Below are 72,089 nucleotides of genomic sequence, written 5' to 3' on the forward strand. Positions count from 1 at the left end.
CAGGTTATTCTTTCATCATGCTGGTTTCTGAATTTCCACTGAATTTCCTTCTCCTGCTATTTGTTTCTGATGCTCCAACTTTCAACCTGTTCACCTTAAGACAAACCTGTTGTCAGAACCAAGTGAAATTTGTGTTTGTGGGACAGCTGCTAAATCACCAGTGATGACGTTCTGAATTTTCTCAGAGTTGCTGCTCCATCACTTCTTGTCATCTGCAGTAATTATCTATGACTTATAAGTTATCTACAAACTTGACAGTTTGGAAGAAAAAAATCGGGTATTATCTCCCAGTTTCTGTGGGTCAGGAATCCCGGAGTGGCTGAGCTCAGTGGCTTTGGCTGAGGTCTCTGCAGAGGCTGCAGTCAAGCTTAAGGCCAGGGCTGCAGGCATGTCAGGCTTGATGGGACAGGCCCTGCCTCAAGCATCACCCTGTGCTTGTTGGTGGGCCTCAGAAGATGCACGCCCAAGTTCACCCACATAGGCCTTTGCACAGGGTTCCTTGATGACATGGCAGTTGGCTTCCCTGTGCTTACTGGACTTGGGTGACTATTTCCTTTCCCATGTTAGGGAAATTTTCCACTATAATCTCTTCAAATGGTTTCTCAGACACTTTCTTCTCTCTTCTTCTTCTGGGACCCTTATAATTCGAATGTTGGTGCATTTAATGTTGTTCCAGAGGTCTCTGAGACTGTCCTTAATTCTTTTCATTCTTTTTTCTTTATTCTGCTCCCTGACAGTTCTTTCCACCATTTGATCTTCCAGCTCACTTATCCGTTCTTCTGCCTCAGTTATTCTGTTATTGTTTCCTTCTAGAGTATTTTTTTTTTTTTTTTTTTTTTTTTGCGGTACGCAGGCCTCTCACCACTGTGGCCTCTCCCATCGCGGAGCACAGACTCCGGACGCGCAGGCTTAGCGGCCATGGCCCACGGGCCCAGCCCGCTCTGCGGCATGTGGGATCCTCCTGGACCGGGGCACGAACCCGCGTCCCCTGCATTGGCAGGCAGACTCTCAACCACTGTGCCATGAGGGAAGCCCCTAGAGTATTTTTAATTTCAGTAATTGTGTTGTTCATCACTGTTTGTTTTGCTCTTTAGTTCTTCTAGATCCTTGTTAAGTGTTTCTTGTATTTTCTCCATTCTCTTTCTGAGATTTTGGATCATTTTTACAATCATTACTCTGAATTCTTTTTCAGGTAGGTTGCCTATTTCATCTTCATTTATTTGGTCTTGTAGGTTTTTACCTTGTTCCTTCATCTGTAACAATATTTTTGTCGTTTCATTTTTGTTTTTTGATTGGTGGTGCTGTATTCCTGTCTTACTGGTTGTTTGGCCTAAGACGTCCAGCACTGGAGTTTGCATGCGGTTGGATAGAGCTGGGTCTTGGTACTGAGGTGAGGACCTGTGGGAGGCCTCACTCCGATGAATATTCCCTGGGGTCTGAGGTTCTCTTTTAGTCCAGTGGTTTGGACCTGGAACTCTCACCATGGGAGCTCGGGCCCGACCTCCGGCCTGGGAACCAAGATCCCACAAGCTTCGTGGCATGGTTTAAAAGGGGGGAAAAAAAAAAGGAAGAAAGAAAGAAAAAAAGGAGCATAAAAAACAATATAAAATTAGAAATATAAAAAGTATATTAGGAAAAATAAAACTATAATTGAAACAACTGCAACAAGGTAAAATAAAACCACAACAGAAAAAAAAAAAAAAAAAGGGTGAGGGGGAACAAGCCAAAAGGAGAGAATAGTAACAAAATATAAAGAATAAAATAAAGTTAGAAAAATAAAAGATTTATTAGGAAAAATAAAAATATAACAAAATCAACAACAATGAATCAACAAGCTAAAACACAACCCCAATCTAAAAGAGGAAAAAAGGAAAAAAAAAAAAAAGCCTTGGCTATGGGGGTGGAGTTTAGGTGGGGGTGGAACTTAGGCAGGGGTGGGGTTAGGGTGGGGTGGGACCTAGGCTGGTTGGGGGGGTGACGTTTGAGCGTGGGGCAGGGCCTAGGCAGGGCGATGTTCAAGGTTGGGGCGGGGCCTCTGCTGAGGACCTGCGTGGAAGGAGAGAGGCAGCACTTGGAAAGGAGGGCCTCTGGAGTGTGGAGTTTGGGAGTTTGGTGGGAAGGCCCTGAGTGAGGGTGTGTGGGTGGGGTTTAGGCCCAGCATGTTGGAGGGGGTCTCAGAGGGGGTCTCCGAGTGTAGAGGTGGGGCACTGTGTGGGGGTGTAGGGGTGGGGCTTGGGCTCTGCATGGCAGGAGGGAGGCTCCGAGGGCAGAAGCTTAGGCCCCAGAGCCCAACAGGCTTCCCAGTGCCTAAGTGGACAGGGAAAGCACTGGCTGCGGTCCCTTCTGTTCCTTCATGCCCCTCCCTCACCATCTCCCCCAGGGTCGCCCCAGATGCAGCAGCTGGACCCCTATCCGTGGGTGGGTCCTGCTATGTGTAGGAACTCCTCCCGTCCCCCAGCCACCCCTCGGGGTGCCGGTTGCGGAGGTCCGGCCTTTACTTTTGCTCCCCCTTCCCTCCCTCCCACTCCCTCAGGACCTGCATGGCTGGAGCGGGCCTCGGTGGGCAGAGGATCAGGCCCAGGATCTCAGCAGTTTCCTGGGGGCCCAAGTGGGCGGGGGAAACCTGGCCCTGCTCCGTTTTGATCCTCTGCCCTCTCGGTGGTTCCCCAATTTACCCCTTTGCGTGTGGGACCCCTTTCCCTCCCACAGCCGCCCCTCAGGGGTGCCAGTCTCATCCAGCCTCCACTTCTCCTCCCCCTTCACTCCCCCCAAGCTCCACATCCTACCTGGTAGCTGGGGGTTCCTCCCGTCCCCTTAGGTGTCCGTGGTCCCCAACCAGTGCCTGGTAGGTGCCCTGGTTGTGAGGAGACGTGAATTCCGCATCCTCCTGGTATGCCATCTTGACTCCGCCCCTAGTGCCTCACCTGTTGATGGACTTTATGGCCATTGTAGTCTTTTGCTAAGAAACTTGCCCTAATAAATTCATTCTTTCAATTTTTTTCTAAACATTTTAGACTTAGATTTAGATTTAGAAAATATGTATCAAATTACCCCTCTCAACTTTTGAATAAATAAAACATATTTTATTACCTTATATCCATATGACTTTGGGAATTTTTGTCTTTTTGAGATTTAGCTCTTATAGCCAAAGTGGGCAAAAGTTTGCAGTGGGGGTAAGTTGATATAGCACTTTTTTTTTTTTTTGACTCAGAACAATGCCTGATAAGTAACAGGCTATGTTGCCCAAAGTCTGATGCTTGCTTGATTGATATTCATAGAAATATGCATATCACTATTTTCTACCAGCATTTCTAAACTTCTTATAATAAGTGCTATTTAGTGCAACTTGGTAACACTTACTATAAGAAGTATTGAGGTAGAGGTGTAATAAAAATAATGAAACAAACAAAAACCTCTTAAAAACAACATCACAGTGGCTTAGCTTTTCTTTCCAGAAAATAGAGGTGAAAAATTTCAAAGTTAAAGCCCACAAAACAAAACAAGATTTAAAAAACAAAAACAAAAAAAAATGAAGAATACCAGATTTTAAGAGAAAGCCTCATTGAAATCTCACTGACAGAACTAGCATATTGGTTTTTTCTCTGTGGTTTCTGAACCCACCCAAATGGCCACACTTTGACCAAGTGACATTTTATTCTGCTTCCATAACTGTTATAATTGTCTGTGACACAAGTAATTTATTATGTGTGGATAACCATTGTGCAGTTGGTCATATATTTTTTACTCTGATCATGCAGCTTCGACCACAGATGATTGTGTGTTTTCTCTTCCTAATGGCTCTGCACAAGCCCAGAGAATTGGGCAAATGAACCAGCTATCTGCAGTGTACACACAAGTTACTTGCTATGGATAACATAAAATATACATATATATACAGAGAGAAGAGTAAAATGAACGCCATTGCTTCAGCAACGATCAGTTTATGGTCTTCCTCACTTCCCCCAGACCTAGATTATTCTGAGCAATTTCAGATATCTCAACAATTGCAAATATTATTTCATGTGTATATATTTCTGAATGTATCTCTAAAAGATAAGAGCTTTTTCTCTTTTTATCTGAAACAATTGGTTGACATTCTATCGCTATAAATTTTGGGGGTGACTTTTCCCTTCCTTTCTCTCCTCCTGTTTCCCCCTCCTCTTTCTTTTCAATTTTTTTTTTTTTTGCAAATTATTTGATAAAGAAACCAGGTCATCTCTCTTATAGAATTTCCCATGCTGCCTTTTGCTGACTGCGTCTCCTTGGTGTGCTTTGACATGCGCTTCTTGCCTCGTGTATTTCCTTTATGGTGGTTAAATAGACTTGATCATATTCAAATCCAATCTTGTGGGAGAATCTTGCAGCATGGTCTCATGAGCACCCAGCAGGTGGTGTCTCTTCTTGTGAAGTGAGCAGCGTGGATATCACTGCAAAAATTTTTCATTTCAGTAGAGTGCAAGGTGAGTTGATGGCAAAACTCCACTGAGAGGAACAATTTCTAGAGAGTGTACATCCCTGCTGGGATATGCCCCAAAATCCACCCCCAAAACAACAAACTAGTATAAAATTCTTTTTTAAATTTAAGTGTAGTTGATTTACAACGTTGTGTTAATTTCTGCTGTACAGCAAAGTGATGATATTTTTAGTGGTGCTATTGGTTTTATTTAAAAACCATCCAAAAGCCATTTTTAAGCTGACAAAATTTTTGCACTCTCTTAATTGTCGATTTTCATTTTTATATTCACCAAACACTAGAAGTGTACCTATTCTAAAGAACCATTACAAAGCTGCTGTTCTGAAACAAGGGGTCCATTCTTCCAGGCGTAACTCAGAAGCTCCTCTTCTGTAGAATCTTTCCTGAATTCTCTACTCACACTTAGCCTTCCCTCCAGGGAAGCAGTGTGAGCTTGTGGCACAGGCAGTAGACAAATTGGATTTGAATCTGGGCTCCACTAGAGTGGACCTTGGTTCGCTTCCTTGTGTTCTCTTAGCCTCTTTTTAAGTATGTTATAGTGAGTAATTGTACCTTCTGTCAGAGTGGGTACCAGGCATAGTTAAAGCTCTTCCCTACATTCTCTGTCCTCTATCTATGCTGCTTCTGTGATTCTTTGAGATTTCACACACACATGTATGCATGTATGTCTGTATGCATATATTCACCTGACACTTTGAACATGGTAGGTCTTTTACTATCAGAATTGTTAAAAGGCAAATATAATTGCTTAGAAACTTATTTCCCAAGTGACTCTTCCATTCTGGGGGTATATTGAGCCTTCAGAGTTCCTGGGAGTTGAAAACTATGGTTTCATTATTTGTGTTCAAGTCCTTTCCTACCAATTACTAACCATGGGACTTGGGGTGAGGCAGTTGGCTGCATCTCTTCTCAGCTGTGGAAATCAGCCACTTTTTCCTGCCAGTCCAAAAATGATTTAGCTACAAACACGACTTAGATGTAACCATGATGAGGGCAAAGACCTTGGTTCACTGTGTATCTCCAATAATAAGAGGTTTGCCTGCAACACAGTAGGTGCACAACTTATGTTGTTGAAAGGATAAATGCAAGGCCGTTGCTCTGCTTCACTGTGGAGGCCATCACTATGTCATGCTCCGCATCATTGCCACCTGTGGACACTGCAGTTCACAGCCCGAGGAGCCATGGTGATGGGCCTGAATGAATGAAATGCTTTCTGTAGAGGGTTCACACTATTTGATGACTCCTATTACTCCTAAATATACATATATGATAGGATATGACATGTAAATCACAATTCCAGTTCTTTACATCAGCAGCCAGATGGATGGATGCTTAATGCTCAAATTTTGAATGCTCTGATTTTTCTTAAACTATTTAAGATCTACTATAATTTTCCAAAAGTAAACTAAAATTTCAGCTTTTTAAGTAAAAGTAATTTTGATTTAAAATTATTTTACTCTTTCTTTTCTCTTAATTACCTACTCCAATCCTGCCCTTCCCCACTTTCCTCTCCCTACTGGTAACCACTAATTTGTTCTTTAGATCTGTGAGTCTGTTTCTGTCTGCTTTATTCATTTGTTTTGTTTTTCAGATTCCACATGTAAGTGATAACATACAGTATTTGTCTTTCTCTGTCTGACTTATTTTACTAAGCATAAAACCTTCTAGTTCTATTCACGTTGTTGCAAATGGCAAAATTTCATTATTTTTTATGGCTGAGTCATATTCCGTTTTGTATATACACCACATCTTCTTTATCCATTCATCTGTTCATGGACACTTTAGGTTGCTTCCATGTCTTGGCTTTTGTAAATAATGCTTCTATGAACATTGGGGTGAATGTATCTTTTCGAATTAGTGTTTCTGTTTTCTTCAGATATATACCCAGGAGAGGGATTGCTGGATCATACAGTAGTTCTACTTAGTGGCTGCACTAATTTACATTCCCACCAACAGTGCACAAGAGTTCCCTTTTCTCCACATCCTCATCAACATTTTCTATTTGTGGCCTTTTCGAGGATGGCCATTCTGACAGGTGTGAGGTGATATCTCATTGTGGTTTTGATTTGCATTTCTCTGATGATTAGGGATGCCGAGCATCTTTTCAAGTGCTTGTTGGCCGTCTATCTCTATATCTTAGGAAGAATGTCTGTTCAGGTTTTCTGTCCAATTTTTAATCAGGTTGTTTGTTTTTCTGATATTGAGTTGTATATGAGCTGTTTGTATGTTTTGGATATTAACCCCTTATTGGTCATATCATTTGTGAATATTTTCTCCCATTCAGTAGGTTTTTTTAAATTTTGTTGATGGCTTCCTTTGCGGTGCAAAAGCTTTGAAGTTTAATTAGGTCCCATTTGTTTATTTTGCTTTTGTTTTCTTTGCCTTAGGAGACAGATCCAAAAAATTATTGCTAAAATAAATGTCATACAGTCCTCTGCCTATGTTCTCTTCTAGGAGTTTTATGATTTCAGGTCTTACATTTAGGTCTTTAATCTATTTTGAGTTTATTTTTGTATATGGTATAAGAAAATATTCTAATTTCCTTCTTTTATGTATAGCTGTCCAGTTTTCCCAGCAACACTTATTGAAGAGACTGTCTTTCCTCCATTGTAAATTCTTGCTTCTTTTATTGCAGATTAATTGACCATAAGTGTGTGGGTTTATTTCTGGGCTCTCTGTTCTGTTCTATTGATCTATGTGTCTCTTTTTTTTGTGCCAGTACCATGCTTTTTTGATTGCTGTAGCTTGGGAGTGTAGTCTGAATTCAGGGAGAATATAGTAAGTCCCCTACATATGAGTGAGTTCTGTTCCAAGAGTGCATTCATAAGTCCAATTTGTTCATAAGTCCAACAAAGTTAGCCTAGGTACCCAACTAACACAATCAGTTATATAGTACTGTACTGTAATCGGTTTATAATACTTTTCACACAAATAATACACAAAAAATAAAAAAACACAAGAAATAAAGGAAACATTGTTAATCTTACAGCTCAGTACCTTGAAAAGTACAGTAGTACAGTACAACAGCTGGCATCCAGGGGCTGGCATTGAGTGAACAGGCAAGAAGAGTTACTGACTGGAGGAGGGAGAGGAGGTGGGAGATGGTAGAGCTGAAGGATTGTCAGCAATAGGAGATGGAGGGCAAGCTGCAATTTCACTCACTCTTGACATGAATGGCATAGGTTCTGGTTCCTTGCTGGATTCAATTCTATCTACCCTCTTGAAAAAATGATCCAGTGTTGTCCGAGTAGTAGCTCTTTCTTTCTTAACAGATGACACGGTAGCACTGGATTACATTCTGAACAGCTGCTGCAACCTTCGTGTATTGTTCTTCGCTTGGGTCCTGTGCCTCAAAAACTAACAGTGCCTCCTCACATAAAGAAAATCCCCTTGCCATTTGCTGCGACATGAATCTCTTTGGTTCTTCAGTTACTTCTTCTTCCTCTTGTTGCTCCACTCAATTATTTTTACTTTTGTTTCCATCATTATCATTTGGCACTGCTTAGCAGTACCAGCTGCATCACCGCTGCTTTTACGCTTGCTTCTAGACATCCCGGGCTTGAAATAAAGATACTGTACTACTGTACTCTGTATAGTACTGTACAGTAAAGTATACAAAAGCACAACCACTTGTAGAGGATACACATACGTGACAATGTACTCCAGACACGTGAACTAACTTATGTGATTGGACATGCGAACGGACGTTCGCATCTTTGAAAGTTCGCAACTGGATGGTTTGTATGCAGGGGAGTTACTGTAAATTATTTTATTCTTACTTGTATTTTTTTCCCTTAATAGATATTTGGAAAGTTTAGATAAAATAACTTTTTGGAAAACATACCGACAATTTCTGTATTCTTTGCATTTACTTCAAGTTAAATTTTTGAGGAGAATGCATTCAATTTTGCACACTTTGAATTAATGACGTCTTATTTCTCAAGCCTTTAGATCAAGTGTTGGCAAACTACAGCAGGAGAGCCAGACCCCGTGCAGTGCCTGTGTTGTTGAGAGTTGGTGCACACCACATCTGCTCTTTGGCACGTCTGCGACTGCTTTGCTCTGCAGCGGCAGAGTAGCTCCTTGCTGAGGAGTTGCAGAGAACCTGCGGCCACCAAGCCTAAGTAGCTACTATGTGGCTCTTATCAGAAAAAGTTTGCCAACCCTGAATTAGATCCTCACTGTCTACAAAATAGAAAAATATTGATTAAAATGATAGAACTTATGATTTCATAGAAATAAAATCTGTACATTAATATGTGTCCATTAACTCATCTGAATATGGCTACCCCATGAAAAGGATATCCGAGTATACACAGTAATACTAATTATATTCACTAATTGATGGCGTTTTGCTGATTTTCAGTCATATAAAGACCCACTTTATACGTATTTTTGTTTTGTCATTGAGAAAGTATAATTGTCAAGAAAATAAAATGGGATAGATTTTAATTGAAGAGATTGTTTGATTTATAACTTAAAAAAATAAGGTATATAGTGTGTTTTTTCACTTTGGCCTTGGGCCTTCTAAATGCTAGGGCTGGTCCTGGCTGTATGCTATGGTTTAGAAATTAAGCAACTTTGATTTCACAAATCTTATGTAATTTTCACTATGTAACAAGAATTGTCACTACACAAAGAAACTGAGTTAAATTAAAATTGAATTATGTTAAAATATTGAAATTGGAGTGGTGCTATATTTTAGAAAGTTGATAACTATTAACCCTTTAAATGCAAATATATCATAAATGAACCCATTTATGCTGGACTATAAGTAACCCATGTATGTTGGGACCCAGTCATAATTCTACTACCCTTTCAAGGGTTCTCTTGAGATGTTTGGTGAAATTGCATAGCTACCAGTTTCCTAAAAGGCTTGGCATATGATGGGACAATTTTTTCATATAATCTAGGAAATTTTTTCCAAACATCAGCCATTCTTCTACTACAATCATTTTTCCCCCATGTATCGGTATTGCCTGCACTATAATTTACACTTGAATTGACACATTTTAATTATATAAATTTATTTTAAACATTATATTAGTGCCATAAATAAAATAAGAATTACTTATTATAATAATTAAATATTTATATAGGTAAAACAATTTAAAACATTGTTTTTCACATAAATTATTTGGATGCCACCAGTAGTACATAGAACACACTTGGAGAACAAATGAGCTATATAAACTTGAATGTGTCTCTACCCCACCCATCTACCTTACCAAGCCACATGTAACTAGAATAATACAGATGCATTAGATTAATCATATTTGAGATGCTTTTAACTAACACTTACTTTCATTCCTGTTATTTTCATGTAAGAGCTCACGATTGAATCCAAACTGGCAAATAAGATGTTTTATTCTCCTACTTGTCAAATATACTTTCACAATGCCAAACTGAAAGGTATGTGTAATCTGTGGTTTTTAATGACTAGAAGGGTCTTCTGTTGGTGGCCCAGCTTATCAGGTAACTATAGTTAAGGAACAAACCATTCATAAATCAGTGCTGTAAAACAATAAGAAGTTATGACTTGGACTTCCCTGGTGGTGCAGTGGCTAAGAATCTGCCTGCCAGTGCAGGGGACATGGGTTTGAGCCCTGGTCCGGGAAGATCCCACATGCCGCGGAGCAACTAAGCCCGTGCGCCACAACTACTGAGCCTGCGTGCCACAACTACTGAAGCCCACCTGCCTAGAGCCCGTGCACCACAGCAAGAGAAGCCACAGTAATGAGAAGTCCGTGCACTGCAATGAAGAGTAACAGCTGCTCACCGCAACTAGAGAAAGCCCACGAGCAGCAAAGAAGACCCAATGCAGTCAAAAATAAATAAATAGATCTATTTTTTAAAAAAGTCATCACTATTAGTGAGTCAGCAGATCAGCCGGGAATGCCTGCTGTTCTGGGCTGAGTGTGGCTGATGTCAGCTGGGCTTACTTGTTCTGCAGTGGGCTGGTGGGTCAGTGACTCTGGGATGGATCCCCTCACAAATCTGGTGGTTGGCTGGCTATAGACTAGGGGAATGGAGACCCCTGGGCTTTGTGTCCTCCATTTTCCATCAGGTGAGCCCAGGCTGGTTCTCATAACGCTGTGGGAAACCTAACACAGTAGGTCTAAACACGCAATGTCTCTTGAGGCCTTGGAACTGGTGAATCATCATTTTCTCCATATTTGGTTGGCAGAAGTGGGTCATAAGGCCATCTCAATTCAAGGAGTGGGAAAACAGACTCCATTTCTGGATGGAAGGAATGGCAAAATTACACTGCAAGGTCTGAGGATACAGGAGGTAAGGACTGAAGAAGTGCAGTCAGTTTTGCAATTAATCTACCACAGCCAGCAACATTCATATGAGCAGTAATACATATATATATAATTTTATATTTTTTACTTATTTAAAAATCTTTGTTTCTTACATAAAGTGTTTGAAGGGAATAACACTTAAAAGGTAAAAATGAAACATAAAAAGTGGCATAAAATAAAAGATAAGAACTATATAAGAAATGAATTTAATATGTTATAGCCAAAACCTTCAGTGAGTAAAGGTAAGATACATCCCAGCCATTTACTATGCCCAGGGTTTCTGATCATTTTTTTGTTTTTTGAGTGCTTTTGAGGGTCTAGCCCATGAAGCCAGGGGTCTTCCTGGGGTCCCCTGGATGCTTCTGGGAACGTGGCTTCTGTTATCAAGCACCCCATCTGGCAGTCAAGTAAGTCAGCCACTGCCAGAACTCCAATTGTGGAGAAGAATCAAATGCTTCTCTGTGTGCCTCCTGGGCTTCAGGTAAATGAGGTCATGAGGGCAGATAGCTGAGTGGGCATCACTTCCTTTCCTATCCCAAGACCTCAGCTTCAAATACGGCTCATCCAGAACCATCCCTACCAACATGTCAGGTGTGGAAGGAAGCTCAGGGTGCAATGTCCTATGGAGACAAGGAAGCAGGTGTTAACACACCAGGCACTCATTCTCCAGTGATAACACCTCAGGAACAAAAGCGTGAGTTATAACTCATGAATTTCTCTTCAGCTATCACACAATAAAAAGACTGGATTTACCGCCCTTCCTTAAAACACCTACATAACCAGCCAAAATATATGGAACAAGAGGTTTGAGATATAGAACAACAGGCAGATCAAGGAATGGATCCCTTAGAGAAGGTAAGTGAATGAGGTGAGCCCCACAAGTGCCCAGCTCCTCAGGATGGGAGGGGAGATCCCCAATGTAGCCCAACGATATCACTGAGTGAAGGGACAGAGTTTAAGTGTGTGGAGTAGCAGATCCAAGCCTGGGAGAAGCGAGCACATTGAAGACCAGCAGCTCAATCCAGGTGAGCACAGCTCTGTGAATACGTGTGAAGAAACTCCCAGAACAGGGAAGGAACCAGCATAAAGGAGGACCTGGAGAAACGCCCAGAGTTTACACGGGCTGGTGATAGTTTGTGATCCCACCAGCGAGAGCAGAAAGACCTCCTGATACATGAGCCACATACAAAGTTCTCAAGAAAGTGCTTCTTTTGTAATGGGGTCAAATTAGCCCTAAACCAAATGGACGTATTAAAGAAAAGACCCAAATCCAATGATGAATTATTAATTCTCTAAAATGAAAATTACACTGAATGAGATTAACAGCAGATGAGAGGGTGCAAAAGAGAGAAGTTTAGTGGACTTAAAGGAATAGCAATAGACACTCTCCAAAATAAAACACACACAAAGGAAAAGAAAGACTGAAAAACGGAACTGAGTAACAGTGAGCTATGGGACACGTGGTTGAGCACATCTGTCATCAGAGTTCAAGAAGAGAAGAATAAGGGAGAAATAAAAAAAATGAAGAAAGGGCATTTGAAAATTTTCCAAATTTAATGAAAGCTGTATTCCAATTCCAGAAAGCTCAACAAATTCCAAGCAGAAGAAACATGAAGATAAGCACACCAGGAAATATTACAGTAAAACTGCTAAAAATCCATGACAAAGAGAAAATATTAAAGGCAGCCAGAGGAAAAACACAGATTATGTATTGAGGAGCAAATGTGAACATGACAGGGAGGCATCTGAAACAATGTAAACCAGGAAACAGTGGCACCACATCCTTAAAGCACTGAAGGAAAAAAGCTGTCAAACTTACAATCCCATACATACAAAAAAAATTTTTTTAATCAGGAAAAAATAAATACTTTTTTCTCAGCATGCAAAATCCTAGAGCAGTCATTGCCAGCAACCAGCACTACAAAACACATTAGAGAAAGTTCTTTAAGGAAAGGAAAATGACTCCAGATAGAAATTAGGATGTGCAAAAAAAGAACAAAGAATGCTAGAAATTATATATATATATACACACACACACATATATATGTATATACATATATATATAATATGCTTTTTTCCCCATTTAAAAAAATCTCTGTAATGCTAATTGGCATTTTAAAACAAAACATATAACATATTTTGAAATAAAATTCCCTCCAATGATAGTACAAAGTCTGGGAGGGATGGAAGTACACTGTTGTAAGATTCTTCGATTCTAGGTGAAATGGCATAATAATATTTGAAGTTAGACTGAGATAAGTTGGAGATATATGTTGTAAAGCCTAGAACAACGACTTAAAAAGAGAGGGATATAGCACGATATTCGAATTATATTCTATTAAATTAGAATCATAAAAAGTATTCGATTACTCCAAAAATTTCAGGAAAAGAAGAAAAAGGCAACAAAGAAAACATGGGAAAAGAGAAAAATAGCAAGATGGTGGATTTAAACCAAACCATATCAATAATCACATTGAATATGAATGTCCTCAACATTCCTATTAAAAGGCAGAGATTGTCAGGTTATATATGATCAAATCCCAACAATATACTCCTTGTACAAAGGCACTTTAAATAGAAAGACCCACAAAATTAAGAATAGAAAGACTCTTAATTTTAATAGATTAAAATTAAGAGGATGAAAATACATACCATGCTAAACACTAATCAAAAACAGTTGTAATAGCTATATTAATGTCAGGTAAAGTAGACATCAGAGTAAGAAGTATTATGAGGAACAATGAAGATTATTTCATAATTGTAAAGAGGTCAATTTGTGAAGAGGATGTAACAATCCTAAATGTCTGTGTAACTAATAACAGAGTTTCGAAGTATATGTAGCAAAAGTGATGGATCTGTAAGGAGAAATAGACAGTAGTATAGTCAAAGATTTCAGTCCTCTCTCTAGAACAGATAGACCAAGAGGAAAGAAAAATCAGTAAGTGAATTACACTGTCAGCCAACTTGACCTAATTAACATTTATAGAACATTCTTCCCAATAAGAGTAGACTATATTCTTTTCAGGTGCATATGAACATTTACCAAGATAGACCATATTCTGAGTTATAAATAAACATTAAAGGCTTCAAATTATACAAAACAAATTCTATAACAAAGGTACAATTACATTTTAAATCAGTAACATATCTGTAAAATGCTCAATATTGAAAACTAAAAAAAAAAAAAGTTCTACATGTCACACCAGTCAAAGAAGAAATCACAAGGAAAATTAAAACTATTTAAAACTGTGAAGCTAAGATGTGGACTTTCTATCAAATATTTGTTTAGTCAGGAATACCAATGATTTTCAACCAATAACACAGTAGTGAAATAATGATCTCCTGAACGTAAACATGAGATGACTCATCTCTTTGCCCTCCACTCGTGGTAGAGAGATTTTATTTATTGAATGAATGATTGGAGGAATGTATAAAATTACAGCTCATTCTCAAGGCCTGAGGGTTGAGAATAATGATGAGTCACTCCCGGTTTTAATATTCCACATTTCAAAACCAATATTTTTTCAGTATTATTATGGGTGCCATCATTACTATTGTTAGCATATGGGAGTTCTTTGTTCTAAAACAACAAAATATACTCTCACGTTACTATTATAATTTGTATAATTGTTACATTGAACCCATATTTCTTAGAGTAGGAATATATTTGTTTTTATTCTTGCATGTATTTAGCTCCAGGAAATTTAATTATTCTTTCAGAAGCTGCACTTCTCAATTGATGTTTATAAACCTTTGTTTCAATGCCTGCCTTAAATTAGGAAAGTTCATAGTGTGGTCTTCTGGACATTTCACAAGGCAGTTCAGTCTGTGACACCGGTAAAGAAACACTAAATTGGTTGATATTCAAAGTCCTTCCCTTTATGCTGACTGTTTAAAATAGGTTTTTTTCTCATTTTATCAAAATACTTTACAGATAATCTAATATGTGCCAAGCCTTAGGATAAATATTAGAAAGCAAACATTAATAAAATACTTTTTACTTTAGAAACAATTTGAAAATGGAACAAAATATCAATAGGTAATTGTACCTGGAATGGGTGAGTGAGGAGCTTGGACAATTCTCTTCCTCCCCCCAAATAATATTACTGGACAAAAACAATCATCTCAGGACGCTAAAGTCGATCAAAGGCATACAATGAATTGAGAATCATTCATTCAAGAAAAGCTACTGAACCTCAGTTAAAAACAGTAGGAATCTGTGCTATTTCAGCTTGGGGGTGCAGCCATTTTCCCCTCACCTCTTATGTTACCCAAATCATGGGGCAACCCATGAGAACAGGCATCCCTGCTGCCAGATGAGGATGACTTGATTTGCAGTGGGGTGTGGAAAAACCCAAGCCCCCAGGGGCATTGTCAAAAGTAATAGAAATTTCAATGGCAAATAATCAGAGAATGCTTGAGGTTGCAATACTGACTGGGATGTGCAACACACTGGTAGAACTTCAAGACATGTAGCAGAGATACTTGGAACATGAGATGACTGTAATGGGTCTTGCTAAGCAGCCTCATATCTTTGATGGTATTGAAAGCTGTATATATGTGCAAGACTTCACACACGCTCAGGAAAGATAGAGCAATTCCCAGCTACCTACTCATTGTTGAATTAATGTGAGGCCTTGCACATGCAGAAAGCAGAAGCTGGGAAGACTTGTAAAATGCCTGGACTTAAAATGCATTTCCCAAACCAAACACAGATCTACTGGGAAAGGGTGGGAATCTCACTGACTCAAGGATTTTAAGCAACACCTTTGATGTTGCCATGATGACCCAGAGGCAAGCCCTAGGAAGCTGGATTAAAAATAAAAACAATTTTCTTTTGGTACAGCCACTATGGAAAACAGTATGGAGGTTCCTTAAAAAACTAAAAATAGAGTTACCATACGATCCAGCAATCCCACTCCTGGGCGTATATCCAGAAAAGATGAAAGCTGTAATTCAAAAAGATACATGCACCCCAATGTTCATAGCAGCACTATTTACAAAAGCCAAGATATGGGAGTAACCCAAGTGTCTATCAACAGATTAATGGAAAAAGATGTGGTACATATATACAAGGGGGTATTACTCAGCCATAAAAAATGAAATAATGCCATTTGTAGCCACATGAACATGGGGGTACATGTACCTTTTGGAATTATAGTTTTGCCCAGGAGTCGGATCATACGGCCACTCTATTTTTAGTTTTTTGAGGAACCTCCATACTGTTTTCCATATTGGCTGTACCAATTTACATTCCCACCAACAGTGTACAAGGATTCCCTTTTCTCCACTCCCTCACCAACACTTGCTGTTTGTGGTCTTTTCGGTGATAGCCGTTCTGACAGGTGTGAGGTGACATCTCATGGTTTGCCTTTTTCTGATGATTAGTGATGTTGAGCATATTTTCATGTGCCTGTTGGCCAACTGTATGTTTTCTTTGGAGAAATGGCTATTCAGGTCTTATGCCCCTGTGTGTTTTTGATATTGAGTTGTGTGAGCTGTTTATATATTTTGGATATTAAACCCTTATTGGTCATATCATTTGGAAATATTTTCTCTCATTCAGTAGGTTTTTTTGTTTTGTTGACAGTTTTCTTTGCTGTGCAAAAGCTTTTAAGTTTAAATAGATCTCATCTGTTTATTTTTACTTTGGTTACCATTGCCCTAGGAGACAGATCCAAAAGAAATATTGCTACAAATTATGTCAAAGAGTGTTCTGCCTGTGTTTTCTTCTAGAAGTTTTATGGTTTCAGGTCTTATATTTAGATCTTGCATTTTTAAATTTTAGAATGTCAATTTAATTCCTATATATATATATATATATATATATTTGCTGAAATATTTTATCTTTTTAACAATTTATCCTACTTTTCCTCTACATTAATAAACATATTTATTGCAGTTATTTTTAAATCTCCAAATCTAAATTAATTTTGAATGTGCGTGTAGTGTCCTCTTTTCACCCCACAGTCCATCCTCTTCTTACATAACTAATCATTTTTTAATTGAAGCTCAGATATATTAAAAAACTATAGAGGTTCCAGATTATGCTGTCTTCCACCAGAAAGATGTTTTTCCGTTTCCCTGATCATCTTAATTCAGTCATGAATGGAAGAGAGTCAAGGGTGAGTTGCAGTTGTGGTAAGGCTCAGTTTTCCTCTGGTATATTCTCATTTTTAGATTGGGACCTCTTGAGCTAAGTGAGATCAAGGCATACTATTGTTTCCTCATCAACAAGACACAGGGAGGATTTCCACTATAACTTTGAAAGTTGTACTTAACTCTTCAGCTTTTCAGTACATGGAGTATGAAAATACTTTGGTAAAGTTCTTGAAGAAGAGATCAGTTGTGCGTCTGAGGTTCCTCCAGCCAACAATTTTATTGCTCCAGCTCTGGTCAGGAACCAAAAGTTCTGTTGATTTTCCAGTCCTGTAGCGGCAGCCTCCGCCAGGATTCAGCCTTGTGTTCTCAGCCTCTGGTCATGAGTAATAATTTTAATAGCAAAAGTTGTTAAATAGTAGACTTTTTATTTTAAAAATTGCATTATACTTCTCTTTAAAAATTACCCTAAAACACAAAGAAAGCTGAAAAGCAATGCAATCCCCAACAGGAACTCATGAACATACCTAAAAAGGACTCCAATGACCACAGGTCTGAGAAAGGACCTCCAGGCCATAATTCTTCAAGTATCATGACAACTTGAGAGACAACCTGATGTTTGTGACTTGGTGCCCTGATCTTTCATCAACACTGTTTGGTAGCCCAGAGAAGCAGAGTAGGAAAGTAAAGGAGGAGGCATACTGACATGCCATCATTGTGGAGAGCAATGCCTAGGTAAGAAAATACAGGGGAAAGTAGTAATACTCTGAGTTAAACTAAGTTAAAGTCACCTGTCTTGGTTGGCTTGGGAGATGATAAGAATTATAACCCACAAAAATGTAACTCAGCGACAAAGAAATTCACTTTGAACCAGGAAGCATACCTTGTGGTGTGAAACACTGTTTCGCTCGTTCGAAGATGCGTGAAGATCTAAAGATGTGTATATCCATGCAAAACTACCGTTGAGTCGCTATTCAAATTCTACATTATCGGACACTTCATGAAAGAAGAGCAGAACAGACATTCTTCTCAGAGAATATTCACCAAGAGAGACCATTTTCTGGACACAATTTAGCAAATTTAAAGAAAAGAAACCAAAAATGTATGTTTTAATTAAACAACAGAAATTAAACTAAAAACTAATAATGTAAAGCTAGCTGGAAAATTCCTAAATATTTGGATAGTAAGAATACACATTAAAATAACTCATGAATCAAAGAGTTATTAGAAGAAATTAAAAATATTAATAACTAAATAAAAATGAAAATACAACATCAAAATGTGTAAATGCAACTAACACAGTGCTTAGAAGGGAATTTATAGTATTAAATGTATATATTAGAAAAGCAGAAATGTATTGGTAACCCAAGAATCCACCTTAAGAAACTATAGAATGAAGAGGAAATTGAACCTACAGCAAGCAGAAGAAAGGAAGTTCAAGAAATTAGAGCCTAGATCAATGGAAAACAGGAAAATAGAGAAAATCAACAAAGCTAAAAATAAGTTCTTTGAAAAGATCACTAAAATTAATAAACTTCTAGCCAGGTTAACCAAGAAAACAGAATATACAAATTCCCAACATCAGGAATGAAAATGGGATCATCAGTACTGACCCACATGCCATTAATTTGATAATTTACATGATATGGACTGATTCCTTGAAAGATTCAAACTACTAAATTACCAAACTAACTCAAGCAAAAATAGATACTCTGACTCTCCTTACTTTTACTAAAGGAGTTGAATAGTCATTAAACACACAGCAGAAAAGGAGTTGTCAGGCCCATATAGTTTCACAGGTGAATTCTACCAAGCACTTGATCCTACACAGTTTCTTCCAGAAAATAGGAGAGAACACTTCTTAACTGATTTTATGATGCCAGAAGTACCCTAATACCAAGACCAGATAAAATTATTACAATAAAGAAAACAAACAAAACTACAGGCCAATATCTTTCATTAACATAGACAAAATAGACAGAAATCTTTAACAAAATATTAGCAAATACAATTGGTTGTGTTAAAAAGGATAACACAGAAATCAGTGTCTTGAAAAGATACCTGCACTCTCATGTTTATTTCAGCATTATTTCAATAGATATGGAAACAACCTAAATGACTGTAGACAGGTGAATGAAGAAAATGTGATTTATATATATAATATTATAATGGATTATTTTTCAGCATTATGAAGAAGGAAATCTTACCATTTTCTTTCTTTCTTAAATTAATTGATTATTTATTTATTTTTGGCTGCATTGGGTCTTCGTTGCTGTGTGCGGGCTTTCTCTAGTTGCTGCGAGCCGGGGCTACTCTTCGCTGTGGTGCACGGGCTTCTCACTGCAGTGGCTTCTCTTGTTGTGGAGCACGGGCTCTAGGCACACGGGCTCAGTAGTGTGGCACACGGGATTAGTTGCTCTGCGGCATGTGGGATCTTCCCGGACCAGGGATCGAACCTGTGTCCCCTACATTGGCACGCAGATTCTTAACCACTGTGCTACCAGGGAAGTCCTAAATCTTGCCGTTTTCACCAACATAGATGAACCTGGAGGACATTATGCTAAGTGAAATAAGCCAGATGAAGAAAGACAAATACTGTGTGATTTCACTTATATATGGAATCTAAAAGTGTTAAACTCACAGAAACAGAGAGTAGATTGGTGGTTACGAGGGTTTGGGGAGGAGGGGGATTTGGGGATATGTTGGTCCAGGGGTACAAAATTTCAGTTACACAATAAAAATACATGATTATAACTCGTTCAGAAAACGCATCTGACAAATATCAAAACTCATTTATGACAAAAGTTTTCCAAAAAAAACCTAGAAATATAGGGGAAATTTCATAACTTAATAAAGGGTATACATAAAAAAAATCCCTTACAACTAAACATCATATGTACTGGTGAGAGAATGAACATGTGCTTTCTAAAATAAGGAACGAGGCAATAATGTTGTTTTCCCACCACAATTATGGAACATCATACCAAAAGTTTTAGCTACTATAATAAGACATTGAAAGATCTACAGATTGGAAATGAAGAAGTAAAGCTTTTTCTTTATTCTTAGACAACATGATAATCTATTGATAAAGACCCAAAGAAAACTACACATTCTCCAGGAGAAAAGGAGAAAAAGAATCTGAGGAACAAGTGGCAGAGGAAGAATATCCACCTGAGAACCTGCTGTTTTGAAGCAGATGAAAATGGTGACCGCAGATCTTCTTGTAAGACAAGTTTAAATTCTGGTCAGTGAGCACTGGATATCAACAAAAGAACAAAGCACAATCCACAGCAAGCATATGAGATTAAAAAGTATCTGTGCACTGGGAAACGAAGCACTAAAATTCTTTTTAAAAAGGGAACTAAAAAAACACAGTAGAAGACTTTAATTCACTAAGAGATAAAGTGGAAAAAATGAGTTTGAAGAAATAATAAGCACATTATCAAGGCAAGTCTAATTGATATATGATAATTTCTATAGCTTGAAAATAGAAAATACACTTTCTTTACAATTGCCCATGGAAATTCATGATAATGGACCACATATCTGGTCAAAAAACTCCATATAGTAGAAACAGGATAATGTTCTCTGACCTCCATGCACTACAACCACAAACTGATAAAGTAATTTAAAACAAAACCCTACCACCTAGAATTTAAAAATACTACTGATAAAAAGCAAAACTATCTTTACATCTCCCCTTGGAAACTAAATTCATTTGGAAGAATATAAAAAAAAATGAACAAAATACTGCACATAGGAGTTATGAATTATAACATTATTAAGGAGGAAATTTATGTTATTAAATACAAGAATTAATGTAAAAGTGGAAAACATATATAAATTGATTGGGAATCTTATTTAAGGATCTGTGGCTAAAAACAACACAATAAATCCAAGAAAAGAGAATGGAAGGATTGAGATAGAGACAAATGAAAATTAGTGAGTCATAAAAGAGAAAATGTTAAAAAAAAATATTAACAATAAAAATAATTTAGCCAACTCTTTCATGAAAAAATAATCAAGTATCTACTTGTCTTAAAATTCTCAGAGGAATTCTATCTAGCATACCTTAAAAATTAGGCTATTTTAACGATATTTAAATTATTGTAAAATTTGAAAGAAATTAAACTTTTTTGGAAACCAGCATAGTATCACTACCCAAACTCTTAAACATATACTCAGCCATAAAAAGAAACGAAATTGAGTTATTTGTAGTGAGGTGGATGGACCTAGAGTCTCTCATACAGAGTGCGGTAAGTCAGAAAGAGAAAAACAAATATCATATGCTGACACATATATATGGAAGCTAAAAAAAAAAAAAAGTTCTGAAGAACCTAGGGGCAGGACAGGAATAAAGACGCAGCCGTAGAGAATGGACTTGAGGACGCGGGGAGGGGTAAGGGTAAGCTGGGACGAAGTGAGAGAGTGGCATGGACATATATACACTACCAAATGTAAAATAGATAGCTAGTGGGAAGCAGCCACATAGCACAGGGAGATCAGCTCGGTGCTTTGTGACCACCTAGAGGGGTGGGATAGGGAGGGTGGGAGGGAGACGCAAGAGGGAGAAGATATGGGGATGTATGTATATGTATAGCTGATTCACTTTGTCATATAGCAGAAACTAACACACCATTGTAAAGAAATTATACTCCAATAAAGATGTTAAAAAAAATAGTTGCTTAGGGCTAGGTGTAGAGCAGGTGACATGAAAATTAGAAGGTGACAGCTACAGGGTACTGGGTTTCTTCCAGGGTGATGAAATGTACTGAAATTGATTGTGGTATGGTTGCACAACTGGGTGAATATACTAATAATTAATTAACTGTATACTTACAATGAGTGAATAATATGGTATGTGAATTATATCTCAATAAATCTCCTCCAAAAAAAATACTAAAAAACTGTAGTCCAACTTCATTTATGAACATAAATGCAAAAATCCATAAATACTATTAGAAAGCCAAAGCCAGGAGCACAAGAAAAATATATTCTAAATAAGAGGAATTTATTTCAGGAATAGTTCAATATAATAAGACAATGTGTTAGTGTAATATAACATGTCACAATACAATACAATATAATATGTTCTAATTCATCACATAGAAGAAAATAATATTGTTACCAACATAGATGCTGAAAAGGCAATGAAAATATGCATCCCTTCTTCTTTATAAAGGAAACAAAAACTTTTAATGAAATTAGAATAAAAAGATTCTCATTTTATAAGATGAAATAGCTAGTGTTATACATCATGAGAAGACATTTTGAGATTTTCAGGAAAGTCCTGGAGGTACTAGTGATGAAAAGAAATTAGAGAAAATATTGAGGTGTAAAAATTGGAAAAGAACAAGTCAATTTGTATTCACTGGAAATGATATAATTGTATACAGGGAAAATTTGAAAACTGAAAATTATAAAACGTAATTATAAAACAATATAGAAAGATAGCTGAGTACAAATATATAAAAATCATATCCCTCATGCGTCAAAAAGAACCAGTTAGAAAATATATCAAAGAATATATTTCATATATAACAGAAAACACATTATGAAAAAGTATTAAAAATAAATTTACAATGAGCTAAGAAACTAACAAACTTAGAAAACAACACGCTGAGTTTCAATATCCCCTGGACATTATATCTTTCCACATTAACTTAAAACTTTAGCATGATCACAATGAAATACTGCACTTTTAAAAATTTTTTTTACATTTGACAAGTTGGTTCTAAAATCTCATGTTAAGGAGTAAAACTATACAGAAATATTTTGAAAAATGGAGAATGAAAAAGGGGCACTGGCCCTAAGCAGATAGAACAACATATTATAAAGCTATTATAATTAAAACAATGTGACAGAGATCTGTGAATAAATAGCATAAACAATAGAATGGAATAGAGTCCAAAAATAACACAAACAGAAACATATAATCTAGAAAATGAGCTGGGAAGTGATAGATTTTCCATAAATGACATTGAGAAACTATTGGAAATTTGACACTTAGTTCATTTCTTACAGCAAAATAAATTTCAGATGAGTAAATTGTTTAAATACAAAAATAATGTCCTAAAAATACTAGAAGTAAACATGGAAAAACACTATTTTTAACAGTCTTAGAGTAGAGATAGCATGTATCAGCCTATAAGACATTTGAGGAAAGATTCATAAATTTGAATGCCAATATAGGAAATACATTTCACTCCTTATCACAAAAAGTGAGTTTCCTTGATATTAAAATATCTCCTAGAAAAAGACAAACACAACCTCTAGATAAATGTATAATAGCCCGAGCAGTTTACAGAAAAGACATAAATGTTTAAATATTTGACAATAAGTTCAGCCTCACACAGAACAAGAGAAATCTTTTATTTTTAATTTAAGAGATTGTCAAAAATATATTTTGGAAAAACTCGTAAATTACATCCTCTCATAAATTTATAGTTCATGTATAAATTGCTAAAACATCTATGGACAATAACTGAGAAATATCCATTGAAGCAAAAATATTCTATTTTTACAGAACAATTCTAGTGTTGAGGGTTTATCCCACAGAAAAATTTTACGCTCTTCTGAAGTGACAGATGTGCCAGAATACTAGGGCACCGTTGTTATCAATTTCATGAAGTTAAATTTTCCTTTGCATTAAAGGGAGTTATTAATCTTCATATATCTGATTGCCACCCTGCGTACCATTCTCCTCTAATAGGCCTGAAAATATGCTATGGAAGAATATGCAGTTTCCTGTAGGACAGAACCTCCCAACTGGTGGACCGTGTCTCTGTGTCTGAGATACGGCAGGCACACCTAAGCAGTCGCTGCAAAGCCCAGTGCCCCACCGCCACTCACATTATGAGTTCTGGTTTGCAGGGGGGACCGCTCATCATCGCAGAAGCTGTTCCCTTGTGTAATGAGGACACCGGGGATCCGTGGGGCCTCTGTCATTAATGCCTATGTGACAAAGTCATGGGAACAGATTGACCTCAGCCAAACACAGCAACACAGATTGCCTTGATTTTTCTTAAAGCCAGTCCTTTCAAATAATTAGTGAAAGCAGAGCTACTTTACTGGCTTTTAGGAGAACAACTGTGCTAATAAACATGGCTAACAGGCATCAGAAAGCCCTGTTATATGAGGACGTGAGATGCTAAGTCTGGAGGGGTGATGTGTGAGGAAACTCGATCACTGTCCCCCAACTTATAAGACAGTTTTTTTTTTTTTTTTTGCGGTACGCGGGCCTCTCACCGCAGTGGCCTTTCCCGTTGCGGAGCACGGGTCCAGCCGCTCTGCGGCATGTGGGATCTTCCCGGACCGGGGCACGAACCCGCGTCCCCTGCATTGGCAGGCGGACTCTCAACCACTGCGCCACCAGGGAAGCCCTATAAGACAGTTTTTTCTACGACGTTTCTGAGGGCGAAGTGGAAGAATCAGACACCAGTGGGAGGAACTGGCGCTGGGAGGGGGCACAGCTCAGCAGAGGGTTTGGAGGCACTGGTCTCACAATGGAAAGCACTGCTCCAGGCCGAGAGGGGGAGCAGCCACCAGCCCGGGGCTCACTGAGGTCTGGGCATGGACAGCTCTCTTCCCTGGGGCCCTGGAAGCATCGGGTCAGTCCAGAGGTTGCCATCTTACCTTTTTTTTTGTTTGTTTGTTTTTAACATCTTCATTGGAGTATAATTGCTTTACAGTGGTGTGTTAGTTTCTGCTTTATAACAAAGTGAATCAGTTATATATATACATATGTTCCCATATCTCCTCCTTCTTGCATCTCCCTCCCACCCTCCCTATCCCACCCCTCTAGGTGGTCACAAAGCACTGAGCTGATCTCCCTGTGCTGTGTGGCTGCTTCCCACTAGCTATCTATTTCACATTTGGTAGTGTATATATGTCCATGCCAATCTCTCACATAAGACAAAGACAAATGAATTCATGCCATCCCAGCTCGGAGCCGAGGGCAATTTCAGTCCCATGGCTACTCCGGGTGCAGGGCTGCAGGCTGGGCACTGTGCCCACGTGCTTCAGAGCTCATCTTGTCTTGCCCGTTAAGAACGAGAACGGTGCATTTCAGAGTGCTTGTTGCATCTCTATAAACGCTCTGTCCCTTTGCAGGAGGCAGCAACCAGCCATGTGAGAAGTGTCCCCATAGTTCAGGGCCATGCAGCACGCAGCACTTGCAGGCCAAGCCGGGGCAAGGCAAGTGAGGCTGAGTGGAGGCAGGTGGCCTCCCCAGCAGAGAGCTGAGGACGCAAAGGGCAGGCCTGGGGAAGAGGGTCCCGGAGCAGGAGAAAGCAGTGCTAGACCCAGAGGCAGAAACGGTGTTGGGATGGCCGGAAACTTCCAGAAGGCCACACTGCGGTAGCCAGCCCTGCTACACAGGTGTCTCACAGGGGTCCGCAATCCCTCGTGACCACACGGCTCTCCCCACCCTACTGAAGGACAGTGGGTGGTTCTGCTTCCCTCCGTCACCAGTCACCCTGGAAGTCGGTACCACTCTCTCCAGGGAGCTTCTGGACCAGACCGTGCTCACTGGGCTCCATCAATGTGATAAAGGAATTTTCACATATTGAGGTGCGGGGAGGTCATTCTGGCTTGTACATGAGTTAACTTGAATTTTACGCTATAGCTAGAACAGCCTGTTTGTGGCCTAGCAAACATACATTGTACATCTGCTTTAATTATTAAGGAAAAAGGCACATTGACCAGAAGTAAGGAATGTCCATGTTAAAAATAAGGATTGAATGCCTCCCTTCCTGGATGCCAATGCTGGTCCTCCTTCCATGATAAGACTCCCTTTTCAGGGGCCAAGTCCTTACTGATGCGCTGCGTACGTGCCGATCTGTTTTTTTTTTTTAAACCCTGACTTGTTTGATGTTCTTTGTTCTGACAAGACAAACTGTGCTGAAAACCATGCTTCTCCGGAGCAGTTCCTCAGAGTTATCTGGGAGGCTGTCTTCCGGGCTATGGTCCTCAGTCTGGCTCAAGAAAACCTCTTTTCTATTCCTATTATAGATGTTTATTGATTATTTTCATTGACAAATGCAAAGGGCATTCACTCCCCAGGTCACTTTGTCTTTGTTTCCTGGCCAGAGACTTTCCTTTCCTTTCTAAGCTTTATTGTTGTGTTATCCAGATTGTGAGGTTTAGAGCATTGCGATCCTCTTGGGAGGGCGGGTGGGCTCAGGTTCCCAGGAGCGAGGCTCCGGCTGTGGTCTCCCACGACGACGGCCTGGACTTGTCCCTGTGCCAGGTGAGCAGCCCATTCAACCCGAAGCTCAGTCCCTGGAGGGTGTCAGGTGTGCGTCCAGGCAGGTCCCTGCCATCCTGCCCTCAGACTTAAACCTACCTGAGGCTTTTGCATTCACAGCACGAAGGTGCTTCTTTTGTGCGTTAATGCGGCACCATTTCAATACGTGAAAATCAGGACTCTCTCTTTTGTCTACTCTCCTATTGTTATGGAACATTTGGATTTCTTCTTTTGTCAGTTGTCTCTGGATTCTGTTGCCCGATTTTTCTCTTGGGGTATACGTTTTCCTGCTGGCTTGAAAATTATGCATCTTTTGTGCTGCCGGAGAACAATCAAAACCTCTTAAATTACCTGCTTTCAGCAGTCTCGCTAGAGTTCAATGTAAAATCATTGAGCTCTTATGGTTTTTATTTTTAGATTTCTTTGGTGTGTGTGGCGTCAATTTTATAATTTCTCTCGTAGTAATGGGCTTTCCTTATTTTCTTGAATGTATTTTGGAATTGTTTTCTCTAGAAATGTATCTATTTCAACAAGATGTTGAAATGTGTTCGTGTAGCAGGTGTGAACGAGAATCAGACATCATGATGAAAAGATAAAAGTTACTTCATTTTTATGTTGCATAATTTTTATGAGGCCCCCCTGCAAATGCCATTGCAACACAGCCACAAATAATGATAAGAAAAATCCAATCTGGTAGCCTCAGTGTGTTCTGGAAATTTTTTATTCACTTTCAGTTTGGAACTCTATTTCTAGGGCAAATATTTATCTCTATACAAGTTCTATCATCACCAAGCACTGTCCAGCTGTGATGATTCTCTACTGCCTTCCCTGAGGCTCAAAGGCCTCCTCAGAGCCCCCAAAAGGCAGCAAGAAGGAAGGGAGTGCTGCCCGCGGCTCTGCAGCCTGCCAGCCCTGTGTCTGATGGGAGACGCCCTCCACCCTGCTTTATCATGGGGGCATCACTGCTGTCCAGAGAACTGGGCAGGTCTCTGCCTCAGCTGCCCATGTTGAAGCTTCTCTGAATACTGGCCTCCCCCTCCCCTGACTCCAGGGGTGCTCTCCCCCTGCAGCTGAACTTTAGTTTGCCAGATGGCCCCTTGGGACCTGCTCCTGTGAATTTGCGCTGTGCCTCTGGGCCTTGATGAAGCCTATATGTCCCTGACCAGCCCTTCTCTGGGGCCCTGACCCAGGAGCTCTCCATCCCAGCTGCGTGACTATCCTGACCTTTCATGCCCGTTTGGCTGAGACATCTGTGAGCCATCTACTTTTAGTTCTGAGGCTAGAAGCCCAAATGAAGGTGTCAGCAGGGCCATGCTCCCTTGGAGATTGTAGGGAAGAATTCTTTCTTGCTTCTGTTTCCAGCTTCCTGTGGCAATAGCAGTCCTTGGCATTCCTTGGCTTGTAGATACAAGCTGATCTGCACCAACTGATATGATTATACAATTTTTTTTTCTTTAGCATGTTTATGTGGCCAATTAATATTTGATTAATATTTTTTGAATGTTGAACCAGCCTTGCATACTTGGAACAAATTCCACTGGGAAGTGGTGTATAATTGTTTTTGTACATTGCTTGGTTTCATTTTTAAATACCTTGTTGAGGATTTTTGTGTCTTTGTTCATAAGAGATACTGATCTGTAGTTTTCCTTTCTTTAATGTGAAATATTAAAGTGAAAATTTGACAGTGAAATATTTTATTCTTTATAAGCGTTTTTATAAGTACAATTACAGTCTCAGAAAATAAGGGCAATATTTACAATTTTTGTGCCTCTGGTTGTGAATCATGCTTTTAAATCATACATGTTCCAATTCATTCAGATTCTACTATTTTCTTTTTTCTTTTACTTTTATTGGAGTATAGTTGATTTACAATGTTGTGTTAGTTTCAGGTGTACAAAAAGAGATTCAGTTATACATATACATATATTCATTCTTTTTCAGATTCTTTTCTCATATAGATTATCATAGGATATTGAGTAGAGTTCCCTGTGCGATACAGTCCGTCCTTGTTGGTTATCTATCTTATGTACAGTAGTGTATGTATGTTCATCCCAAGCTCCTGATTTATCCCTCCCCACCATGTTTCTGCTTTGGTAACCAGAAGTTTGTTTTTGATATCTGTAAGTCTGTTTTTGTTTTGTAAATAAGTTCATTTGTATCTTTTAAAAAAAAATTAGATTCCACCTATGAGTGATATCATATGATATATGTCTGTCTCTGTATGACTTACTTCACTTCTACTTCTATTCTCTGGAAGAGACTGTGGAAAATTGGTATTATTTCTTCTTTAATTATTTGGTAGAATTTGCTAGTGAAACCATGTGGATGTGATGATTTTTTTAGAAAGTTTTCAATTTTCAATTCTTCAGTTCCTTTTATGAATATAGGCCTACTTACTTATCGATTTATCCTTGTGAAAATATGGATACTTTATGTCTTTCAAGGAACTTGTCAGTTTTCTCTAAGTTATTAAATTTGAGGGCATAGAGTTGTTCCTAGATTTCCTTTGTTATTCATGTCATGTCTGTGGGGTCATTAGTGATGAACTTTCCTTCATTTAAATGTTGGTAATTTGTGTTTTCTATATTTTTGTTCCTAGTTAGCCTGGCTAGGGGCTTATCAACGTAACTGATCCTTTCAAATAATGAGCTTGGTTTTGGTGATTTTCTCTGCTGTTTTTGTTTTTAATTTCATTTGTTTCTGCTCTAATTTTTTATCACTTTCCCTCTGCTTCCATTTGATTTATAATGCTGCTCTCTTGTTAGTTTCCTCAGTGTAACCTAGATTAATTCTTTTGAGACTTCTTCTTTAACCCATATTCTATTTAAAAATGTGTGCTGTTTAATCTTCAAGTATTTGTGGATTTTTCATCTGTATTTCTGTTATTGATTCCTAGTTTAATTCCATTTTGATCTGAGAACATACTTTGATTGCTATTTTCTTACATTTATTCAGATGTGTCTTATGACATTGACTTTAATCTATCTTGTGAATATTCCATGTGAATTTAAGAAGAATGTGTATTCTGCTGTTGTTGGGTAGAATACTCCATAGATCAGTTTGATTGATAATTATGTTCAGGTCGACTACATGATTTTCTACTGTGTTTTTCCTAGCCATTTCCTAGCCATTTCCTAGCCATGACAGAGGGGTGAAAAAATCTCCAACAATAATAGTAGACTGCCCGTTTCTCATTTTAGTTCTACCAGTGTTTGCCTCACATATTTTGAAGCTATGTTTTTAGGTGCATACACATTAAAGATTGTTATATTTTCTTGGAGAATCGATTCCTCTAATGTTATGTAATTCTCTTTATCTCTGATAATTTTCCCTGTTCTGATGTTTTGTTTCTGAAATTAATACAGCTACACCAGTTTTTAAATTATCATTAGCATGGTAATCTCCTTCTCTTCCTTTATTTTTAACTCAAGTCTTTGTAGTTAAAGTGGGCTTGTTGTAGACAACAGATAGCTGGGTCTTATTTTCTTTTATCCACTCTGACTATCATTGCCTTTTAATTGGTGTATTTAAACCATTCATATTTAAAATAATCATTGACATACTTGGATTGACACATACCATGTTTGTAGCTATTTTCTCTTCATTATACTTGTTCTTCATTTCTTTTTTTTTTCTCCAGACTGCTGTCTTCTCTGGTTTTAATTGATCATTTTATATGATTCCATTTTATCTCTTCACCTAGGGTATCAATTAAGTCTCTTAAAAAATGTAGTGGAGGTTCTAAAGTTTGCAATCTACACTTTCAAGTATTCTGAGTCTACCATCAAATAATACTAGACTGTGTAGTGCATGTACCTTGTAACATATTACTCCCTTTCCTCCCTTCCATTCCTTATATTCCTTTCATTAATTCAATTTATCCATAAGCTATAATCACCCAATACATTGCTACTATTAATTCTGTAAACAAAAGTTATTTTTTAGATCAACGAAGAAAAGGAAGTCAAAGATTTTCATTTACCTTCATCTACTCCTCCTCTGATCTTCCTTTATTTATGTAGATCTAATTCCTGACCTGAATAATTTTCCTCCTCCCTCAGACACATTTTTTAACTTTTTTTTGTTTTGTTTTTTGGAAGGGCAGGTCTGCTGGAAACAAATTCCCTCAGTTTTTATGTGAGCGTGTGTTTATTTCACATTCACTTTTGAAGGGTAATTTCTCTGGATACAGAATTCTAGGTTGGTATATACATATTTTTTCAACACTTGAAATATTTCACTCCACTTTTTTCTTACTGCATGGTTTCTACTAAGAAGTCAATGTAATTCTTATCCTTATCCCTCTATAGGTAAACTTTATTTTTCTCTGGTTTCTTTCAAGATTTTTCTCTTTGCTTTGTTTTTCCATAGTTTGAATATGATATGCCTAGGTGCAGATTTTTTTTTGTTTGTTTTTTTTGTATTTCCCTGGATTGGTGTTTCTGAGCTTCCTGGATTTCTGGTTTGCTGTCTGTTATTAATTTTGAAAAATCCTTAGCCATTATGTCCTCAAATATTTCTTTTCCTCTCTCTCTTTCTTCTATTTCTGTTATTCCAATTAGGTGCATGTTATATTTTTTGAAACATATTCACTCTTTTTGGATGTTTTGTAATATTTTTCTTTTTTTCTCTTTTCATTTCAGTTCACGGTGTTTCTACTGACATATCTTAAAGCCTACTGGCTGTTTTTCACTGTGTCCAGTCTATTGCTGAACTCATCAAAGGCATTCTTTATTTGTTACATTGTTTTTTTTTTTGATTTGTAGCATTTCTTTTTGATTCTTTCTTAGAGTTTCCATCTCTCTGCTCACATTACCTCTCTATTTCATGTTATCTAATTATTCTATTTTAGCTCTTAATATATTCATCATAATTAAATTCTCTATCTGATCATTCGAAAATCTCTGCCACATCTGAGTCTGGTTCTGATGCTTGCCCTTTAGCATGATGTAATTGTCGTTGAAAACCAAATGGCATGGTCCGATGGTGATTTCTGAGGCTTCATCTTCTCATGTGGGTTAAAATGCTTTCTCAGCCTAGCTCACCTAGATTTCTTATGAGAGTCAACTGAGAAACCATACAGATAGTGCTTTGTAACACCTATAATAATGTTTAGGTGGAATTCAGATGCCAGCTCTGGTCTTTTGGCTTGGGAGACTTCAATAAGACCTCTAGAACTTGAATGCTATGGTTTGTTGTGAAACTCCAAGCCTTCCTCTCACTTGGTCTAATTTATTTCTAGGTCCCTGTGCTCCTACCAGTCTTCCTTCAGTTCCTATGTCTGTACCATGTGTGTCAAACTTTGTAGGTGTAACATTTACTGATCTCTCCATAAACAGAAGTTCTTTGCAAAAATACCAGATTTTACCAAAGTTTTGGATTGTCATGGATTGCTAATTCCTCTCACGCAGTACAGAAAAACAACTTAAAAACGAAACTCTCCTTCTCTTTATTCCCTCGGGTCCTCCCCGACCACCTCTGAGGGTGGCTTTGGAGCTGTATAGTCCTGTGTGGCCCTGCCCCCTGAGCTCTGCGGTCACAATCTTCTGCTGTTCCTGCCTCACCCTTCCTCCTTCTGCTTTGTTCTCTTCATTCTTCTGTTTTCCTTCCTCTCAACGATCAAATAACACCCTCCATGCCTCATCCAGAACATTCTAGCAATCATACACTGGCCCTAGGGCACTGTTGACCTTTTAGGAAGCTCTGATCCAGGTGTTCCCCAGTTGGTTCCAAGGAACGGGGGTAAAGAGCTGGCATTTCTGATTTTCCTATGACTGTTAGGATTTATAAGGCTCTTCCAGCTATGTATTTTGTAGTATACATGATTTCAGTAATTCTCTCAGAATCGGAGAAGAATGGAAATGGATGCTTGCTCAATATTATCCATACTCCGTTAACATCTTTCTCAGTCATCCATTGGAAAGCTGTTGCAGGTACATACTGGTAACAGTTTCTAAGCCTCCATGGTGGATACATACGTTATAAGTGAGATTATTTAGCTGCAACTGAGTAAGAGTATTCTGAAGTGTTGTTGGGAGCTGTGCTTTCAAATAGTTTCTAAACACGTCCAGTTTGTTCCATGATGTTAAATGCCCTCAAAATACGCACATAAGGTATTGTCACAGCCTATATTTTAACCATGCAGCGCCCTGTAAAAAGCATAGCTCTATGTGCTTTCTGACTATAGAGAGCTTCTGTATATAAACAAATGCTCTCCAAAGCAAATAACAGATTAAACACTCCAACTAAAAGGCAGAGATTGTCAGACTTGATAAAAAAAGCCAAAAGCCTGGAAAACCCTGTATGCTGTTCTTTAATAGATTCATTTAAAATATATGGAATCAGTTGAAAGTAGAGAGAAGGAAAGAAACCATCCAAACCACAAGCTCATGGAGATGGGTGACAATATTAATATCAAATGAAATCGACTCCAAGACGAAGAACGTTGACAAAGATCAAGGGGATATTTCATAAAGACAAAAGAATATTTTATCAGCTAGATCTGATAATCGGAAATGTGTGTGCACCACCTCATAATGGAGCTTATGTAAAATCATAACCAAGCTTAAAATCATGAGGCAAAATTATTATAATGGAACATGATGGAATACGAGGGAGAAATAAAGCTGAGTGTAATCACGACAGTGTAGACTCTCACATGTAAGGGCAACTGCTTTCCAACAAAGGTGCCCTAGTAATTCAGTTGGAGAAGGATATTCTTTTCAACAAGTGATTCTGAAACAACTTGATGTCTACATGGAAAAAATAAACCTCAGTCCTTACCTCACGTCATACTAAAAAATGATCTTGAAGTGGGTGATAGGCCTAAATATAAAAGCTAAAACTACAACACTTTTAAAAGAAAGCATAGGAGAAAATCTTTATGATCCTAAGGGAGGGAAAGATTTCTTTTTTTTTTGTGGTACGCGGACCTCTCACTGTTGTGGCCTCTCCCGTTGCGGAGCACAGGTTCCGGACACGCAGGATCAGCGGCCATGGCTCACGGGCCCAGCCGCTCTGTGGCATGTGGGATCTTCCCGGACCGGGGCACGAACCTGTGTCCCCTACATCGGCAGGCGGACTCTCAACCACTGCACCACCAGGGAAGCCCAAGATTTCTTATATAAGACACCAAATCACAAAGTCTACAAGAAAAATAAAACCTGATAGATTAGACTTCATCAAATTTAAGACTATCTGCTCTTCAAAAGATACAATTAATAAAATGAGTATTCAAGTCACAAACTGTGGGAAAGCTTCACAGTACACAAAGACTTGTGTCCAGAATACATGAATATGCTCTGTAACTCAGTAATAGGAAAACAACAATCCAACAAGCTAACGAAAAGGGGGCAAACTATTTGAATAGCCATTTCACAAGAGGAGATGTATGAGTAATCAATAAGCACACGAGAAGGTGCTTGATGTCACTAGTAAGCAAGGAAATGCACATTAAATCCACGGTGAGGTACCACTTTGCATCCCTTAGAATGGCTAAAATGAAAAAAACTGACAAACTCTGTGTTAAGATATGGAGCAACTGGATCTCTCATACATTGCTGATAAGAACATAAAATGGTCCAATCTTTTTGGGAAAAAGTCTGGCAGTTTCTTGTAAAGTTATACATACAGCAACCCTATACTCTAGCACTTCTACTCTTAGATATTTTTTTCTAAGAGAAATAAAAACACATATTCTCAAAAAGAGTTGTACAAGAACATTCAAAACAGCTTTATTAATAATTGCCCCAAACTTGAAAGGACCAAAATGTTCATCAACAACAAAAAAACTGATACACAAGTTATGGTATATCTATACCATAGGATACTACTCATTAATAAAAAGGAATAAACTACTGATGCATGCAATGACATGGATACTTCTCAAAAGCATAGTGAGTGGAAGAAGCCAGGCACTTCATGATTCTATATATATGAATATCAAGAACCAGAAAACCTAATCTGTGGTGATAGATATCAGAACATGTGCTGCCTTTGGGAGGTGGGAATTGATTGGAAGTGTCCATGGGGAAACTTTCTGGGATGACAGAGATATTTCATATCTTGACTGAAGCATGGGTTACAGAGGTGTATACATATATCAATATTCATTTAATTGGATAGTTAAAATCTGTTGATTTCAATATACATATTGAATAAATTTTACATCAACATAAAATTAGAAGCATTCTTAGTGTCAGTCATCCAATGTCCTATCAGGTCCTTGACCCTGGCATAGTTTATCTGTCAAATATATGCATTTAGCTGTCTTTGTAGCAATGGTATCATTACAATTAAAGTCTGAGTTTCAGTGCAAGATACCCTGTAGCAGCAAGAGATAAGCATATCTCTGTATCCTGTCAGAGAGGCTGTTTGGACTGTCAAACATTCCTTGAATGGACAGTTGGTTGGCCTGAACCTGTTATTATTTTTTTCCCCAAGACTTTTGATGCTGGTAAGTAAATTTAGCATTTCCTCTGTCTTTATAATTCTGTTGCCTTCATGTCATTTATGTGCCATGGGTAGTGTGTAAAGGGGCCATGAGCATGAGAAGGAGGGAGGGAGAGTGTGTTGAGGAGAGATTTTACATCAATTAATTGTATTGCATTACTGGAAAGTTTGCAAGCCAAGATGGATTCTACTGGTTGGGGTTGTCGTGGGCAGAAATAGAATATGTAACTAACCAGGGATTTGACGATATGGTTAAGTCTCCTTTCAGCTCTCACTCATCCCATCATTCCTCCCTGCCCCCACCACTATGCCAGCCCTGGGATATACATGTGATTCTCCTTGGCCCTCCGATGCAGAGTACCATTTAAACACGTGGTTCTGGAGGCCCATGTTTATCTTAAGCATGTACATCCACTTCCGTGTAGAAAGAACAGATGTGGCTGGGACATGTGGCCTGCCGTTCCTGCTATCTGATGGCACGTTTTCCTGCATGTCTATAAAGTGGATTCCCTGTAGGTGATGCTGCTTTTAGCTTTGGAGTTTCTAGATGGGAATCTTCAGCAAGGTGGAATCAGCTTTTGTGTGTGTGTGTGTTTCTGTGTAGAGTCTGAACATTTTCTTGATCTACTTTGAAAACATTCCACATTCAGGAAAAAACCATCCAGGGAGTACAGGGGCAGCCCCCAGATGGAGCAATCACTCACCAAGGTGAATGATATAGAGGGAGTTGTGTGTCCCCAGGTGGGAGGGTCCAGGTACTGGCTGGGCCTCACCTGGTGGTTGGACCTTGGGTGATGTGTGGGAGCACCCATAGCTCTGTGTCCTTGTCTGTGAAATGGACATTATGACCTTGTTCTATCCTGAGATGGCCACCGTGTTCCCTGAGTTCATGTGCACAAAATGCTAAAAGCAGTGCTTGGCACCCTGCATTGGATCGGTGCTCGTTATTTTATTCTTTGTAACATTGTCATCTGAGACAGCATGGTAGAGGTTGGAGAGGAATGGCCACCAAAATGTGACTCAGAAGACAACTGGTCTTCACTCCACCAGGGAGGAGCTGGGTGACTCGGGGAGTTATTTCTGGACTCTGTTTTACTTCCCGTGCAAAATAGGGCAATAGATTAGTGGGTTTAGCTCGGAGCCCACCCTGCTCTTTCAGTTGTACTACCTTATTCTGTTATTTCATACTTTATTCAATATCCCAATTAAAGCAGTCCTGTATTTCATCAACTGCTCTCATTTTAAGCAGACCTGAACTTTAAAAACCACAGAAGAAATTAGTAGTCAATCATGTGCCTTTGAAATTGGGTGAAAGTAATCATATTAATTCAATTGAATCCCTTTCTGGCACCAGAACTTCTACAGATGTCTGCCTCAATTTCAACTCCAGGAACTGGCCGACATAACTGTGTGCCAGTTACTTTGAAGAATCACCAGCTGATGCAAGTGTGAAGCTAATTACCAGATGCTCCACTAATTAGTAGTTAAATAGGTAAAGAGAGGGATATAAAAACAGGACACTAAACTCAGCATATGAACTCACACGGGTAATGGAGAAATTGAACCGAAGCATATTTCTTGAAAAGAATGTTCCCTATATTTGATGGGTATCTATTGGCTTTAATCTCTCTTTCTGTCTCTCTCATTTTCTCTCCTTCTCCCTTACATCTTCTCCAAGAAAAGCTCACGTGCCCATCACAGGCACAGCATTATTAGTTGTAGAAATGGACGAGAGTGGTCCTGGGGCTCCGAGGTCCCAGCTTGGTGTCGGGAGCAGTGAGTGGCTGGGGGAAGCGAGCCCAATGCTCTGAACCCGATGGGCACAGGGACCTGCTGAAGGGGAACCAAGGCAGACTGAGCCTTGGAGTGACCCCGAAGTCTGGTGAGCATTAACTGAGTCCATGAGGAAAGGAGGCAGATTCTATGGGACAGAGCTGATAAGGGAACCAAAGCCAGGGCAAGGATGCTCCCAGAAGGACAAGCCCCACCGATGAGGGTGACCAGGATGCGGGGGTCATCTAAACCCCTTGATCCATGCTGGGGAGCTCTGCTTTCATCCTGGGGGTTGAACTCCCATCGAATCCTTTCTCCTTTTGTTTTATTTTATTTTTTTGTAAAATATGCACAATATGTAAAACCTATTTATACCACTCAAAGAATAATGCTAAAATGAAAACCAAAGGACACAAAGCCTAGCTTCAGAAGGAGAGCTTAGCAGAGCTTTTGAGCCCCTGTTGAGGCTACCCCAATTACTTCCCCTTCCCCTCCCCATGTTTTGTGTCTATTTCCCCCTACTCTTTAGTTTTATCATGTATATATTTCTCTAAGAAAAACATTGCCTGACTTGAGTGATGATGAGCTTTTATGTAAGTGGCATCATGTTTCATGTGTCCCTCTGACACTTGTGTTTCTTTCTCAAATGCAACATGTATTTGAGATTTATCTCTACTGACTTTGTAGCTGAGATGCATTCGTATTCCCTACCTTATACTAACCATTGTGTTAACCTATCACAAGCCACTCATCCGCTGTACAGTATCTTGGTAGGCATTTGCGTTGTCTCCAGTTTTTATTTTCATCAACAGTGCTGCTCTGAATGTCCCTTAACATTGCTGCCTCTCAATGTTCAGCTATCCTAAGTAATGGAAATCATTCAACTGAGTACCACCGAGAGTCCTGACAACACCCCGTAAATGGTGATGTTGTGAGTTATTCACATTCTTTTTAAGATGAGAGACATATTGGAGAAGACCATTCTGGCTGTGGGTTGAGGGCTGGATTGGAGCAGGACCGATTTACAGTCAGGGAGACCAGGGAAGAGGCTGTTGAAGGGTCAGGCTGGGAGGCCCAGGGACCTAGAGAAAGCAGCGGCAATGGGAATAGAAGTCAATGCATTCAGAAATACCCGCAATCAGGCTTGTGGGTGGATTTATTAGTTGAGAAGTCAAAGCAGAGTCCAGAAGGATTCCGAGATTTGCTACAGACACTGGCTGCATGGTAGTGCTGGCTGCTGAAACAAGAACTCCCAGAGGAGTGGGAGAGTGAACCAAGGAAGAGGAGGTGGCATCCCCTGGACCCTCAACTCTCCTGACAGCGTAGTTAAGAAAGTTAAATATGATTTCTACAGAATTATACCCCCTTCCCCAACCACTTAGCCCATTCCCTGGAACACAGTAGGTGCTCAATAAAAATGGATTGCTGTTCTTATTCTCACAATGTCTTAGGAGCAGATACATTGCCAGGAGTGTATACTTTAGTTCCCAGAGCTCCCAAGAAAAAATTGGGAAAATCAGTCTTTGAACATAGCTTTTTTTTTTTAAAAAAAAGAATAATAATATTTATTTCTTCACCAGAGCTGGTTGTTCTCTAAATTAAATTTGCTGCAATGGAGTTTATGAAAAGTGGGGGAGTCTTTCACTTTAAGAAGGACTGAATGGAAAATAGGTGAGTGGAAAACCTAGCTGTACTCTTCATAGAGTTGATTGTTCCACTTCTATTTTGCATAATTAATGACTTAATTATAAGAGGCTATATTCTGGTTATTTCCCATTTGTTCTGAGTGCTGGAAGGTTCATTGTTCTGAGTGCTGGAAGGTTCACCTCCATGGACTGTATCAACTAGGCTCCCTTAACTTCTTTTTTTTTTTTTAATACAGCAGGTCCTTATTAGTTATTTATTTTATACATATTAGTGTATACATGTCAATCCTAATCTCCCAATTCATCCCCACCCCGCCCCTCCGCTTTCCCCCTTTGGTGTCCATATGTTTGTTCTGTACATCTGTGACTCTATTTCTGCCTTGCAAATCGGTTCATCTGTACCATGTTTCTAGATTCCATGCACACAGCTTTTTAAAATGCAAGTGTTTTCATTTAGAGACCAGAAATTGCTTGCAGTTTTGCTCCCTCTACACAATTCATTTCATCTAGAGGCTGATTCTTTCAAAAAATGATTTAGAGTAGTTAACTGCATATTTAATCAAATACTTTGTTTGGTTGGGACACAGTCCCATGAATTTCTCACCTATTAGCTTAGCTTTTGCCTGTTTAAAATTGCTCGTGGAATTTTATTATTATTATTATTATTTTGGCTGCGTTGGGTCTTCGTTGCTGCGTGCGGGCTTTTCTCTAGTTGTGGCGAGCTGGGGCTACTCTTCATTGAGGTGTGTGGGCTTCTCATTGTGGTGGCTTCTCTTGTTGCGGAGCATGGGCTGTAGGCACGCGGTCTTCAGTAGTTGTGGCTCGCGGGCTCTAGAGCGCAGGCTCAGTAGTTATGCTGCACGGGCTTAGTTACTCTGCGGCATGTGGGATCTTCCCAGACCAGGGATTGAACCCATGTCCCCTGCGTTGGCAGGCGGATTCTTAACCACTGCGCCACCAGGGAAGTCCTGCTCATGGAATATTTTTCAAAGGCAAACCCAAAAGCACAACTCTTTAGCCTGCATTGTGAGAGGATGGACAGCTCATTTACCAACGAGTGTAGAAGATTCCTGAAGACCCAGGACGTGGCTCTGAATTAAACTCAAACCTGATGGACCGAGTCAGTCAGCCGGTCTTCACTTGCACTGTGGTCCTTCAGACCCAGATCTCATTCGAAAGCCCACGCCACCCCCCTCCCCTTCCCACACCTGTCTCTTCCTCCTCTGTCTCTTCCTCCTCACGTGTTGCCCCCTTCTCCACGGCCACACGTCCGGCTGGTTCCACCCCAGGAAGACTCGCCCTTCTGTGTCTGCTTCCTCCTGATGCCAGATGTGCTGCTCTTGGATCCGGGAGCGTCACATCGACGTGCCAACTGCTCTTCCTGCCTCCAGATGCAGCCAGCTTATCGTCCCCTGTCCTGGCTGCCAGAGTCATCATTCCAAATCCAAGAACCGACTGATCACATCACCGTTATGCTTAAAAGCCTCAGGCTGTCCGTCCCTGACACCTCCCCTCCTTTCTGGCCTGCAGCGTGAAGGCTGAGATCCTGAGAACAGAAGCCCTCAGGCCAAGTGCTGAGTCGGTATTTCATACTCCTCACCTGTCCTGAACCCGGGAACCCAGGCAGCAGCTTTCCACCCCTCCTGACTATGCCATGCCTCTCTTTCTCTCTGGGCTTCTGCACTGTCCTTTCTTACTCCTTTCATGCCCTTCCTCCTTCTGCCAACAAGGTGCTATCCATTTTCTAAGGCCAGGTGGATGTCACCTGTCTTCCGTTGTGTGCTCAGGTCTGTCTTACTAGAGTGAGGGTCTGCAGAGCAGACACGATGTCTGATGTCTCATTAACTTTATGTCCCTAGTGTGATCCCAGTTACCGTACTCCATGGAGGGCAGTCCTGGGTGGAAATCTCAGAGCTAACTTTATTTTTCTGTGGGTACTTGGCAAATTACGTAACTCATCTTACCTACTTACCTGTAATAAGGAGGATAATGAAGACGAGCACTCCAGGCCACTAAGCCAACTCAGCGGGATAATACAAATATGAGTGCATACTGTTCATTCATTCAACAAATATTTGTTAAACACCGATTTTGTGCTAGGTTGAAATCTTCCATAGAGCTTATAGTTCCCAGAGGAATACCCATATAAAAAAACATAATTCCACAAACAATCATTTCATCACATTTTTGAATGAACAATGCAGACAAGTAGAGGGTCTAGAGACATACATAAGAAGGCTACCTGACTTAGTTGGGAGGTGGTCAGAGAGGGGATATGATTTAGGTTGGGAGCAAGTAAGCAACATCGCAGTCGCTTGAAGCCCCAGAATCGTGTTTCTCATGTGACATTCCTGGACCAGTGTTCTGGTCGGCAGCCATTCTCTTCCGTGTGGTCACTCAGAAGCCAGGAGGGCCACTACTCTCTCATTTCCAGTGTGTGACTTGCCTGTTGCTGTGAGTATCACCGCCTCTCAGGAGGGGATCGCAGGACCCAGATGAAAAGAGTCACCATGACTGCTGCTCGCATGGCATTTGCCAGAACTCCATCATCGGCCACTCTGGGCTGCCAGGGACGCTGGGACACGGGGCTGAGCTGTGTGCACTGAGAAGGAAGGGAACATGGGTTTGGCGCCCGTCCAGCGATGCTGATGCGGAGGATGTTCCTCACCCCTGCAGGACGCTTGGAAGTTGATGGACAAGGAAGGTGGAAGCATGCTCTGGCAGAATCAGTTGTGCCCATGAGTCTGAGCAGAGTGGAGCCTGGCTTGCAGTGGAGTGCAGAGGGCAGTAGGCTTTCACTCACTCCCTGGTCTCCAGGTGGCCCTGTGGGGTCAGCCAGTGCTACAGCCAGAGCCTGGAGAGCAGCTGTGTGCCATTGACACTTGTCTGAAGAGCAAAGTTTTCAAAACAGACATTTCCGTGGGTAGATTGCTTTCGTATGACCCCTCTTGGTACAGGATGAGGAATCTAGGGAGAATCTCAAGGTGGCAGTTCTGCAGTGAGACCTGGCAGGTACTTGGGGCATGAGGGCAGCAGGTGGTGGAGGGGTTGGAAACACTGGCCCGTCCAGGTGGCGGGCTGGTGCACCCACTCTGGGCATCACCACAGTGACTGCAACTTTCGTGAGCCATTTATATTATACAAGCATTTCATCCTAGGATGCATTCCAAGTAAAGTGAGATGTGGATCAATTAGAACATGAAGGAAAGACTGTGAAATATGTTTGAAGTAGTCTTCCTCTGGCTAGAGCAAACTTTGAAGAAAGGCAAAACTTTTGAGTCCTTATGACTGTTCTGTGATTTTCTGTGAGAGAGGAAATGCTTTTACAGAATGATTTGATAATAGAATATGCCTTCATGTACTACTGACAAAAGGACATTAGAATAGTCAGTGTATCAAAAAGATATTTTCCAAATAGCTTTGAGTGGAAAATGCTCATTTTCTCTTTTTCTCTCTCCACCCTGTGCAGGCTCTCCCTCTGTCTGATTAACACGAGCTGTGTTTTACGTTTCCTTCCTCAAGAATCACCCTGCTGGCCCCCGTGCAGGTCCTGCTGGGAAGGCTCACTTCTCATCAGCTCAAAAACCACAAGAAAGAGCAGTCGGTCATTTTTTCAGTTGATACGCCACAAAAATGCTCTCTCCCGTGGTAACTGGGTTTACACGCAGATGGCTGTGGCAGAGAGCCTCTGCTGGGGAAGAAAATGGATTTTTCCATTTAGGCTTGTTGAAGGCTTTGGAGACTCCTTCAAAGTTAGCGTTTTGGCTCACAACACAACTACTGCAACTTGGTCTTAAAACTGTACAGATTGTCATTCATCCTTTTCTTTTGGGCAGACTTAACATGGTTGTCAGTATCTCAGCTGGTCCCGACTTGCTGGTACCACAGCTCTGGTGATACCCACAAGGGATGAGTGAAACAGAGGGAAGGCTCTGTGAGGAAGAGCACTCCCTCCCTCCCCACTTCCTCCTCTTCTTTTCTCCTCCTGCTTCTTTCTTCTGTGATTCCAGAAGTTTGGCACTTTTGTGAGCATCTCACAGTAACAGCACCCATGGGCTGTATTGTCCGCAGCATCAGTTACACAGCAGGTCAGTCCCACCCTTCCACTGAGGTGTCCCAAGAGCAGGGAAGTTTCTCCCTCCACTGTTCCATGGCTGGCAGTCTTTGGGACTTGTAGCTCAGACGTTACCAGCTGCTGTGAATTATTTCCATTCAACCACTGACTCTCTGAGCTGGACTCACTTCTGAAACATCTTTCCAAGCCTCCACATCAGCTGTAGGGTCCCTGGGAAGGAAATACAAGTTCTTCCATAAAATAGAAGAGGAAGGCATACTTCCCAACTCGTTTCAGAAGACCAGCATTAACTTAATACCAATACCAGACCAAAGCTCTATAAGAAATGAAAATCATAGAACTAGAGCTCTCATGAAAAGTCACAGTAAAATCCTTCATAAAATATTAGCAAGTAGAATTTATCAAATTGCAGAAAGAATCATGGCCAAATGAGTTTTATTTAGTGAATACAAGATTGTATAAGCATTTGAAAATCAAACAGTGTAATTCATCATATTAAAGGAATAAAGGAAAAAAGCCCTATGATTATCATAATGGATGCAAAAAATTATGTATGTATATAATTTTTGTATGTATATTATATATACGTATTTATCTATACATGTATGTAGGGATAGATAGATGATGATAGATAGATAGACAGATAGATAAACATAATTCAACACATATCCATGATTTAAAAAAACTCTTGGCAGACTAGGAATAGAAAGAAACTCCCTCAAGATGATAAAGGGCATCTATGGAAAAGTTACAGCTAACATCAAACTTATCAGTAAAAGACCAAATGCTTCCGTTATGAATAGGAACAAGGCTAGGATGCCCACGTTCACTGATTCCATTAAACTGGAGATCCAGGGCAATAAGGCAAGGCAAAGAAACAAAAGTCATATATTAGAAAATAGGATGTAAAATTGTTTTAACAAGTAGCATGTTTAAATTCATGGAAAATCCTAATGAGCCTACAAAATTCTATTAAACCTAACATGCGAGTTTAGCAAGGACACAGAATACAAAGTCTCTACACAAAAAATTAGCATACATACAATAGTAAAGAACAATTGCAATTGAAGTTAAAAAAATCATACCATTTAAAATAATAATCAGAAATATATTTAACGAAATATGTGCCAGGTAAAAAAATATTACTCAGAACAATGAAAGATGATCTAAATAAAGAGATATACCATGTTCATGCATCAGGAGACTCAACATTATTAAGATTTTAATTCTTCACTCTCCATTTCTGAGGTTCAAAAAAAATCCCAATTAAAACATCATTTTTTTTTTGTTTTATAATTGACAAGTTGATTCAAAAATTAGAGGGGAAAGCAAATAGTATAAACTATCCAAAAAGTTTGAAAAATGTGAATGAAATTAAAGAGATCACTCCATGTTCTTTCAATACTCATCATAAAACTACGGTAACCCAGACGGTGTGGCGTTGGAGAAGTAAACTTGTAGGTTAGTGGAATAGAATAGAAAGTACAGAAATAGACCAACTTGACTTTTGACAAAACTTTCAATGTAATTAACTGGAGAGAAAATTGTCTTTTCAACAAGCAGTGTTGGAAAAACTGGATAAGCATATGTGAGGACAAATGAACCTCAGCCCTTACTTCATGCCATACACAAAACTTAGCTCACAAAAGTCACTCAGAATGAGTCATAGATTTAAAGATAACAGCTAAAACCATAAAACTTCTAGAAGGAAACAGTGGAAAATTTTTTATGACCATGGGATAAGCAAGTATTTCTCAGACAGGGCACAAATTATAGGAACCATAAAAAAAATAATTTCTAAATGTGACTTCATCAAATTAAAATCTTCAATTCCTCAAAATGTACTATTAAGAAAATGAACATATATATGTATTTTTATTACCTATCTGACAAAGGACTTGAATATCCAGAATATTCAAACTCTTACGATTCAGTAAGACACATAATCTGATAAAATGGCAAAGGTTTATTTCACTTAACATAATGTACTCAAGGTTCATTCATGTTGTAGCATGTGTCAGAATTTCCTTCCTCTTTAAGACTGAATACTATTCCATTGTATGTGTATATCACATTCTGATTATCCATTCATCTGTTGATGGACAATTTGCCTCCATGTTTTATCTGTTGTGAATAATGCTTCTATGAACATGCGTGTGCAAATATTTTCAAGATCCTTCTTTCAATTCATTTGGGTATATACCGAGAGGTGGAATTTCAGAATCATATGGTAATTCTACTTGTAATTTTTAAAAAATAAATTTATTTATTTATTTATGGCTGCATTATTTATGGCTGTGTTGCTACACGCGGGCTTTCTCTGGTTGCGGTGAGTGGGGGCTACTCTTCGTTGCAGTGCGCGGGCATCTCATTGCCGTGGCTTCTCTTGTTGTGGAGCACAGGCTCTAGGTGCATGGGCTTCAGTAGTTGTGGCTCACAGGCTCAGTAGTAGTGGCACACAGGCTCTAAGAGCGCAGGCCCAGTAGTTGTGGTGCACAAGCTTAGTTGCTCTGCAGCACGTGGGATCTTCCCAGACCAGGGCTTGAACCCGTGTCCCCTGCATTGACAGGCGGATTCTTAACCACTGTGCCACCAGTCAAGTCCCTCTACTGGTAAATTTTTGAGGAGCTGCTATACCGTTTTCCACAGTTGCTGTACCATTTTACATTCCCACCAACAGTGTACAAGGATACCAATTTCTCCACATCCTTGCCAACACTTCTTTTCAGTTTTGTTTTGTTTCATATTAGCCTTCCTAAACGATGTGAGGTGGTATCTCATTGTAGTTTTGATTTGCATTTTCCTAATGATTAGTGATATTGAGCCTCTTTTCATGTAATTATTGGCCTTTTGTATATTTTCTTTGGAGAAATATCTATTAAAGTCCTTTACCTGTTTTTGAATCAGGGTTGGGTTTTTTTTTTTTTTGGAAAGTTTTAGGAGTTCTTTATATATTTTGGATATTAATTCCTTATCTGATATGTGATTTGCAAATATTTTCTCCCAGTCTGTGGTTTGCCTGTGGGATCTCTGTTGGTAGTGTCTTTTGGTGTACAAAATTAAAAAAAATTTTTGTGAGGTCTAGTTTGTTTATTTTTTCTTTTATTACCTGTGCCTTTAGTGTTATATCCAAGAAATCACTGCCAAATCCAATGTCATGAAGCTACTGCCCTCTTTTAATCCAATAGTTTTATAGACCTTAGTCTTATATTAAGGTCATGGATTTGTTTTGACTTAATTTTATATATGGTATTAGGTAGGAGTCCAGTTTCATTCTTTTACATGTGAATATGCAGTTTTCCCAGCACCACTGGTTGAAAAGATTGTCTTTTCTCCATTCAATGATCTTGGCAAACTTGTCGAAATCATTTGACTGTTCTTGTGAGAAATACTAAACCCTCACTAGAATGACTAAAATTAAAAAGTATTATTAGCATATATATTTTTTGAAAATAGAAAGTGGTACAACATGATGGAAAACAATTTTGCTGTTTCTTTTAAAGTTAAACATTCACTTACCGTACAATCTTGAAACTCTATTTTTAGGTAATTACCCAAGATAAATAAAAGCCTATATCGACATAAAATGTATATACAAGTGTTCAAGGCAGCTTAGCTTATAATGACTCCAAACTGAAAACAACTCATGGATGGATAAACAAACTGTGGTATGGTCATACAGCAGAACACCACTCAGCTGTGAAAAGAAATATAATGCTAGAACACACAACAATATAAATAAATCTCAAAAACATGCTCGGGGGGGAAAAAAATCCTGACCTAAAAGTGTGCGTGCTGTATGACTCCATTTTTATTGAGACTGTAGGGAGAGGAAATCTTGTCTTAGTGTCACAAAGCCTATCAATAATTTCCTGGTGCTGAAATAGTTGAGCATTGACTGAGAAGGGATCTTGGAAATGTCTTATTAATCTAATGTTTTACTATTATTATTTGTGGTGGAGATCACACAGGGGTATTGTTTTGAATGTTTTGTTTTTGTAATTATACAGACTCCAGAGGAAAACTTCTAATGGGAACATGGGAACTCCTGTTGGAACACTTACATGAGTGTATACACACACGCACATGGAACCTGTGAAGATACACAATGTAAAGCTGACAGCTAACACCACTGATTAAAAAAAGAATAAACGACTGAGCACAAAACAAGCCAATAAGGTATTACAGTGGAATTATTTAAAAATCTTTATCATTATTAATAATATTAACGCACGAGTAGCTGCTACTTCTTGGGTCCCTGTATGTACTAGCTCATTGTCACGTCAACCTTGCAAGATGGATATTTTAATCCTCCTTTTATGTTTTATTTTCTTTTAACATCTTTATTGGAGTATAATTGCTTTACAATGGTGTGTTAGTTTCTGCTGTATAACAAAGTGAATCAGCTATATGTATACATATATCCCCATATCCTCTCCCTCTTGCGTCTCCCTCCCACCCTCCCTATCCCACCCCTCTAGAGGGATACACAGGGGTATTAATTTGTTTAAACACAACCAAATAATATATATATATATATATATATAATATGTCATCACAAAATGCCTCCAAATAATATTAAAGCACTTTTTGTGTGATGTAAGACCCTTATAACAATATACTCCTATTACATGTCTCCCTACCTTTGTGCTATTTTTGGCATAAATTTTACTTCCTCTTTTGTCATAAACCCCCAAATTCATTGTTAGTGATTTGCTTACCTAAAAAAAGTTAATAATCTTTTAAAGAAATTTTATAAACAAAAAACCTTCAGTAAAGTTGCAAGGTACAAAATCATATGCAAAAATCAGTTGAATTTTCATACATCAACAAAGAACTATCAGAAAGAGAAATTAAGAAGTCAATTTCATTTACGGATAGCATCACAAAGAATAAAATACTTAGGAATAAGTTTAACCAAGGAGGTAAATGATCTGTTCACTGGAAACTACAAAAATTTGATGAAGGAAATGAAGAAGACACAAATGGATGGAATGATATCCCATATTCTTGAACAGGAAGAATGAAAATTGTTAAAATGTCCATATTACCTGAAGCCACTTAGAGACTGAATGCAAACCCTATCAAAATTCTAATGTAGTAGGGCTTTAAACTCTAAATGATTTTAAGATCATGTCTAAACCGAGGGTCAGCTAACTTTTTCTGTAAAGGGCCAAATGGTAAATATTTTAGGTTCTGTGAGCCAGATAGACTGTATCGCAATTCTGTATATTCAATTATGTTAGTATAGTGAGAATCAGTCATAGATTTTGTGTACATGAATGGTGTTGCTGTGTTCCAATAAAACTTAGTTTACAAAAACAGGTAGTCATGGATTTGGGACAAAATGGCATAAAGTCATCTCTCCTTGCTTCTCTCACTAAGTACAACTAAAATTTCTGAAAATAATATAGTAGAGAGTCAAAAGAAAACTCTGAAGGGTAGAAGGAAGATGTCAGACTGGCTAGTTACCCTGGGACTTGAGAACAATACAGAAACCCAGTGTCTCCTGACCTCCACCTTCTGAGTGGCAGAAGGTAACCCAGATCCAGTATCTCCCAATCCTCCACCCACTGTCAGAGGGTGGCCTGGGCCTGGGGTCTCCCAGTCCTCTACTCAGCAGAGGGAACGTCAAGTTTGGCTCCTCCAGAACCTCCACACAGTGTCAGAAGATGAGCTATTAGGCATTTCCCACTCCTGATGGCATCAGCAAACTGGAACAGGAGCCATGCTGACACTGGGTGACTCAGAGAGTGGGTTTGGGGAAATAGTCTCAGACCTCTGGGCTGGCATATCCCCCTCCCCACTTAACAGCACCTCATACCATAGGGAGGGAGTTTTCACCCACATGTGTGGTACCAGCATGGATAGCCTCAGGGCTCCATATGCATTATGGGGACCAGAGGAATCCCTGGAAACATTCTCCATCCTGTGGGCTCCCACTTAGTGGCATCAGGCAGACTGGGGAGGAACTTTTCATGCATTTGGCCCAGTGACCATACCTCCCACTTAGGCATATCAGGCCCAGGGAAACACAATTTGTCCTTGAAGCCCAAGTAGGGTCTGAGAGGAAGCCCCAGAAGTTCCAGGTGATTAAAACAGTACAGAATCGTATTGCCAGGCATCTGAAAATTGTCATTAGAACCACAGCTCACAAATGCAGCCAAGAATTTGCATACTAAACCTAAGTAGAGTGACTGCCTACTAAAATTGAAAGCCTAAGTATGAGACAGAGTCTCCCAAGATAATATGCCAAATTTTGAGGATACAAGGGACATTCATTCATGCTAAGAACCAGGAAAATCACAACTTGAATGAGAAAAGACAAGCAGCAGATGACAACACTGATCACAATCAGGTGTTGGAATTGTCTGACAAAGATTCTAAAGCAGCTCTCATAAAAATACTGCAACAAGCAAAAATTAATACTGTTGAAACAAATGAAAAAATAGCAAGTCTCACCAAAGAAGGCATAAAAGAGAACTGAAAGGAAATGATGGAGAAGAAACGTAACAATTGACATTTAAAACTTACTGGATGGGTTTGTTAGCAGGATGAATATGAAAGAAGAAAGTATCAGTGACTTTGAAGTTAGAGTAGTAGAATTACCCAATCTGAACAATGGTGTGAAAATTGTCTGTGAGACAGTAACATAAGAACTAACATTTGTATCATTGAAGTCCCAGAAGGAGAGAGGAAAAAAATGTGGGGTTGAAAGAGTAATTGAAGAAATAATGGCTGGAAACTTCCCAGATTTGACAAAGGGCATAAATCTACAGATTCAAGAAGCTGAGTTAATTCCAAGCAGGATCAACCCGAATAAATACAAACAGAAACACATCATAATTGGACTTGTGAAAACTAAAGACCAGGGGGAAAATCTTGAAAACAGGCAAAATAAATCATGCATTATTCAAATGACAGAAGATTTCTCATCTGAAATCATGAAGGCCAGAAGGACATGACATCACATTTTTCAAGTGTTGAAAGAAAAAAAAGAAGTGTCAAGCCATGAATTTTTACATATGGTAAAAATGTACTGTGAGAATAAAGAAGAAATAAAGGCATTCTCAGATGAATGGAAATAAGAGGATATGTTGCTAGCTTACTCTGACAGAATGACTGAGGGAAATTCTCCAAACAGAAAGGAAATGATAAAAGAAGAAGACTTGGACGGGCTTCCCTGGTGGCGCAGTGGCTGAGAGTCTGCCTGCCAATGCAGGGGACGCGGGTTCCTGCCCCAGTCTGGGAAGATCCCACATGCCACGGAGAGGCTGGGCCCGTGAGCCGTGGCCGCTGAGCCTGCGCGTCCGGAGCCTGTGCTCCACAACGGGAGAGGCCACAACAGTGAGAGGCCCGCATACCACAAAAAAAAAAAAAAAAAAGACTTGGAACTTCAAAAAAGAAAGAAGAACAACTGAGTGGGTAAAATAGGAATAAATATAATATTAGACTATATAAATAGAATAGACTTTTTATGAATTTCTTAAATCATACTTGACAGTTGGAGCAAAAATGATAGCACTTACTAACGTGATGCTCAAGGCATGTAGAGGAAAAACTGAAAACCCAGCTCAAACGAAGGGAAGCATCTCGGGGCTCAGACCTCAGACTCCTGTGGAGGGAAGATTCCTGAGAGGTGCCTGACTGAGAACGAGAACCATCTTCCAAGTTTCTGAAGAACCCGAGTCCCACAAACTGATATCGAGGGCAGGGATGTTGATGGATATTCCCCAGCACCCTGACTTCCAGGGCAGTTTAGAGAAGCCCAACTGTGTGACCCAGGGAAGGAAACAAAGTCAAAGCATAGAGGTTTCATAGAGTTGACAGCCCAGGGCCATCATCCTTCGCTATGGAAAGAGGAGTTAGCCAGTATGTTGGGGGAAAAGCATAAAGTCAGCACACATCTCAGTGCAGTTCAGAGCATTTCTAGAAAACAGATGTTTTATACATATGGTGATTGTGGCAGGTATTTCAGCTGATGTTCAGACTTTCACCGGTGCCAGAGGTTGACACGAGAGAAGCTGAAAATCGCCCCTGGGGAGAACACTCTACTCATACCAAGACGTAGGTGGCAAGCCCACCTTCTCCGGCACCAGAAAATTCAGAGTGGAGGGAAGCCCTCTGACTGTGGAGAAAACCTCCAGATACAACTAAAAACTTATTCGGCATCAGAGAATGTAGAGGGTGCAAGGCCTTCTGCTGGAGTTGGGTGTTATTCAGCATGAGAGATTCCACGCTGATAAAAGACTTCTACAAACGTAATGAATGTTGGAAAATGCTCAATGGTGGCTTCTGCTTTATAGCACAGTGGAGAACCAAGCTGGGGTGGGCTTTGTGAATGTCAGAAGGATGGGGATGCGTGCAGTCAGAAAACCACCCAGGTTCAGCACCAGAACTCCCAGCGGGAGAAACCTTACGAGTGTCGGGTGTGGGAGATAGCCTTCCAGTGGGGCTCAAGCTTCAGTTTATTAGTTTCAGAAATCACTCAGTAGAAAGAAAGCCATATACCCTGAGAAAACTATAATTCAAAAAGAGTCATGTACCACAATATTCATTGCAGCTCTATTTACAATAGCCAGGACATGGAAGCAACCTAAGTGTCCATCGACAAATGAATGGATAAAGAAGATGTGGCACATATATACAATGGAATATTACTCAGCCAAAAAAAGAAACGAAATTGAGTTATTTGTAGTGAGGTGGATGGACCTAGAGTCTGTCATACAGAGTGAAGTAAGTCAGAGAGAAAAACAAATACCATATGTTAACACATATATATGGAATCTAAAAAAAAAAAAGATTCTGAAGATCCTAGAGGCAGGACAGGAATAAAGACGCAGATGTAGAGAATGGACTTGAGGACACGGGGAGGGGGAAGGGTAAGCTGGGACGAAGTGAGAGAGAGGCATGGACATATATATACTACCAAACGTAAAATAGATGGCTGGTGGGAAGCAGCCACATAGCACAGGGAGATCAGCTCGGGGCTTTGTGACCACTTAGAGGGGTGGGATAGGGAGGGTGTGAGGGAGACGCAAGAGGGAGGAGATATGGGGATATATGTATATGTAAAGCTGATTCACTTTGTTATACAGCAGAAACTAACACACCATTGTAAAGCAATTATACTCCAATAAAGATGTTAAAAAATAAAAAAGAAAGAAAGAAAGCTTCCCAAGGCACAGGGCCGTGTGCAGGGAAGCCCCACTGTCGCATCCTGTCCACCCCCTTCCTCCTTCCAGGTCTCCTATGCACAGCTCCCCTCACTTGCTGAAATGACCACTTCTCCACCTGCCCTCATGGCACATTTCTCTCAGGACCTTGTTTCCCTAGGTCATCGCCCCTCAAACCTGAATCCTCTGTTTCTTTCCTTGGAACTTCCTCATGTTCCCAACACCATTGAGTTATCTGTGCTCCACTGGCTTCCCGACCATGTCTTTACTGATACTCTTCCTGCCTTGCAGAAGTGATTACTGCTTTCTCAACTCCTTTATAATTTCTCACATCAATGACCCTGCTTGATGACTCTCTTCTTATCCCCTGGGAAGGAAATGGCACCATTTGTCTTTTTTTTTTTTTTTTTTTGTGGTACGTGGGCCTCTCACTGTTGTGGCCTCTCCCGTTGCGGAGCACAGGCTCCGGACACGCAGGCTCAGCGGCCATGGCTCACGGGCTCAGCCGCTCCGCGGTATGTGGGATCTTCCCGGACCAGGGCACGAACCCGTGTCCCCTGCATCGGCAGGCGGACTCTCAACCACTGCACCACCAGGGAAGCCCCACCATTTGTCTTTTATAGTGTCCTCCTTTGGCCTGTACTTCAGTCTACTCCTGCCTCTGGGGTTTCCGGAGTTGAAAGGGTTTGCAGAACATTTGGGTTCTTAGGGGATCATGACATTACAATGTGATGGGTCATTGAAATTGGAGAAATTGGGGGGAATGAAAGGCCCATGGAGGGGGTAGTCATAGAAAGCATCCAACGGTTGCTTTTGGTATGAAGGAGGACGATTTGATGGGTCGGGGGCAAGGCTCACTGTGGGGACCTGAACCTTGGGCTTTTTTTATTGCTCGATAATTTTCATTGCACATTAGGAATGTCCCAGGTGACGTTGCAACAGACCAAGTGAAAAGAATGTGAAGCGATGATCAGGTATTGATAACGAAAATGTTACGTCTTTAATTCTTGGAAAGGATCACAGTGCATCTGTTTGGGTTCCTTCTCTATTCCCAAGCAGATGTTCAACTTCAGCCTCTGCTCCAACATGTACAAACAAAGAGTGGCACGGCTGGTGCATTTTGTCTCTAAAAGTGCACTTGGCGTGGGCCTGTGGGCTTCAGGCTGGGAGCATGAGAAAAAAGGGAAGAGAAACCTGACCATGACCTGCTCAGAGGGTGTCTGTTCCTGCCCCACATACGATGCCCTTCTTCTCTCTGACAGGCTTGAACTCCTCCAGATTCCTCTGTGATCTAATATGAATTTGGGGTTGGTGGTACTTCTGAATTAACTTTATAATGAATTACTTTCATAGCACCAAGAAATGTCTTAAAGATGCTGATGTTACCAGGTGTTGTTTCCTTGCAGTGGTTAGAGACCCTGACCGTCCTGGACAGCAGCTTCTTAGAATCGCTGCATCAGGACGGTGTAGCAACATGGGAAGGTTCTTTAAAAATACATCAGGCAGAAATAGTGTTCTGAGAAAATGATAAATATGTTGTTATTATAACACCACAAGATTCTCTCTGCAAGACAGGACACAGGCAGACACAATAGACACAGGCAGACACAATTATTTAAAAATACATTTTGGTCCGGTTTATTGACCAAATAAATATAGTTCATGTTTAGTAAAATTCACAGTTTTATGAAAACATTTTGTTGAGTTTTGAAAAATGAATATAGTTGTGTAAACAAGTTATAGAAAAGTTCCATCATCCTCAATAGTTCCTTCAGTGCAGGAAGAAATTCAAACAGTTACAAATTAGAGTGGTGGGGTATTGGGGATTAAAAAAATTTTCATTCTTCAATAATGTTTGTACACTAAGCAAAATTCAGGAAAAGAAAAAGGAAAAAACAAAAACATGACCCCCAGCTGTCATCAACATTTCCAGGATGTGCAAGGTGGTCCTTATCCACGTCTCCCCTTGGGTGCCCAGAGGGGAGGTATCAAATGTGGGGGACCAGTTTTGATATATATGATTTATCCAATTTATTTCCCCCAAACAACTTAGAAGAAAAGCATTAAACAGTAATGGTCTCAGGGTTTCTGCGAGGATTGCAGTTAGGAGGGGATGTAGGGGGAGGGCCTAACTGCCCCATCTTCAGGATGGAAAACCTTCCAGATGGAGTTTGGAGGAGAACACGTTATCAGAAGAGTATCCATGGGTCGGCCCTGGGCGAAGATGTGCCTGTGGAATCCTCGTCATTAGAGACCATGGGTTTGTGACTTTGGTGACTTTTATTTCTCATTAACTTGTTCCTTTATTAATTCAATAGACATATAGTGTGTGTGTGTGTGTGTGTGTGTGTGTGTGTGTGTGTGTGTATATATATACATATAAAATCTATACATATGTATATGTATGTATGTATTTGCCATGTTACTAAATTGTCAATATACTCCTACCACAGCACTTACGCTTTATTCTAAAAGCAGCAAAATGGGTCATTCTTTCAGATGCCCGGCCAGCCTTGTTAGTGTTTGGCACTTAAAAGATATTCAGGTATTTTTGGATAAAGGTTGTATGTAGCTCGTAGATGCGTGAAATGATGTGGGGAAAAACCCCTTATATACAACATAACAAAATAGTGTGAGCAAAGAGGGAAATCTGTTTGCTTGCGTAAGTGAGTGACCCAAGGTGGTACCTGGCAAGCAGGGCTGATGGAGGTGCTTCTCACGCCCCATCCCCAGAACGGCTTCTCTCAATGATGTTTGCATCCTTCTTGCCTGACCTCTCTGTGAGGTGGAAAGGAAGTCTCTGAACTGTCAGGTCTTCAGAGTCCATCCTGGAAGGAAAGGGGTGCTCTCTTGTCTTCCTCGGGGTTCCTGAATGGACCCCAGTGCAACCCAGGTCAGGGGACCAGGGGTCTCTGACTGGTCAGTTTCTATGGCTGTAGAAGGTCAGGATTCTACAGTCTACCTGACAGGCCCCACTCCAAACTTACATGAAGAAGGAGAAGAAAATGTCCCTAAATACCAGGCAAATGTTGGGGACTCATTACTAAATGTAGACGAGCTCTTTTATTCTCCTGACTTCTCTGCTGCTGTATTTATTGAGTCAGCAGTGATTGTGTTTATTGGTAAGAATATTCAAATATAGAAAAGTACAGCAAATACTATAAACACACACATATATACATTACCCAGAATTTGCTCTGTGACACTGGATAAGTAGCTGAATTTCTGAGTTTCTTCATAGTTGAAATGAGAACAGCAGAGGCAGAGTGCCGTCCTCCCCGCCTCATATCAAGGGCCCCTGCTGTCAGTGTGACTTGTCACTGCTGATACCATCTTGATCACCTGGCTGAGGTCGGGGCCTGTCGTTTCTCCACCATAAAGTTACAGGTTTTTGCCTAGCGTTCCATACTCTGTTCTTTGGCGGGATATCGCTGTGTGCAGCTCACATCTAAGGAGGGGCAGTCATGCTTTCCTCCTAGAGGGCAGAGAATCTACATAAATGAGTTTGAATGCTTTTGCACTGATGTGTCTCTTCTCCCCCATTTATTTATTTATTCAGTCTTTGATTTTTATCAGTGTGGGCTCATGTTGACTTATTTCCTATTTTGGATTATAATCCAATATTACTTAATTTTGTTCTCAAATTGTTCCAGCTTTGGCCATTGGGAGTTTTCTGGTAGGTTTCTGTGTCCCTCTGACATAGCCCCATCATCGTGTTTGTTGTTGTTATTGTTTTTTTTAGTACTTCCTTACTTTTGGGCTCTATAAGATGTTCCAGGCTCATCTTGTATATTTCCTGCCTTGGCCCTAGAACCAGCCATTTCTCTGAGGACCCTTGGTTTCTTTTATTAGACAATTGTGTTAGAAACCAAAATCTGGATGCGAGGTGTGTGTGCTTGCTGTTACTGGAGTGTAGTTGCTTTGAGTTTCAGGCTCACGGAGCAAGACAATATGTAAACACACGAACCCACGTGTGTTCATCTTTTTCTATAAAAACTTCTATATGTATCCATCTGTATTTATATTAGATTAAGCTAATCATGAGTTCATACTGTAATCCGTCTCCAACTGTAATCCGTTTCACATAGATCGTTTTAACCTTCTCCCCTTGCTTGTCTGAAACTTCCAACCAACAGTGAGAAACCCAGCTGCCACCATCCACCATCCATTTACTTAATCATTCAATCCCAGTGTGCATTTATAGCTATCCAAGTTGTTCTTTCCACTCACTTTTTAAGCTATCAGTTCTTTCCTGCCTTGTATCAGTGTTTATGCGCTGGTCTTACATACAGGTTTGTACCTGATTCTTCCCTATTTTGTAGGACCCCCTCAGAAGGAGTGCTTCACTTTCTGAGGGATAAATGGATGCAAACTTTAGACTTCTGTTAACAAGAAAAGCATGTGATGATGGGTATGAACATAAGTAGGAGGCAGCTGGAGTGAAGAAGGTGTTTCCAGACTAAAGAATGATACAAAATTAGCAAGGTGGATGACATCTGGGTCATGCGTCATTTCCACATGAAACACGAGATGGCAAGTCTCTAACGCAAAAGTCCTTCTCGCCCTGTGAAAACCCTAAATGACGTTGATTGCTGGCACAAAAATGATGACTTTTCCTGGGCTCACGGGGCAGAGGAGTCTGCAAAGCAGAGAAGTGAAGCAATCACTGGGTAAGTCAGGGGCAAGGGGAAAGGTAGTAAATAAATCATGAGTCCTTTAGCAGAAAACAATTTCTAAAGGCTTGAATATATGCTGTGGCTGTTATTGTTTCCCCCTTCTTTTTCTTCTAAATGGCAATATATTATGTTTGTAACATATAGAAAATATTTAAAAGATATTTTACACCGATATATCACTCGCTGCTAGAGGATATGGTTTGAGTTCAACCCTTTAGCACCAGTGAAAAGACAAACAGACCAAGTGTGCTTAAACATTCCTCTGTGGACCCAGGTTGCAAGTTTAGAGAAGCTGCACTTTTGTCATCAATTTTAAGGCCATATGGCAATAGCTAAATTTTAACTAAGGAAAGAGACGTTTTGTTACTTCTGAGTATTCTGTACACAAATGGAAAGAAAGAGCTCAGTAAACCCTTAGATATGGTGAGAACACAGTGCAGACCCTTAGCTTTCCTACTGACATATTCCTATGTCTGTTGGTGGAGTGGTAGCGATTATAGAACCATCCCTGCAATGGTAGCGTGCTCGACGAACGAGATATTACAATAATTGCAAAGAACATGTGGTCTGCTAAGGATGAGGCCTGAATGTGTAAGAAATGGAAAATAGAAGGCTGTAGTTGTTGGTGCCTATGCTATAGCAGCACATTATGTATACATTGCTGAGCACATGAATCACATATATGTGTGAATTGATGAAGGATGAGAAAGGGTGATCTATAAATAGGGGTGTTGGGCAGTGTGGCTGGAAGGTGCCCAACGATCTCCATAGAAACAGCTCAAAAGGGCTCTATCCAAGCTGGGCTCATGGGCAATGCTACTGAAGATGCCAGCACGAATAGAAATGCTCCACTTTCAAGTGTTCAGCTGGATGAGTTTTGACAAATATTACAGAGGCGAGACTACAACCCAAATCAAGATACAGAATGTTTCCATCTCCTCAAAAATTTTCCTTGTGCCTTTTTCAGTCAGTCATGCCACTGGTTCCAGCACCAGACAACCACTGACTAGATTCTGTCCCTGTACATTGCATTCTATGTTTTAAATTTCATAAAGATAGAATTATGCCACGTGGAGTCTCTTATGGCTGGCTTCTGTTCGGAAACAATGCTCCATGAGTGTTTTCAAGTTTTCACGTGATCAGGGCTTTTGAGGAAAAAGTCCTGCCAACCAGGGTCGAAGGATGTAGCCATGTCGGGGAGGTGAGAGCCTGTGAACCTCTCCAGAGACATTCACAGTGTATCTCCCCTGGAAACACTAGATTACATTCCAGAAGGTAATGGACCTGAAGCCCTTCCCCTTCCTTCCCAGGAGAAGACCTGGCTACATCAGTAAGATGGGGTTACTCTCTCTTCTTCTTCAGAGGGGAGGATGGACAGCAGTGTCCACAGACCAAAATTATACATTTGGCAGTTTGGAGCTCTTCTTCCAGGGTACAAACCCCACTTCATGCACAGGTGTCACCTGCTCTCATGGCATTAGCCCGTAGGGAGTGGGGGCTTGGGGAAATCACAAGGTATTCTTTGAGTAATTAAAATTCTGTCTCTAACCTGGAAACCATGTGTATCTTGTCAGGCAAACCAACCAACCAACAAATAAACATAAAAAATCTTAACTTCTCTCACACTGCCTAATGTTTTAGAGACTCCTGTTAGTGTGTGCATCATTGTTTCTTGTTATCACGGAGTAGTATTGAATTGTATAGATATACAACAGACTGTTTATCCACTTGCTTGTTTACAGAAGTTAGGGCTGTTTCCAGTTATTTTAGCCTAAGTACTTAACACCCAATAACAAGGGTTCAACATATATAAATATTTGTGTGTATGTTTGTGTGTGTGTGTATTAAAAAACCAGTTTTAAACTTTCCCTGGAAAATTTTCATGATGGTCTACCTTTGGGATTTTCTTTCTATTTCATCTTGACATTTTGGGCAAAACTTTCATTTTAATGCTTAGACAGATTCTCCTTGTACATTCCATCTTTAGCTTGCATACATGTGACCCTGAATGCCAGATGAGCATTTAAAATGAAGGCAGGCACGCATGTGCATCTAGCTAAGGTCCAGGGAAGGGAGACCTGGAGATGTTAGCAAGCAAAATTTTCTCATGATTACTGCAGGCATGACGTATCTTTTGTTTTCATCCTTCACTATTTTAAAGAAGTTTATTTTGAAGATTTGTGTGCAAGACTTTCTGAGAATTTTTTCATTTCACTTGGGTAAATATCCAGGAGTAGAACCGCTAGGTCACATGGAAATTGTGTGTTTAACTTTACTAAAAATTGCCAAACATGTCCAAAGCGGTGGTACCTTTTATGTTCCCACCAGATCTTCATCCATGCTTGACATGGCAAGTGCTATGAATTTCAGCTGCTCTAGAAGGTGTGTTATGGTATTTGTGTTTTTCTGACAACTACTGATGTTACACGTTTGAACTTTGTCACTGAATATCTTGTGTTGGAGAACTTTTATTCACAGTCCTCCTCACATCAAAATGTGGAGGATTCTGTCTTTTTCCAATACGTCCTATCCACGTGAGTATTAGATTTACCAACACGCAACAGGGAGGTACCACACCAGAGATGTAAGCTACCGGGATTTTTTTTCTTTTGCCAATTAACACTTCAGCAGCCTTAATCGTACTTTATGCAGACTTAGTCATAAACAAGGGTTGTTTGTTTCCAGCACATTTTAGATTTTAAATGGCTGTTCTCTTGCAATGTTGGCATCTCCCATAAATATTTGACCATTTTCAGCTCCGCATGTGTTAGGTCTTGTTTCTCCTCATGGAATTAAAGCTAGTCCATTCCAGGTAGCATGACGTGAGGCACATCATTTGGTGCTTCTGAAACTGTGGTCCACACTGTGACATGGGTGCCATGTCTCTGCTCTCTGAACTGGGCACCGAGGACAGGGATCTCTTCACAAGCAAACCTTGCAAGGGTGTGTTACTACCACAGCAGCTACGTTTTGGGAGGAAGGGCAGCTTCTCTAATGTGGCACAAAAGCAGTTTGGGCTGGTCATGGAACTGAAAGTTCTCCACTGGGGTGAATTACTATTCCCACCATGTGCTGGGGGTGCAAGGGGCCACCCTCACCCCTCGAGAGCACTGCCTGCTGATGTGCATTGCCTGGAGCAGAAACGGGGCACCTGGAGCCTTCCAGGGTGGCACCCTCCTGGTATCGCCTGCTTCACAACTAAGGCAGCTGAAACTACACAGAAACCTGCTTTTCTACTCCCCACACTCACCTGTCATTGGAGCTGCGGTGCCCCAGGCAAGAGATTAGTGGGCTTTCACCAGTTAGGCAGGGCTGGCCTTAGTAATGCTTGTTAGGGAGATTTCCAAATGGAGTAGGGAGAAAACACATGGTGCCTCCCTACCTTCCTAGGTGATCTCACCCTTGAGTAAGAGAAAGTAAGTGAGAACCTTAGGGCAAATCAACCAGGATTCCAAGGAAAGAATTTCTGCAAAGCAGAGCAGCACTTTACCCATGGTGTGGAGTCACCGGCAGGGCTCACATCTGGAACTTTCCCTGACCACGAGATCATCGGGTCCTGAATTCACCAAGGGGAACTTGTGGCCAGAGCGGGTGTCAGCTCTGCAGCACAGATGTCTTAGAGTTGGAGTCACTGGATGACTGCTCTTTCACTCTTTCTGTCATCATCCTACTTAAGAAATTTAATATTTACAAACCAACAGTATTGCATTCTACCTGACTCACCGCGTTTCTGGGTCACTCTCTGCTGCATATGTGCATGGCACAAAATTAAAAAGACGGAGCAGACGTCAGCTTCCACCATTGTCCCAACTGTTAATGAAGTCAGGTTTGGCTGCTAGTTGCTTAAGAATCCAATACTGAGAGACAAGTGTTGGCTAGGAGGAAAGATAGCTTTATTGAGGAAGCCAGAAATCCTGGGGAGAAGGTGGACTCATGTCCCAAAGAACTAACTTCCGTTGTTGATCAGGGGGCAAGAGTTTTTAAAAGGGAGTTTCAGGGGTGCACAGGCAGAAGGAGGGGGCTACATGCAGAACAGCACAGTCAGCTCTGATAGTCACCTTAAAATTAGTCATGCAGTAGTCTGATCAATGTCATCTTGATTGTTTTAAGTACAGTTAATCTTCAGTTCCAGGGTCAGTTTGTTCCCGTTTCTTTGAGCTCAGTTCTTGGAGTTATGGCAACTTATGTCATGGCTATATTCCAATCATTATGTAGTTAACTTCTTCCACCTGGTGGGGGTTTCAGTATCTACAGAACGGCTCAAAGGATATGACTCAGAATATTATCTATAGCCCTTGAGGAGGAACTAAAAGTCCTTGATTTTGTTTAACGACTAGACTATTATTATTTGGTCTTGTTTGACTGCTTTCCTTTACTTCTGCATTTTCTCATTACTTCTGCATTTTCTGATTAAATTTATTCTTTGACTAAAGTCTTTCTACAGGCAAGAGGCAGGCAGAGGACACGGAGGGGTGGTCTGTCCTGGGAAGGTCTCATAGGGCCCTGCTCTGTTATATAACCATTGTACCCCCTTTCTGGGGACAGTCACCATTATCAGATTCCTATTTATCATTCCAGATACACAGCCCTTCCAAGGGCTCATAACCAGCCTTTCTTTATATGCCAACACTGACACATGCTTCCATGTGCCAAGAGTATATATGGATAACATGCAAGTAATAAACACACTGGACATGACAGTCATGGAATGGTAGCATTTTGTTTAATGGCTTTTTAGAATTCCTTTCTACAAACTGATTATAATTGATTCAATCATTTCCCTTTGATGGATATCTAGGTTGTTTCCTATCTAGTGGTATTGAGAAAAAAATTGACTGTCATATGCACCAACATAGATACCTAACTTCTCATATGTGGCACTATATGTGTTGGATAAATTTTTTAGAAATGGAATTCCTGGACAAAAACTATATACATGTTTAATTTTTATAAAACAATTATATTTCATTGTTGTTTCAATTTACATTTCTCTCACTACAATGGTGGTTGAATATATATATATATATATTTTTTTTTTTTTTTGTGGTACGTGGGCCTCTCACTGTTGTGGCCTCTCCTGTTGTGGAGCACAGGCTCTGGCTGCGCAGGCTCAGCAGCCATGGCTCACGGGCCCAGCCGCTCCACGGCATGTGGGATCTTCCCGGACCGGGGCACGAACCCATGTCCCCTGCATCGGCAGGCGGACTCTCAACCACTGGGCCACGAGGGAAGTCCTGCTGCCCCCATTTTTAAGGGTTATCTTTTCTCTGTTTTATCATCATGTGCCTGCTGGGCTCTTAGGTTTTTACTTTGAGCTCTTTGACATTTTCAGAGCAATTAGTTTGTAAACTGTGACTCATCCTGTTTGTTGACTCTGGTGGGCACTTGGAAATAATTACCAAGTTAATGAATTTCTGAGTTCACATCTATAAAACATAACTAACACATTTTATATGATATTTTAAAATTGAATTTTTAATTATATTTTCATTAAAATGTGGTTTGCAAATAAAATTCTCATTTTCTTCATTGTATTTTTTCAATTTCCAAATGAAGAAGGGTTCGAGACACAAACTTTGGCTCTTTAGAAAGGGTTAAGCATGTTTTTAGAGCACTGATTGTCTTCTTGCCCTACAGATCAAGACAGCGTGCCTTCTGAGATGAGGCGGTGGGCCTCTTACTGTTTCACTCATTTGGATAATTCACAAGATTCTTAAGGCCAAGTTTTTGGATTTGTTTCATATGGGGACACTTCACTGCCTTCTCTCACAATAGACTAATCATCCCTGTCCTAAGAGAAAGCCATACAAATCCACCTAAAGCATGAAAAAGTTTTACACAGAAAGTCCCCTACATATAAATGAGTTCTGTTCCGAGAGCACATTCATAAGTCCAATTTGTTTGTAAGCCCAACAAAGTCAGCCTAGGTACCCAAGTAACGAAATGGGCTATATAGTACTGTACTGTAATAGGTTTATAATACTTTTCACACAAATAATACATAAAAACAAACACAAAAAATAAAGAAAACATTTTTAATCTTACAGCTCAGTACCTTGAAAAGTACAGTAGTACAGTATAACAGCTGACGTACAGGGGCTGGCATCGAGTGAACAGGCAAGAAGAGTTACTGACTGGAGGAGGGAGAGGAGGTGGGAGATGGCAGAGCTGAAGGATCGTCAGCAATAGGAGACGGAGGGCAAGCTGCAATTTCACTCATGCCTGATGTTGATGGAGCACATGTTTGCATCTTTGAAAGTCTGCAACTTGAATGTTTGTATGTAGGGGACTTACTGTACTTGGAGTTTCAAATCTGCCTTGCCTGCCTTTCTAGGTGAACCTGGGGAGGTGACATTCCTCCCCCAGGCCTCTGACCCTTTATATGAGAATGAGGTCTGGACAAGAATTCCAAGAACTGCTTAATCCTTAACATTCATGACTGTGGGGCATATTTGGTTTGTGCTGGATGTTCTCCATTGGCCCCTCTAGTCCTGTTTCCTACTGGGCTGACCTCTGCAAGTGGCATTACTGGGCACCCTTGACCTCCAGCCACTGGTTGGTTGTGGCCAGTGGGAATTAAGTCCAAGGGATGGACATTTCTCTACTGTTGGCACAGTCAGATGGGGCCTGGAAAAATGTCTCGTGGGTATCATTTAGGCGAGTCTTGATTCCGTATCGAGATCAAATAAATGAAATATAAACACCTTTCAGTTTGAAAGTTCTATGAATTATGAACATATGCAATACAAATTTTAACCTGTAATTTAAATTTCAGGGTTAATTTTCTGAGAATTATCATTCCTTCCTGTGTTGAATTCTATAAAACATAACATTGTTCCTTAAACACACACACACACACACACACACACACACACACACACACAATTTTTAAACTGAGTAGCAAAATAATGAAGATTGTTCCAGAATATTCAAGTCAGACTATACTTTGGACTTATTTTCTCAAAATCACAGTAATTCTCCCACAGTGAAGAGGAAAAACCCCATAATTTAAATCTGTCATTTGAAAGTATATTTTCTCCAAAATGTATATTCTAAGTTTTGCTTTAAAATCATTCAATTCATCTATTTATGAATATTTCTTTGATTTGTCTAAAAATTTGCTTATTTTTTCCTCTTTGGTTCTGAACACAGAGAAATAGTATGTGCCAATTAGCATGGTATATCTGCAGTGTTTATATTCAAAGTTTAAAAAATTGCTTTTCTAAATATGGAACTAGACACCAGTTATGTGAGCTTTCGTGGCCATAGAAATTGCACTCATGGGACCCATAAGGTTAGTATTACATTGGAACAGATGATTACCTATAATTCGCAGCTGTAGGGACAAAGCTTTGTCAGACCACGTAATTGTATAACTTCATTACAAACCCCCTGCAGGAAATCTGAGGGCCAACATGGGATTCCTGAAATTTATGGACAGAAGCACGTGCAGTTTATAAGAAAACTCAAAACAGGTGGAACAAAATTGGAACCTCACGGGCTGAATGAACTCGCTCGCCCTTAACAGCTGTTGTAGATGGTCACGGTTTTGACAAATAGCAGGCACGTGGCTTCATTCTCACGACTTCATTAGAAAGAACATTGTGTCTTGATGAGAGTTGCTGCTATATTCATCAACTTTTAAAATATGATTACACAGGAGAGACTACAACTCATGGGTAAAAGGAACTTTTTTAGAAGCAAATAATATTTGTCAGGGAAAATCTCGAAGAATTCACTCATTCAAATATTGGGTTGACACTGGTTATTTTGATTAGAATAAGTGGAACCAGGTCACGGTTGTGAAGGCTTTCATAAAATGTCTCTTTTTTCTGTTCATTCATAAATTGTACAGGGACCATTTGCTCAATCATATTGTCTTTTACTAGGCTAGGTTATTAACGCTTTTGTCTTAGGTCCATATTTTACCATGTTATAAATAAAAAAGAGTACAAAATATAATTCAACATATTGTATAAAATGTATTACTTATGTTTTCTAGATAAAAATTCCATTAACCATTCCTTGAGTTTCATTCATTATTGACATCAACTTAGCAATTACTTGCTAAGTGCCCACCAAAATAAACGAACACAGAATGCTTTACAATTTACAAAGCTCTCACTTTATTGATCTCATTTGCTCCTTGCCAAACCCTGAGAGGTCAACAGGCAGGTGCTAAGATCACCCCGTGTTACAGAGAAGGCATAGGGGATGTAGAGCTTGTCCAATGATGAATCAGGGGCAAACAGAGGAGCTGGGATGCAGACTCAGATCTTTAGGGCATAAAAGAGTTATTTTCCCCTGTACCCTGCACCTCCCGGGACTGCGCTAGAGCTATGAGGAGTGTCAAAATGGAAGATGAGAGGTCTCTTACGTAGAATTGGAGGGGCTTACAAACCAGTTGAAAAGAGGAGCAGTTGGTTAGGAAACAATCCAGTGAATATACATGTTTAGAATAAATCAATGATTCAATGGAGATCTTTTGAATTTCTGCATTGAAACCTGTGAGTAAAAATAATACTGACTTTCTAGTGTACCGCTGAGTAGAAGATAGGACATGATTTTGCATTTTGGATCCAGTAACCACTTGCTATGTCTTTTTCCTCAAAGTTACGAAGTTGTACAGAAGCCCAGGTTTCTCATTTATTGAATAAGGAAAATAATTCCCACCTGACACAGTTGCCATGAGTATTAAAGAAAGAAACTCTTATGAAACATTCTTTGTCCTGCCTGGCACAGCAGATTCCCTATAAATGGTTAGCAGGTTTGTAGTATCAGCTCTAGGGCAGGGGTGTCCCCAGATTATAAAATCCTTGAGCCCTTCGAAACTATGAAAAATGCTTGAAACTGCTCCCTAGATAATGCATGTATCTTTTTCAAAAATGCTTTTGGAGGTACACAGGACTTTCCATGTTTCTACCCCCAGTTTAAAAACTTCCTTAAAGTTTCATCTGATCCAACTATATCAATAATCACTTTGGATGTAAATAATCTAAATGCAACTTTATAGATTCAGTGCAATGCTAGTCAAAATCCCATCAAGTTATTTTATGAATATCGACAAAGTAAAGTTGATATACAAAGGCAAAAGACACAGAATAGCCAACACAACTTGTCATTGCTTATAGAATGAAACCGTGCTCAACACTGAGTACTTAAAAAAACATAGAAAATACTTCCTAAGGAACCTGGAGTCTGGCAGGTTGGATAGATGGGTAGGTGGGTAGATGAAAGGATTCCACTTTCTCTAAACCCCTGCTAAGACCCTCAGGTCAGAACCTCTCTTCCACGGTTATGGGATCTCCACAAGGTGGACAGTCATGCTCTGTAGTGATGTGTGTGTTTTCATCCAGTCACTGGACTCTGAATTCATTCAGGGAAAGGACATCTTTATTCAGTTCTGGGTCCCAACTGATTAGCACAGTGCCTGGCATAAATGTCACCTTATTACCTGAGTCACCCTTCTAAAATGTAATATGAAAATCATTTCATGCTACTGACAAATTTGGGGATGAACTCCATGCCCTACACTGCGCCAGGCAAGGCCCTCATGCCAACTCAGGCTGGCACCTGCTTTCTTATGGACCCTTATTTCTCACCTCGCCCCTCACTGTGCCCCTGGGCCTTTGCACTTGCCAAACATTCTGTGTGTAAGGCATGCCCCTTTCTTTCATTTCCTAATCATTCTACTGGAGCCCTGGGGTCATCTCTCCTGGGAGACCTTTTCTGACTCTCATATCTGAAACCCCAAAATGATCGGGGGTGTATTTATGTCATCTGTCTGATGGGTAGTATGAAATAAACCAATATTTACTGAATGGTGAAAAGGAAATTCAATGTCAACCCTGAAGCTTTCTCCCTACTTCCAGTTTGCCCTTGCACAATTGATTCTTCCCAGCAGCCAGGGCGTCAGGCAGAAGAGGCCACTCCCCCCAGCATCCAGCCCTTTCTACCAAGAGCAGGACAGCAGCTCCCTCTGCAGCCCTGTCTCCCGGGTCCACCTTTGCTGCCTCTCAGACCCTCCTCAGTGATCATGGCGTCCTAGCTGCACTGGCCTCATTCGGCAGCTCTGTGCGGGGCCTTTGCCGTCCCCTCTGCCCGTGCTCTTCTCAGTGTGTCTGTAGGTGATTTGTGGGCTGGCTCTTGAATTCAGATCTCAGCTCAAATGCCACCCCCTCGAGGGGCTTCTCTCCCCCATGCCACCTGATCTAAAGGAGCCCTCAGTGACTGCCTGAGACGGTTCTCACAACTGCCTGAGACTTTCCCTTTTGCTTATTACTTATCCCCCAACCCCCAACAAAAAGAGTGCTGCCCCGGCAGTGCCTCTGCTCTGTCCTTGAGAAGGTGCTGTCCCAGTGCCTGGAGCACTACCCAGCATGCAGAGAGCACAGAATGAAGGCTTTCACATTTAGGGAACTGCTCTGAGAATATTTCAGATGAACGACTGAGATGTGCAAAGCTTGCCTACCTACCCTCACAGGTCTATACGACGTGGGCTTACGGAGCGAGCAAACAAAAACTTCCCTCATGATAAATTCACCTGTAGAAAGTGCATATCCAGTGACAAATATTCCATAAATTATGCCTCAGTGAAGGGAGAATAGACTTCTTAAATTTGGTGTGATTTGCAACTTGAGAAGACCAGTAATTACGTAGCTTCCTTTTTTTTTTCTGTTTCTTCCTCTGGATTGATATATTTCTCATGGATTCACAAGGACAAGATAACTTTCTACAAAGGTAAAATTGCTTACAGAAGGTTTTGTCCCAAATAGGTGAGATAAAAAATCCCCCAGACTCAGGCCAGGAGGCTGGAGGAATTTGGAGGCTCGAGAGTGATGAATTCGAGTTCATAAATATGAAGATTAAATCTGCAATGTTGCCTGCATTGAAGACAAATTCATGCTAGTAAAACTCTCCTAGGTAGGATGGAAAGATCACCTGGATTCAAGTTCCAGCTTCCTCATGTTGTACAAATTGATTTAAACACTCTAAAACTCAGCAAAATGATCAGTAAAATGTGATTAAATCCTTTATTCCCAGAGTACTGTTAATATCGAATAGCAAGCTACATGGGAAAACTCAAAATGAAGGTTTATTACATTATTATCCCTTGGTCATGGCAAGTGCTATGAATCTAGTAGATGCTTAATGAATAGTTGATGGTTATTTCCTTTATCTCCTCCAAAGGGTAATCATTCAAAAGCACTTTCTAAGATTTTAGTCAAACACAGTGGTGGGAGGAATAGCATTAAGTTTTGCTGGATCATCATAAGGGAGAATTTCCTTGTCTGAGGTGCCAGTGCTGTAGCCTCATCCTCGCTGTGAAGCTGCCCTTGCTTCCATAGAACTCGACGCCCCATTAGGATCATAAGTGGGATAGGCTGGGATTTGTCCTGCTTCCCACACTTCTGGCTGATGGGCTCACTTCTGGTTTCAGTCATAGCTCCACTGTCTGGGGCTATGGTAGGATGGCCAGCCTCCCTGGACTGTGGTGTGAGGACAGGCCTTCCACACCAGTGGATTAGTAGGCACTGAATGTAAACGTGTTTAACCTGGGGTTTGCCTTTGGGGAGGGACTTTGGAACCATCTGCACTGCAAAGGGGTCAAGTTCAAGCCTAGAACTTCATTGGCTGTTTCTGCCTTTTTTATATGCTAATATAGTCTTTGATAAACTTGCTGGTAGAGTCCCTGTGCTTTAAGTCATGTCTGGGGGGCCTCGAATCACTGCCTGGGTGTATTATCAGTGTTCTGATAATCAGTGTTCTGATAGAAACAGAACTAATCTATCTCTATCTCTATCTCTATTTATATATCTAATATCTATATCTATATATGAACTGGTTTATACAACTATAGACTGGCAAGTCCAAAATCTACAGGGTGGGCTGGCAGGCTGGACTGGGAACTTGCAGTTCTTGCAGTTCAAGTCCAAAGGCCATCTGCTCACAGAATTCCCTCCTGCTCAGGGAAGGTCAGTCTTTATTCTATTCAGGCTTTCAGTTGATTGGATGAGGCTCACCCACATGATGGAGGGCAATCTGCTTTACTCAGTCTACTGATTTCAATGTTAATTTCACCTAAAATCACTCACCGAAACAACCAGAGTTGTTTGACCACATATCTGGGCACAAGAACCCAGCCAGGTTGACATACAAAATTAATCGCCACAGTGGGATCCTGGGAGACTCTCCCACTGAAATGGAAGTGGTGTTCTTCCAACACCATGGCCCTTTCTCGCAGGCCAAGCTTTGACCATCTCCCTATTATATTGGAGAACGGTGTCCTATCCAGAGAGGGCAGCAGTAACTGTCACTCTGTGCCTGATTTCCTCAATGGACATGGAGAAACTGCTGCTATGTCTCCTCAAAAGTGTTCAACACATTTTCTCCAAAGCACAGAACCCTACACACAATGCTACCAAGGGTTCTGCACCCAATTCCAAAGTGTGTTGGGTTTATTTTTCCCATGCATCCATGCTGACACCAGCTGGGTGTCCTACAATTCAACTCCATTCTGATACCATCTACCTGGAGATAAGGTCAGATCCCACAAGTTAAGGACTCAGTCCCACAAGACTGCCCACCCCCCCTTCAGATGCCAATCTCAAGTCCAGGTTGTCACCTGTGCTTCTGACTAACTGGCTATAGATTGGAGGTTCCAGTGATCCCCAATTGGGTTTGATTAACTCAGAGAGACACTTTTTAAAATTTTTTAATTTTTATTTTTTTACGGTACGCGGGCCTCTCACCATTGTGGCCTTTCCCGTTGCGGAGCACAGGCTCCGGACGCGCAGGCTCAGCGGCCATGGCTCACGGGCCCAGCCGCTCTGCGGCATGTGGGATCTTCCCGGACTGGGGCATGAACCCGTGTCCCTTGCATCGGCAGGCGGACTCTCAACCACTGCGCCACCAGGGAAGCCCTGTCCCATGGTGTTTGCTTTATGTGTTTAGGTTCTGAGGGATTACAACGTTGAATGCAAAAGTGAATGTAAATGTTGAATGTTAATTTAGTTACAATGACGAAAATATGACCTAGAAGGATTGAGGAGGAGAGTACTTAGGTCCTGTCAACAGAAAAAGTAATCTAAGAAAGAAATGGAAAATTTTATTCAAGCCAATTTGAGGACTATAACACAGGAACAGCCTCTCAGAAAACCCCGCTGGTTAGAGATCAAAGCACAGTTATATAAGTTTTAGAGACAGAGGGCTGTACATTTAGAGACAGAGGGCTGTACACTAAATGACGTATTATTGACAGTCAACACCATCTAGCGAGTGGTGGGTCATGCGTCATGATGACCCCTTACAAGATAAGGAAGGAAGGTTATCGTTTAAGGGGTAGTCTTGTTGGTGCTAGAAGAATGTTGCTTTTTATGATTGAACAGGTATTTCTGCTGATGGGGAGGTCAATGCATAATGCAGACACACAATGTACAGTGGGGAGAGAGGGGGGGCCAAAGGGCAGAGAAAATTTTTTATGTTTAAATTTTTCATGTCTTGCCATAAAATATGAATTTTATTTCACAGCCCAGAGTTTGAATCAATGCAGTAACACACACTGGCCTTTCAATCTGTGAACTGGAATGAAGGAATAGAGTCAACGGGCCCATTCTAGGTCTTTCCCTTCTTCAACATCTGGTATCTGTGAAAGATGGCCATCTGTGGTGCAGAGTAATTTCTCTGCTACTTCAAATTTGCTTCCTTTTTTATCTGAAAATAGGCTGATTTGATTAAATTTGATTAATCTGTGGAGTACTGAAATAGCCACCTAAAATTTTTTTTCCTCTAAAACCATGAGTAATACGACAAAATAAAGTCCTGCCCTGGCTTGTCCTTGGCAAGGTGGCCGTGAGCAGAGCCCTGTGTGGATGACTCATTTCTCAAGCTCAGGAGCCTCCTGCCTGCCCTCCTGCCCTGCGATTAGACTGAGGCCCTGGGGGAGGGGACCAGCGCATCACCTGGTCTGAGGGCTCAGACCCCAGAGTTACAGTTCTACCCTCCCAGGGTGGAAGGGTAGCAGGGCATGAAGGTCCTGGCAGTCAGCATATTGGTCCTGGGAGGAGGTTTAAGTCACGATGAAGGTGACATAGAACACCAAAGTGAGCTTATCACATAACAGGAGCAATTTAATTTTATTTTACCTGAGTTAGTTCTTAATACACTTGAATGTTTTACAGAATTAAGCCCAGCCTCACAAGGTGGCTCTAGCTCAACACGGGGCTGAAGGAGTCCTGGACCCAGAGGTGCGGGACCACGCTCAGCTCTCGTCTGCCCTCCTGCGATGCTGGGCACCATCGCCTGAATCTCACAGCCTGTTTTCTCATTGTCACGGTGCAGACACCAAACCTCTATGGCCTTCAGGAGGGCTGAGGGAGGTGACGACCAGCTCCTGGCCCAGGCATGGGTGTCAAGGATCTCACATGCCACCAAATCTGTAGGTAATTCCTTAAGAAGAGTTCCTGGAATGTTCAAGTCCTGATTAGGGCTTGAAATCAAATATATGAAAAATTAGGCTGTAAGGAACTTATAAGTCTTATAACCAACCCTTATATCCAGTACTTGAATCCTTACCCTTATCCCCACCAAGTTCTCCTCCTGACTTGGTTTTAAACTCTTTATACTAGTGAGCTCACCCACCCTCCCTTCCTCCCTTCCTTTCTCTCTTCTCCTCCTTATATATTTATTAACCACATGCTACATGCCAGATAGCATTGGCACATGGGTCCTGAAGAAAGACGGAAGGAAATACACAGACACATTTAAAAAGAAAAATAATACATTCCTCGTCTCCTGGAGTAGGGACTGGATTGGTCATGGTGGGGAGGGAGGGGAAGCTGAGGCAGAAGGCGGACCTGGACTTGACCTCCAAAAGCCTGGATGTGATCCTAGGCTGTTCGCGCTTGGAGTTGGTCCTCACACCTGGTAGGAAGTGGCCTGGCTTAGAAATAACTCTGAGAACAGGTGCTGAGTGCAGAAATTCTACTCCCAAAGACTTTTTCCTCTGCTTTTTATCACCTGGGGTCAAAGGACAGAGCCCTTGCCTGCATTGTGGTCTGATTTTCTGTGGGTTTGGGGGTGACAGGAAGCAGGCAGACTCTCTCCCTCTCACTGAGTGGGAGTGGCACCCTGTCCTCGCTCCAGAGGCCAAGTCCCGATCAAACCCAGTGGTTCTACCAGCACCACAGATCCACTGAAGCAAGATTATCATCCTCCCTGCGCCCTAGGCATCTCCTTTCTTCATGCTTTTTGTTGCGGACCTGCTCAGTTTTCTTTCCGTTTCAATGGAAGAGTTGCCCTTCCTTGTGTCAGAGCATCGAAGCCCTTTTCTCCCTCGTCCTTCCTCTCTGTGCCCTGCGTGTTGGCTCTTATTCTGGGCTTTCACATACAATTGGTGTTTTCTCCCTTTCACCTCTGTCTGCTGCCCTGATGCTCACATTCTGAGCCCTTTCTCTCATTTGTGGCCAGTCTTTCAAACATGTGGCCTTTCAGTGGCCTCTCTTTTGTCAAAGTCTAGTTGGCTCTGAGCCTTCACTGGTTTGTTCACTGTTGTCTTCCAGCACTGAGGGGACGACAGCTGGTCTCCTGCCGAGTTCAGTAAGGATTTGTTGAAGGAATGGAGAGACTGGGTGGCAGCCTCGTAGTTGCACTGTCCACCTTCACGTCGTCTTCCCCTTCTGGGATGAAGGTCTAGGGATTTTGCGGCTGGAGCTGCTCCAGGTCTTTGCTCCAAACCTGACAACCCCCATCTTTAGCAGGAGTTAGCATGAATCTTTAGGTTAAAGGTCCAGAGAGAAGGAAGCTATAAACAACAAAAAAAACCCAGATGGAACCAGCTGGGACCACGATGGGAGTGAATCTGACCTCCAACAGACCCTGAGTCTCATTATATGCTGATTTTACTACATTAGCATACTAAGTGACACACCTACCGGTGGCCATGATGGGGCATTAAGGACCGAAAAAGGATAAAAAGGGAGTGGTACCCCACTCCCTCAGAAAAAGCCCTGCCCCTTCCCTGGTAGACTAATGCATAACCTCCCCATCATTAGCCTCATTCCTCCTCCCCTTGTCTTTACAAGGGGACATGAGAACAAACCATGGTGAGGAATAAGCACAGATCAGGCTGGAGCGAGGCATCCTCATGGACTGGGGGTGGAGGCTGAG

This window comes from Orcinus orca, chromosome 9 (assembly GCF_937001465.1).
Source record: "Orcinus orca chromosome 9, mOrcOrc1.1, whole genome shotgun sequence".
Taxonomy (NCBI): Eukaryota; Metazoa; Chordata; class Mammalia; order Artiodactyla; family Delphinidae; genus Orcinus; species Orcinus orca.